Genomic DNA, 72,089 nt, shown 5'->3' on the forward strand with positions numbered 1-72,089 from the left:
CTAAACATTTCTTCACAAAAAAAAGAAATCTTTAACATCAATATTTATGGAACATGTCCACAAAAAATCTAGCTGTCAACACTAAATACTGCATTGTTGTATATTTTTTAATAGTTTATGAACTTACATTCATATTTTGTTGAAGTATTATTCAATAAATATATTTATAGAGGACTTTTTAAATTGTTGCTATTTTTAGAATATTTAAAAAAAATCTCACGTACCCCTTGGCATACCTTCAAGTACCCCCAGTGGTACGCGTACCCCCTTTTGAGAACCGCTGAGGTAATCGATAAAACCAAAGGCCACAAGAGCACAATAGCGCCACCTATTGGAGCGAGGGACGTCCAAATGGTAAACATCACCAACAATTTAACGTTTATTAAACACTAAAAACGAAGCCAGAGTTAAAGTGCTTAAAATCCCATATTGATGGTAACTTGAGTTGTACTTATGATATAGTGACAGCACGTTTGAAAAATGGCGGCATGAGGAGCTCGCTATTCATTCACGTCAGCACCCCCCGCCCCCTCCCTCCATCCTGCCGTCACACAACGGCTGCCGTCGTTTCCAACCGCTTCTCCTTATTTCGTCTCGTCGCCACCATAAACTCGTTTTGGAACCAGGTGAGCCATGTTTACAATCTATCTGGCGTTCGTTCTAATGTTCTGCTAGGTTCTAAGAGTTCGCCTCATACTTACATTCTAACCCCAGTGGTTAGCTGGCATCTTCTTTACCGTTTATGTTCCATGGAGGTTTACAACTATAGCGAAAATGTCGCCTGCTTTGTTTTGTTTGTTTATTTGACGTTCGCCCATGCCAATGGCTGATGGCGTCCGTAGAGGTGGGGGACCGGGTGGACGACAAGCCAGCCGCCACCCGGTCGACCAGGCCACACTAGCCCGGCTCTGCCCATCCCTGCACGGGGATGCCAGGCACAAAGGCCCGTCATCTTTTAAGTTCTTATTCACACATTCATTTTCATAAATTAGTTGATTATAACTGTACCGTTGTCATTGCAAACTATGACTTGTCACTGCCGGGGTAGAATATTTATTTTTGTGTACTTGACAATTGACTTTGACACCTCGGGGACATACTTCCTGGAAAACGGTATTATAATATTTATGCACATTATTTCCAAATTACACTGCTGTGAAAACCATGCAACACTGAATGCATCAGTCAGACATGCTAAGTCACAACAACAATGGAGCAGACTGAGGGCAAAGTAGCGACTGTGGAGTGCAGTGTCCAAAGCTATATCGCAAGCTAATGTTAGCATGTGTGTTTATTTTGGTCATTTCCAGCTGTGAATCAGTGCTACATTCGGCAGCAATTGTTTATTTAGTCTTTTGATGAAAATGTCTCATCTAAATTGATTTAGTTTTTCTAGGTTTAGACAAGGGGCTTGTTGGTCTAGTTCAGGGGTGGGCAACCCAAAATGTTGAAAGAGCCAAATTGGACCAAAAATACAAAAACAAATCTGTCTGGAGCCGCAAAAAAATTAAAAGCCATATTACATACAGATAGTGTGTCATGAGATATAAATTGAATTATGAGGACTTAAAGGCCTACTGAAAACCACTAGTACCCACCACGCAGTCTGATAGTTTATATATCAATGATAAAATATTAACATTGCAACACATGCCAATACGGCCTTTTTAGTTTACTAAATTGCAATTTTAAATTTCCCTGGAGTTTTTTCTTGAAAACGTCGTGTAATGATGACGTGTTCGCTTGACGTCACGGGTTTTTAGGAAATATGAGCGCTGCGCACACACACAGCTAAAAGTCGTCTGCTTTAACTGTATAATTACACAATATTTTGGAGATCTGTGTTGCTAAATCCTTTGCAATTGGTTCAATTAATATTGGAGAAGTCAAAGTAGAAAGATGCAGTTGGGAAGCTTTAGCCTTTAGCCACACAAACACACGGTGATTCCTTGTTTAAAATTCACGGAGGTGAAACTTTACTATGGATCACAGCGAACATGGATCCCGACCGAATGTCAACCGGCAGGTTTTGGTGAGAAAATTGTTGTAAAAAGTCGCTTCCTACCGGAGATCAGCTTAGCTTGTGCCGCCCATAAAGCTGCCGTCGACTCTCCTGAGACACTGCGCGTCAACACACGCGGGCATGCACCCTTCCGACTATCAGGTACTGTTAAACTCACTAAAACACTAGCAACACAATAGAAATATAAGGGATTTCCCAGAATTATCCTAGTAAATGTGTCTAAAAACATCTGAATCCGTCCCATTGCAATCGCATTATTTTTTTTTTTTCTAGTCCGTCGCTATCAATATCCTCAAACACAAATCTTTCATCCTCGCTCAAATTAATGGGGAAATTGTCATTTTCTCGGTCCAAATAGCTGTTTTTGTTGGAGGCTCCCATTAAAAACAATGTGAAGATGTGAGGAGCCATCAACATGTGACGTCATCGTCTGCGACTTCTGGTAGAGGCAGGGCTTTTCTGTTAGCACTAAAAGTTGCGAACTTTTATCGTGGATGTTCTCTATTAAATCCTTTTAGCAAAAATATGGCAATATCGCAAAATGATCAAGTATGACACATAGAATGGACCTGCTATCCCCGTTTAAATAAGAAAATCTAATTTCAGTAGGCCTTTAAAGGAAACTAAATGAGCTGAAATATAGCTACAAATGAGGCATAGTAATGCAATATGTACATACAGCTAGCCTAAATATCATGTTAGCATCGATTAGCTTACAGTCATGCAGTGACCAAATATGTCTGATTAGCACACTCCACACAAGTAAATAACATCAACAAAACTCTCTTTAGTGCATACATGCACAAAGTTATAAGTTTGGTGGACAAAATGAGACAGAAAAAGAAGTGGCATAAAACCCATGCATGTAAACAAACTAGGGTGAGTTCAAGGACCGCCAAAAATAGTAGGACAAAATGGCGCTCGCCAAATACTCGAATCAGTGAAGCATGCTTAATAGAAACAGTGTGTTTTTATAGCAATTAGGGGGTTTGTGTCATGTTTGTCCTCCTACAGAAACCAAATTAAAACAAAAATATGTTTTTTCCCCTCATCATTTCCATTTTTCATATAGTTTTGAAAAAGCGCCAGAGAGCCACTAGGGCAGCGCTAAAGAGCAGCATGCAGCTCCGGAGCCGCGGGTTGCCGACCCCTGGTCTAGTCGTATGATTCTTGCTTAGGGTAAGAGAGGTCCCGGGTTCAATTCCCGGACAAGCCTTTGTGTTCATGAGGTGGCGACTTGTCCAGGGTGTACGCCGCCTTCCGTCCGATTGTAGCTGAGATAGGCGCCAGCGCCCCCCGCGACTCCTAAGGGAATAAGCGATAGGATATGGATAGTTTTAGACAATAGAATTATTACACATTTTAATGATAATAATAATGATAAAAATAATGGATTAGAATAAAAGTTGATTGGCAACACTAAATTGGCCCTGGTGTGTGAATGTGAATGTGAATGTGAATTTTGTCTGTCCATCTGTGTTGGCCCTGTGATGAGATAGCGACTTATCCAGGGTGTAGCCTGCCTTCCGCCCGAATGCAGCTGAGATAGGCTCCAGCGACCCCAAAAGGGACAAGCGGTAGAAAATGGATGGATTACTGCTGTTACATAGTAATAGCAGTGTTACTATGTAACACTGATGTGTAACAGCAGTATTACTATGTAACACTGATGTGGATGCTCCAAGCACACTACACACACTTGGCCCTCCTGCCACATGTAGCTGTGTTACATAGGTACTGTTGTACACACTGTTTGTGTGTGTTTACTTTTTCATTGTTCAATCAACATTTAATGTACCTTGTATGGATATTTAATAGCGACTTGATGCTAGTAATACTGGTCCATATTGACATCCAAAGCGAAGACATTCAAATGAACAAACATTAAAAAGAGTGAGGGAGAATGACATGTTTATGTATATTTATAATCAGCATGTGTGAATGTAGCCACGCTAAGAGGTTTAGAATTGCTAATGATAGCGTAAGGCAGGGTTAAAAAAAAAAAAAAGGAATAAAAGAGGTTGTTGATTCTGGAAGCAGACAGAGTGATGTGTCGGGCCTCTGGGTTCTAACCATGTTAACACCTTCTACTTTTTAATGTTCTTTGAAACTGGTGTAATATGCCATAAAGGTCGCTGCAGCATAAATAAAGAATTGCCTGTCTTCTCAGTCTGGTAATTTAAACCTTGTAGGCATGGTGGAGATATTTATAAAACAATCTTGACTTCCTCCATATTTCCTCCAAACGAGCCGTTAGGAATTAGCCAATTTGCGTGCACCCCTACTTAAACAAGTTGAAAAACGTATTCAGGTGTTACTATTTAGTGGTCAATTGTACGGAATATGTACTGAACTGTGCAATTTACTAATAAAAGTTTCAATCAATGGTTATACTTGTATAGCGCTTTTCTACCTTCAAGGTACTCAAAGCGCTTTGACACTATTTCCACATTCACTCATACACACACACATTCACTCACTCATGGCGGGAGCTGCCATGCAAGGCCCTAACCACGAACCATCAGGAGCAAGGGTGAAGTGTCTTGCTCAAGAACACAACAGATGTGACGAGGTTGGTAGAAGGTGGGGATTGAACCAGGAACCCTCAGGTTGCTGGCACGGCCACTCTCCCAACTTGGCCACGCCGTCCCCTCAATAAATCAAAACGTTTTCCAACGTACGACGTCAACATATAGCTCCGTATACACTCGAGGTTTACCCAAAGAGCTTTGCGCGAATCCGTCATTATAGTGAAAAAGTACCCCCCCCCCCCCCCCTCCCCACCTGTCCCCTTGTTGTGGGTCAGACTGGGTTGTACATGCACATGCATCCTACGTTGTTGCCATTTATAAAACAAAGTAGGGTATAGTTCTAACTTATATCTCTCAGTAGGCTGTGTACAAAAATTCCCAAAATTACAACTTAGCTGACTGGGAGAAGACACGGTGGAAGTGGAGGCAAGTAAATAAAAACACCCACCAAACGGCGTATCCTGAAGAGACATTTAGAAAGTGGTTTAAAAATGGTCTGTAAAACATAATCTATGCATATTTTTAACCAAAGAACAACCCTTACATGTTATGTAGAACACAAGGAACTGTTTTAAATATAGAATAAAAAATATTACTACGACCCCTTTTGAATAACAGCCAGGTAACTGGTTACAAAGCAACAGGGTCATTACCTTAGGTGCTAATTGATAGGCCGAGCACCAAGTTAATGTGAGATAATGGTCAGATAACAGATTAAGAAACTACAAACCAACAAACCATCTTACAAGCTCTCAACCACCAGTCTGCAAGTCTAAACAACAGTTAGCTAACAGGCTAAGGATCAACCTTATAACAACTTTAAACAACTTGCTAACAGCTTCCAGGTTAACCAACAGCAGGATAACTGGTCAACTACCAGTGTTGTAACTTGGAATCATTAGTTGACAGGCTTAGGAGCACACAGCCAACAAGTTTAACAACCAGTTAACAACTGTTAACCAAAGGTGGGAATCTTTAGGCACCTCACGATTTGATTACAATTCAAATTTCAATTTAAAAATAGATTATTGATGCATCTTTAATTTATGTACATTGATGCAGATTTACATTTATTTTTGTTTCACTAAAAAGTGTTTCTTACTTGCAACTTTTAAAAACAGTGCATTTGTAATAACAAATTCCCATAACATTTATTATATTAATGAAAATGTGTGCTAAACTGCAACAGGTGCCCTATAATAAAGTAGTTGATCAAATCTCTTGGTGAGGTTGTTTGCTGCAGTCAGCCACATTTTACAACTGTCTGCATTACTTTATTTACAATAAATAAATCGATTATCGATTATTGACGTTAGGGCTGCGCGATATATCGATATACTCAATATATCGCGGTTTTGTCTCTGTGCGGTATAGAACATGACTACATCGTGATATTTGAGTGTACGTTTTCACGCAGTTGTTTTTAGCTGCGGGCATTCAACTGCATGCGTCTCTTCCTCTTTCTTGTCTCTCCTTCTCACAAAGACTCAAAAGAAGCGCACCTTCTTACATACGTCATGCGTGCAACGTCACACGCCGTACAAGAGCAGAGATAGCAGCATGGGTAACGTTAGCTGTGATGCAAGCGAAGCCGTGCGAGTGGTAATACGAGAGAAAGAAGGTGCTAATCTGGTAACAAATGAAGGAAGAATTAATTCCCAAGAAAAACAGCAGGGGGTCCATCGTCTGGCGGTGGTTCGGCTTCAAGCGGGAAGATGTCGAATAGACAACTTTAATTTGGCAAGTGTGGGGCACAAGCGTTGCTACCAGAAGTAGCATTACTGCTAATATGTAGCATCATTTGAAAAGTCACCCGCTATTAATTGTTTAATAAATACAGTTTTGGTCAATTGACTTAGTTGTGATTTCCTTCTCTGCATGACAGTTTAAAATGAGTATATATAAATGCAGTATGAAGAAGAATGTTTTAATGTAGACACATAGAATCATCATACTGGTGTGATTAAATGTATCAAGTGTTAATTCAAGGCAAGGCAAAATATTGAGATATATATATATATTGTGTATCGTGATATGGCCTAAAAATATCGAGATATTAAAAAAAGGCCATATCGCCCAGCCCTAATTGACGTTTACTAATCGATTTTTATAATCGTCCATGTCCGAATTGCAATGCATCAAAAAATCGATTTCCCCCACCTTCAGTTAACACACTTACCAGCTAGCTAACCATCAGCAAAGTAACATGCTAACCAGTGTCGCTGGCTATAAAAAAGCAGCTAATGGACTGAACCAAACAAGTATCGACAAGTTATAAATAAATTATTTTACCTGTCAGTTCTCTGACGCCAAAATATTAGCGGTGTTAAACATGCTACAAATGCTATTTTGTTCTGTCGATGCATTAGTCCTGGTTAGACAGGATCAGTAACAAACACCATTCAGCGTTCTCTAGCCTTTGCTCACTTAACCCAATTTGTTCTCTCTTCAATGTAATTTTAGCTTGTGTGTGTGTGTGTTTTAACACATTTGTCACCATCACCAACCCATCATCTCTCACGCTGTCTGTTTCTATCACCAGTGGAAACACTCGCTGGAGCTGTACACATTTTGCTTTGTAGTCTTGATTGGCACTTGTTAAAATAATATAGTCCCATTTGGTTGAAACATGGCAAAACATTATTATTTGTGGTTTATGTGTTTGTGTTAGCAGGATAAAGCAAAAAACAGTGTTTACTGACTTGTCTCTTGAACAAGCGGTCAACTTCTGAATCCATTTAAATACTGCTATATAAAAAAGGGGGGTTTACTCTTCTATTACTTTGGTAATTACAAACTTGGTAACCACTTTGTATTTAGCATTATTGCCTCTTGAAAGGACTTATCAGTAAACAGAATGGTAATGTGTGTAGGGCTGCAACTAACGACTATTTTGATAGTCTACTGGTCATCGACTATCTTAACGATGAGTAAATGAATCAAATGATATATATATATATATATATATATATATATATATATATATATATATATATATATATATATATACACACATATACATACACATATACATACACATATACAGTACATACAGTCGTGGTCAAAACACTTGTGAAGGACATAATGTCACGGCTGTCTTGAGTATCCAATAATTTCTAAAACTCTTATTTTTTTGTGATAGTCATTGGATCACATACTTCTTTGTCACAATAAACGTTCATGAAGTTTGGTTCTTTTATTAATTTATTATGGGTCCACTGTAAAAGTATACCGTATTTTTCGGAGTATAAGTCGCTCCGGAGTATAAGTCGCACCTACCAAAAATGCATAATAAAGAAGGGAAAAAAAAACATATAAGTCGCATTGGAGTGTAGGTCGCATTTTTGGGGGAAATTTATTTGATAAAACCTAACACCAAGTATAGACATTTGAAAGGCAATTTAAAATAAATGAAGAATAGTGAACAACAGGCTGAATAAGTGTACGTTATATGACGCATAAATAACCAACTGAGAACTTGCCTGGTATGTTAAGTTAACATATTATGGTAAGAGTCATTCAAATAACTATAACATATAAAACATGCTATACGTTTACCAAACCATCTGTCACTCCTAATCGATAAATCCGATGAAATCTTATATATCTAGTCTCTTACGTGAATGAGCTAAATAATATTATTTGATATTTTACGGTAATAAATGATAAATGATAAATGGGTTGTACTTGTATAGCGCTTTTCTACCTTCAAGGTACTCAAAGCGCTTTGACACTACTTCCACATTTACCCATTCACACACACATTCACACACTGATGGAGGGAGTTGCCATGCAAGGTGCCAACCAGCACCCATCAGGAGCAAGGGTGAAGTGTCTTGCTCAGGACACAACGGACGTGACGAGGTCGGTTCTAGGTGGGATTTGAACCAGTGACCCTCGGGTTGCGCACGGCCACTCTTCCACTGCGCCACGCCGTCCCGTAATGTGTTAATAATTTCACACATAAGTCGCTCCTGAGTATAAGTCGCACCCTGGCCAAAACTATGAAAATAAAATGCGGCTTATAGTCCGAAAAATACGGTACATACATCGAAAACATAAATTATCAATTTTGGTGATCAAATGGCAAGGCCTGTTAACTTCATGTGAGTGATTATGATTGACTTTTTGAATGATTGATTGAAACTTTTATTAGTAGATTGCACAGTACAGTACATATTCCGTACAATTGACCACTAAATGGTAAACCCGAATAAGTTTTCCAACTTGTTTAAGTATGGGTCCACGTTAATCAATTCCATCCATCCATCCATTCACTACCGCTTATTCCCTTTGGGATCGCGGGGGGAGCTGGTGCCTATCTGAGCTACAGTACAGTACATATTCCGTTCAATTGACCACTAAATGGTAAAACCCGAATAAGTTTTCCAACTTGTTTAAGTTGGGGTCCACGTTAATCAATTCCATCCATCCATCCATTCACTACCGCTTATTCCCTTTGTGGTCGCGGGGTGAGCTGGTGCTTATCTGAACTCCAATTGGGCAGAAGGCGGTGTACACCCTGGACAAGTCGCTACCTCATCGCAGGGCCAACACAGATAGACAGACAACATTCACACTCACATTCACACACTCGGGACAATTTAGTGTTGCCAATCAACCTATCCCCAGGTGCATGTTTTTGGAAGTGCGAGGAAGCTGGAGTAACCGGAGGGAACCTGCGCAGTCACGGGGGGGACATGCAAACTCCACACAGAAAGATCCCGAGCCCGGTATTGAACCCAGGACTACTCAGGACCTTCGTATTGTGAGGCAGACGCACTAACCCCTCTCCTCCACCGTGCTGCCCTGTTAATCAATTCATGGTACAAATATATACTATCAGAATAATACAGTCATCACACAAGTTTATCATCAGAGAATGTAAATTGAATTATTTACATTATTTACAATCTGGGGGGTGAGATGAGGAGGGGCTTGGGGCGGGGGGTTGGGTTGGGTTGCTATCAGCCTACTTCAGTCATCAACAATTATATCATCTGAGAAATGGACATTGTAACAGTGTAGGTCTCACTTTTTAGGATATGCACAGTGAGCGGTGAACATAGTGAGCTCAGAAAGCATAAGAACAAGTATATGCATGTGATTATTTACATTTTATTATTTGCAATCCGCGGAGGTTGTAGCTGCCTATAGGTGTTCTTTTAGTGCAGTTTTGAAGGAGTATAGAGATGGACATTGTTTTACACCTGTTGTGAGTGCTATCCATATTGATGTGGCATAGAAGGAGAATGAGTTAAGACATTTGTTAGTTCAGAATCTGGGTTTGACGTGGTTTGTGGAGCTCCCCCTGGTGTTGTGGTTATGGCGGTCATTTACGTTCTGGAAGTAGTTTGACATGTACTTCAGTATCAGTGAGGTGTAGCGAATTTTTATAGACAACGCTCAGTCGAAGTTGTTTTATTCTGTCCTCCACCCTGAGCCAGCCCATTTTGGACAAGTGGGTAGGAGTGAGGTGTGATCTGAGGTGGAGGTCTAGAAGTAACCTGACTAGGTTATTCTGGGATGTTTGGAGTCTTGATTTGAGGGTTCTGGAGATGCTGGGGGTACCAGGAGGTGTATGCGTAGTTGAAAAAGTGGTTGAATGAGAGTTCCCACTAAAATCGTCATGGTGCTTTTGTTGACCAGAGAGGAGATTCTGTAGAGACATCTTGTTTGTTGGTTGACCTTTTTGATTACCTTGGTTGACATTTTATCACAGGAAAGATTGGCCTCTAAAATGGAACCGAGGTAGGTGACCTCATCTTTCCTGGTGATAACAATGTCACCCACTTTAATAGTGAAGTCACTGACTTTCTTAGGGTTGATTTGGGACCCTAATAGGATGGAGTCCGTTTTACCTAAGTGTATGGATAGCTTATTGTCAGCGAGCCAGGTGCAAATTCTACAAAGTTCAGCACTAAGGATTTTTTTCACCTGTGATTTGTCCTTGCCGGATACCAGCAGGGCCGAGTCATCCGCAAACAGGAACACTTAACAGTCTGACGACACCTGTTGACTTCTCTGAGCCCATTTAAAAAGGGCTCATGTGATGCAGTCATTAGACTCGGTTACAAACGAAACAATGGGAAAGTCAAAGGAACTCAGCACAGATCTGAAAAAACGAATCATTGACTTGAACAACTCAGGAAGGCAACTTGGAGCCATATTAAAGCAGCTTAAGGTCCCAAGAGCAACTGTGTTGGGCATTGTGGCCAAACAGCTTCCTCCAGAAGGTCTTATCTCTGTCCATGTGATGTCAGATGAAACAAAAATTGATCTGAAAAGGTGAGGCCTTTAATCCCAGGAACACCAACCTATCGTCAAGCATGGTGGTGGTGGTAGTATTATGCTCTGGGCCTGTTTTGCTGCCAATGGAACTAATGCTTTACCAAGAGTAAATAGGAAAATTAAATAGAAGGATTACCTCCAAATTCTTCAGGACAACCTAAAATCATCAGCCCGGAGGTTGGGTCTTGGGCATAGTTTGGTGTTCCAACAGGACAATGACCCCTGACACACGTCAAAAGTTGTAAAGGAATGGCTAAATCAGGCTAGAACTAAGGTTTTGGAATGTCTTAAACTTATGGACAATGCTAAAGAAACAAGTCCATGTCAGAAAACCAACAAATTTAGCTGAACTGCACCAATTTTGTCAAGAAAAGTGGTCAAAAACTCAACCAAAAGCTTGCCAGAAGCTTGTGGATAGCTACCAAAAGCACCTTATTGCAGTGAAACATTGCTGAATGTATACTTTTGACCCAGCAGATAAGTAGCGGCTTAGAGTCCCCAAAATATGGTAATTTATTAGCACATTTAACCATACCAGTGCATCCCAAATATTTTCTATTACGCCCCCTGGGGAGGAGAAAATATTTTTGAAGTGTCTATCGTAGGAAAAAAAACCCCAGAGATTTATTTAAGAAGTTAGCTAAGGCAATGTAAAATGCCATCTTAATTCGGACTCCCAAACGAAATACAAATGAAATCAATCAATGAATGTTTATTTATATAGCCCTAAATCACAAGTGTCTCAAAGGGCTGCACAACCACAACGACATCCTCGGAAGAACCCACATAAGGCCAAGGAAAACTCACACCCAGTGGGCAAAGAGAACTCACACCCAGTGGGACGTCAGTGACAATGATGACTATGAGAACCTTGGAGAGGACCACATATGTGGGCAACCCACGCCCCCATCAACCCCCACCCCCCATCCCCCCTCCCCCCCCAATGGACTTTATAAGCGGTAGGAAATGGATGGATGGATGGATGGACTTTATTGTCATTATATATGCATATAACGAGATTAAGGACTCCATCTTAAGGTGCAGTAGTGGTAACTAATATGGGGTCAAAATAAATAACGCAAGAGGTAATAAAGGAAAAACTAACATTTGAAATAAACAGACTACTATCCAGTAAAAATAATAAGCAATCCTGTACAATATACAAAACACTATAGAAATACACATAAATACAAACCTCTCCTTGACAAGTTTCCCAGGAAGTGGGTCAGGTAAACACGTTGTTTGTTTTGTCACATTTACACGTCGCAGGAGTTACTCTAGTGTTATTTCAACAAAAGAGAGACTATTTTGGAGGGCAATATCTGTCGTGTATACATTCGTATCTGTGTTAATAGAACCTAGTTGTAGCTGGGACACGTTGTCTTTAATCTTCTTTCTAATTAGTTACATTTACTTATTAAAGTAATTCATAAAGTCATCTGCCAAATGGGTGGAGCTATTAGGTCCCTCGTTGGCTTAATGATGCTACTTATAGCATCTATGCATATGCCAATTATCAATAAACGTTAGTCCCTGTTCTCTACAAAAACTAGCCAGCCACTAATCTGCTATACCTCTCATCATTGCCCCTTGCAGGCAGGGGGGCCAGAGACAAGTACTCAATTCCTGGACTTCTTTCTAGCGAGATTACAAGTTCTAGCTATGTTCCGCTTTGTAATCTCTGACTGTTTCATCCTGGTGTCATTGAAGCCAATGTGTACAACTATGTTTGCATACCTAGTGGTGGAATTAGCCTGTCGTACGTGTTTACTAGGCCTGTCGCGAGTTAGCTCCCTAAGATTAGCTTCAATGTCAGGTGCTCTGGCCCCGGGAATACACTTGATTATGGTAAACTGTGTGTTTCGAGTGATAGAGTCCCCTATGACTAAGGGAATGGTGCCCGGTAGATTGGGGTATAGGACTAGCTAAAGGGCTAAATCTATTATGCGTCTCAACCGGTTCACCGTTGCTTGTAGGCCACTTAAAGCTGCGACAAACTGGGCTAGTCAGCTCGCTACAGCTTGTCCACAGCTTCTAAAGTTACGAAATTACTGCCTCTTAGTTGGTGGACACAGTCACCTAGTAGGGCCAACCTATCCATGAGAACGGTGTACGAAGAGCAGAGAGCCATACGCGCGTTGTTTCTTTTACCGAGTCGAGTTCTTACTGTCTTCAGTGAAGTGGTCGCAACATGTGGGTGCAAATTCTTTCAGACAGTCGCCGCCTTTGCCGCGCTAAGCTTTGTTAGTTTAGCAGCTATCTTGCTGAGAGAGGAGCAGTGAGACCGAGAGCGGGTGGTTTGCAAGTTAGATAAGACTACCAAGTATTTTTGGGAAGGAATAAAGAAAGCTGTAAAACAATTAAAAGCACTCAGATAGAAAGATAATACTTCGCTTTTCGCAACAGCGAGCAGTCACTGAAAACAGGAAACCAGAAACGATGGTCCAGAATAATACAAAACCTAATCTGGAACAGTGTCAGTCGTGGCTGGATTATCTTTTCCTTTAGATTTAAAACTAATTTCATGAATCGACAGAACCTTTTGAATTAACTCTTGAGACATTCAGAAGTTTGGTTTCCATGATTCTGCGTTCAAAAATTCCTTCAAAAAAACTCTTCCACCGGTGTTTCTTTGCATCGGATTTGAATCTGCTCCTATACATTCTTGGTAGAAGCATCATGTTCGTAGCGTAATTCAAGATAATTTCTTGATGCTGTCTGCTACTTAACATCAGCACAGCCTCTTGAGACGCAATATATGTAATTTTTCAATATTACAGTAGACATCGGTTAAAACAAGTGATAAGGATCTGCAATGCCTAGTGTGACATCATAGGTCAACCGTAAAAGCAATTCCTTCGTCCGCGCTGAAATGAAATAAGCGCCCCCCCAGTGTACGGGAGGCACACAGTGTATGACCAATAGTCGAATTAGAGAGATTGCATGGACACTTGAACTTTACACGCAGGTGTGAAAATACAAAAAAAAAAAAACTATTCGGGAAATCAGACTAATTTAGTGTGTGTTACAGGTGACACTTGTTCATGTCATCAGTGTGAAGAAAGGAGTGCAAACAATGTTCTTTCGATTCTCTTCATTTCCCTTCACTGCCGCCATGTTTTTGTCAGGCTTGGCTTTGTGCTCTCTTTATCCCTTCCTTGCTCGCTCTACCGTTTTTTTCTCCCTCCTTCCTCTTTCTGTTTTTCTCTCTTCGGCTTTCCTCCCCTCCCCCCTTTTCTCCTCCCCAATCTACCCATTTTTTCTCTTCCCTTTGCTCTCCATTCCCTATCAACCCTTATTCCCCAATCTTTTCTCCCTTTTTCTCTTCCTATCTATCCTCCCTTCCCCCACTGCAGTCTCTCTCTCTCTCTCTCTCTTTCCCTTCTCTCCCCCTCTCTCTCGCTCTCTCTCCCTCAATCCCTTGTTCATTCCCTGCAATCATCTGTTCTCTTTTTTTCTCTTTGCTTCGTCTATTATGCCCCCATTTTGTCCTCTGCAGCCTCTCTGTCTTTCTCTTCCTTCTCTCCATGTTCTCTCTATCCTGTTGTTTACTGCACCTCCATGTGACATTTACAATAATACAAACTTTATTGGCAAGACAATGTTGATTAGTTTGAAATTGATGCATATTTGATTCCCCATTTAGCACTTCAATGACCCGCTGCATGTAAAAGCCTCGGTCTGTCATTGTGGTGTTGCTCAGTTTTTGCATCCACTCAACAAGTGGCAAGAAACACTAATGCATCTTCTCAGGCATGTAACCCATGTAAAAAAGGAAATTTGTCCAATACATGTTGCTGTTTTATGCTTGTAAAATGACTTAATTTTTTTTTTAAATTGCTACCTGTTGTGTTTTGTCTTTTATCAATTTTTTACATGCTACATATCTTAGCTGTGTACTTTTTGCCGTATTGTTTTTAGTATTTAGTAATGATTTTATTTTGTTAAAGCACAGACCAAGAGTAACAAACATAAACCATGAATGATTTATTACAATGTCAATAAAGCTTTCTATTCTATTATCTTTCCAATCCTGGATTATGGCACACTATATGTAATAAAACATATTTAACCATTTTATTAATGCAATAAGAAAAGCCCAGTGTTTTTATGAATTAGTTTTTATTTTAATCTTCTAAAATTGTTCTTTGAGTGTCATAAGAAATATATGTTTAATGTATCATAAGATTTTCTGTTGAAATGAAGCCAGTTATGACATTTGTTTGCGGTCCACTTTAGTTTGAAACGTATCAAAATACATTTTGGTACTGGTAATGGTACCAAAATATTGGTATAAGGACAATCCTAAAACATTCATGCATTATTATTTACTCATATTTTTACTTGTATTGATTTCATTGTGTATACAAACAAGTTTTAGTGTCAAAATTCGGCTGTTTGGAGTTTTTTCTCCACCAGAGTTTTTTTACACATTTGTGTCTTCTTTGAGTACATCTTGACACTTATTAAAAAGTTAGGTTTTTATATCCTATATTTTAAAATATTGACCAATTTCACAACTGCTAAATAACGTTTGATACACACACCTAACCTATATTGACTTTTAATCTACCGTGGTCACACCAGACCTTAGTAGCAACAAGTTTACTATGTTAATGTGAGAATTAATACTTGGCAAAATTACCATAATTCTTCAATAAAATTCAGAGAATCTAAGTATTTCCTGTGTTCGGCGATGTTACGCTGAGGCAAGTGAATGATATATTCAGCGATTAATAGGGGTAAATCACATGACTTTAAAACAGCATTGATTTCATTCATTCAGATCATCCACGACATCGTTGTACATGCTTTTTACATTGAATGATGTAAGAATTAAACGTCCATATATTGTGGTGTTGACACAATTTCATTGACATGTAAATCCATCCATTTTTTACCGCTTGTCCCTTCTGAGATGCGCTCCAGCACCCCCCGCATGTAAATCAGTAATTAAAAATAACTCACTGCGTTGTATTGCCCGTGAATAGTCAAAGCAGTTCACCACAGGTGTCATGTGTCAACACATTAAAACTATATCAACACCACCAAATAGCAGTGGTAAATTGTAGTAATTTGTTAGATCTGGAGCTTGAGAGTTACGAGTTCTTTTTATGTAGCATTATCTTCTAATTACATTCCAATAAGGCTAAACAAGCTGAAATGACCACAATCGCCCCCAAGTGCACAAAAGGCACACAACGTATGGCCAACAGTCACATTAGAGATGAAACATGGAAACCGGAACTTCTTATGTAGGTGTGAAAATAGAAGAAATCCAATGATAAGATAAAACAGACTAATTTAGTGCATTAAAATGTACTAACTGACACAAGAACTAACTTTTTACTTAACAAAATGTAGAATGCTAAGATGGCCAACACCAGCGAGCTAACATGACATGACGAACAGAGGCTCAGGCATAATAGTGTTGTTCTACTTTAATACTAAGTTACAATTGAGGCAGTACATTAATCAAAACTCATCAAATGCACACTTCAACCACTCCAAAATGTTCTTGTTGACCAGCTGTGAACAAGTCTCCAAAACAGATTGAGATTCAGTCTAAAGCTCCTGCCCACTTTTGTAATTTTTTCAAACAAAATGTTACTGAGATGTCTTTTTTCAATTATTTATGGGAATAAGCGGCAGAAAATGGATGGATGGATGTTGAGATCTTCTTGAGCCACTTAGTGAGTGCATTAATTTGCATATTGTTGGTAGAAAATGGATGGATGGATGTTTATTTTCTTTTTTTAACAAAGAAAATATCCAAATGTATCTTGAGTTGCAGGATTAGTAACAATAGAGTGCGTTAAGAACGATATATATTATGTTTTTCTTATACAGTCGTGGTCAAAACTTTACATACACTTGTAAAAAACATAATGTAATGGCTGTCTTGAGTTTCAAATAATTTCTGCAACTCTTATTTTTTTGTGATAGAGTGATTGGAGCACACACTTGTTGGTCACAAAAAAATTCATGAAGTTTGGTTCTTTTATGAATTTTTTTATGGGTCTACTGAAAATGTGACCAAATCTGCTGGGTCAAAAGTATGCATACCGCAATGTTAATATTTGATTACATGTCCCTTGGCAAGTTTCACTGCAATAAGGTGCTTTTGGTAGCCATCCACAAGCTTCTGGTTGAAGTCTTGACCACTCCTCTTGACAAAATCAGAATCAGCTTTATTGTCATTACGCAGGGTAACGAGATTGAGGCCATTCCATACAATGCGATGTGTGCATGCAAGAAAACAACGTACAAATATATTGTATAAAAAGATAAAAAATATAGAAGTGCAAACAAAGGTGTGGAAGAGAACAGTGTACACTCTATACTGTACACCCTATACACTGTACAAATGTGACTCTATACGCACTGTACAAATGTACACTCTATACAGTGGGCGAAATTAATATATACATGAATATCTACATGAAAAAAAACAGGGTGGTTGGTGGAATGGGTTATTGCAGTGGTCCCCAACCTTTTTGTATCCGCGGACCGGTCAACGCTTAATAATTTGTCCCGCGGCCCGGGGGGGTGTGCTTTTTTTTTCTTTTTTTTTTCTTCTTTGACATGAAAAAGGGACGTTTTTGTCATGAAAAAGGGAGTTTTTTGTGATTGGTGCACTATTTGTAAGTGTATATTGTGTTTTCTATGTTGATTTAATAAAAATAACAAAAAAAAATATATACAAAATTCTTCTGCGGCCCGGTACCAATCGGGCCACGGCCCGGTGGTTGGGGACCACTGGGTTATTGCACCGAAGAGAAGGCAGTTATGAGGGCTTATGGGGCAGTCCATTCAGGGTGGTTATGGCCCTGGGGAGGAAGCTGTTCTTTAGCCTGTTTGTCTTAGTTTTAATGCACCTGTAGCGCTTCCCAGAGGGCAGCAGGTGGAACAGGTCAGAGCCAGGGTGGGTGCTGTCCTTGATGATGGCACTGACTCTGTTGAGGCAGCAGGAGGTGTAGATGTCCATCAGAGAGGGGAGAGAGCTGCCAATGATCTTCTGAGCCGTCTTGGCCGGTGCAGTTCAGCTAAATTTGTTGGTTTTCGGACATGTACTTGTTTCTTGCATTGTCCAAAGTCAGGACTTTAGGAAGGCCATTCTAAAACCTTAATTCTAGCCTGATTTAGCCATCCCTTTACCACTTTTGACGTGTGTTTGGAGTCATTGTTGGAACACCCAACTGCGGCCAAGACCCAACCTCCAGGCTGATGATTTTAGGTTGTCCTGAAGAAATTGGAGGTAATCCTCCTTTTCCATTGTCCCGTTTACTCTCTGTAAAGCACCATTTGCAGCAAAACAGGCCCAGAGCATAATACTACCACCACCATGCTTGACGGTAGACTGTAGGTATGGTGTTCCTGGGATTAAAGGCCTCACATTTTTTCCCTCCAAACATTGCTGGGTATTGTGTCCAAATAGTTCTATTTTTGTTTCATCTGACCACAGAACTTTCCTCCAGAAGGTCTTTATCTTTGTCCATGTGATGTCAGATGAAACAAAAATTGGGCTGTTTGGCTACCATGTAAGAAGGAAGCCCTTGCTCCAGAAGCGACACCTTAAAGCTTGTCTAAAGTTTGCTGCTGATCACATGGACAAAGATAAGACTTTCTGGAGAAAAGTTCTGTGGTCAGTTGAAACAAAAATTGAGCTGTTTGTCGTATGTACAGTATTTTTCTGTGTGGCTTAGAGATGGTTTCCTTTGAAACCTCACTGGCAGGATAAACTTGCTTAGACCACAGTTTGCGCTGTCTCAATTTTATGTGTAATGCCAGTATAATGTCTTCATCTTTAGCCCTTATCATGTACTTCTTCTCTATTCAGCCCACCCACAACTATCTCTCAATGTTTTCCTCCAGTATTCACCCCCTGCTTCTCTCTCTCTGTCTCTCTCTCTCTCTCTCTCATCCTTCATTCGCTCATCCACCTGTCACTCAGTCACCAAGCATCTCTTGCTCTCTCATTCGTGCTATAGTCTGCACTCTCTTTCTCTCCTCTGATGCATGATGGATGCTCGGATGCCTCAGGAAGCAATAGAAAGAGAATACACAGATAGAAGGATTCAATTTATTTTTAAGGCATTAGGACAATAAATAATGCCCCAGACACATTTATTTGAGCTGCAATAGGATCAGACTGATAGCCCCGCCTCCCTCCATTCCCAGCGTATATATTGGAGAGCGAGCCTCGTCTTACTCGGCACTCAGCTCTGAAGGATGAGGTCCTTAAAGCACCTGAAGCCTCACAGCAGGAGGAGTGTGGTGAGTTTGCTGGCCATGGTGCTAATTATTAGTTTGCTGCGGCTATTTTTTACATGGTTGCTAACACAGTGTTGATGTTTGTTTAGTCATTTCTTCCTCTAGCTGTTTTTTTGTCATTTTCATTCTCACTGTCTCCACATATATTTCTTCCTCCTGTAGCCTGACATTCATCTTCTTCTATTCCCCTCCCCCTTCTTTCTTCTCAACTCTCTTCCGCTTTACCCATCCACCCATCCATTTTCTACCGCTTATTCCCTTTTGGGGTCGCGGGGGGCGCTGGCGCCTATCTCAGCTACAATCGGGCGGAAGGCGGGGTACACCCTGGACAAGTTGCCACCTCATCACGGCCAACACAGATAGACAGACAACATTCACACTCACATTCACACACTAGGGCCAATTCAGTGTTGCCAATCAACCTATCCCCAGGTGCATGTCTTTGGAAGTGGGAGGAAGCCGGAGTACCCGGAGGGAACCCACGCATTCACGGGGAGGACATGCAAACTCCACACAGAAAGATCCCGATCTTGGAATTGAACCCAGGACTGCAGGACCTTCGTATTGTGAGGCAGACGCACTAACCCCTCTTCCACCGTGAAGCCTTACCATTCCTTTTTTTTCTGTCTACTTCCTCCATCATTTCTTTTTCTCTCCATTCCTTCTTCCAGTCTGTTATTGTGTTTTAATAACACTCTGTCACTGGGTCACATGTTACATAAAGATTACAGAATAAGTCATCTACATAAACCTTAGTAGCCGGTACTATCGCCTAACAGGAAGCTGTTAATGAAGGTGCCGAAAGACCATGAATATATTTCAGAGAAAAAAATTGGTAAACAAAAATTTTTTTCATTAATATCAGTGTAAAAACAACTGATTACATTTTAATCAATACAGTATCAATTCCTGGGAGATGTTAATGTTGAGTACCAGTATCAATTTCCAATTTTCAGTAATTTAGTGGGTCCAACTGTGTGAATAAATGTTAATTAAAGGCTGATCTTTTCTGGCCATTTGTTGTCTTAAATTATTTCACTTGTGTGTCTCATTTGCAAGTACTTTACTGTATAATACAAGAGATTTTGCTGGCAGTTCCAATTAAATATTAGATGGCAGTAGTCTACAGTGTGTTGCCTTGGCCAGGAAGTAGTCATGTGGATGTGACAGTTTTTTCTTTGGTTGAGCCATAAAGTGTTTGAACTGTAAGTATTGTACATGTTACACACTAGCTGTTTGATTGTAACGTGCATCTTAGTTAAAGTTATAACGACCAAATTTGGAGGTGTTGAAATCGCCACGTAGAATTGGTAATGCTAATCATTAGCATGTCTATGGTAAAGTGAAGTGAAGTTAATTATATTTATATAGCGCTTTACATAGTGAAACCCAATAGCTAAGTTACATTTAAACCAGTGTGGGTGACACTGGGAGCAGGTGGGTAAAGTGTCTTGCCCAAGGACACAACGGCAGTGACTAGGATGGCGGAAGCGGGGATCGAACCTGCAACCCTCAAGTTGCGGGCACAGCCACTCTACCAACCGAGCTATACTGCCCACAATATCCAAAATCCAATATACATTAGCATCAAGCTAGCACATTTTGAAAAGTGGAGCCTAACTGCTTTTGAGTGCCTTCTTCTTGCTTTGTTGGTGTGGAAAATTGTTACATTATGAGAGTCTGGCTGAGTGCTTGACTGGTTGTTTCTTAGCTCCTGTACAGTTTTTTTTTTTGATGATTCTGCTTGATTGATCAACATTTTTACAAAATGTTAGATTTGTACTAATCTTGCTCTACATTTACTGAAGTACATGCCTCTTTGTCTTTTGTGTCTGCAGGAGGAGGCGAGCCGGCGCCTGGGTAGATGTGAGCCCAAGGTAATGGCCAGGCTGGTGGACACAGGCACACAAACAGATCCAGTCGTCGTGCTGTCCTTGGCCCAGGCCGCCGTGCTAGGTCTCATTTCCCAGAATGAAGTCTTCGGCGCTACTATCGCACCCAACGGCTTTTACACCGGCGAATCAAAAGAGTCTCCCGCACCGCCAGTAGACGGAGTGGACTACGAGTACGCGGACCAGCTCATAGGCGCCAACGGAGATTACCTCGGAGAAAACTTAACTGAAGAGGGACAGATGCAACCCAGCTGCAGCCAGAGGAGGTGGCAGCAGGGGCCTCCTCCACATCCCGATGTGAAGATGGTGTTGCCTGAGCGTCACGGGCCTCAAGCAGTTGATGGGACCATGTGTCACATCAAAGGGGAAGTGGTGAACTCTGGTATGAGCTCCTGTGTTCATATGCTCAACAATATGGCTCCCAGAGGGGGTTTAATTCAAGTGGACCCGGCCACCCTACGAGGGACCAACAAGAACTGTGCAGAATGTGAGCGTGAGGCCTCCAACCAGCAGCAAGCTAACACGCACGTCCACCCGCCTCCTACTCAGGTGCCCCACAGAGGAGGGGAGCACAGGGGACTGCAGGGCCAGCGCCCCCTCGGGGGTCATGGTCGAAGTGTCCGAGAGGATGAGGCGGAAGTTGATCACCAGGGGAACAATATGATGAAGCCGAGCCAACAAGATGAAGCCATCAGCAGCTACTTCCAAACCAGCGAAGTTGGCAGCTACGATTCGGGGGAAATCCCCATGGGAACTGAGTACGAAGACAGTAACCAGAACATGATGTGGACGGATGGGAGCGGGGTTGGGCAGCAGCAGCAGCCTCAGCAGCCGCAGCCCCCGAGAAGACACGGCGGCCGCAGGGTGGACAGACTCGACATCAACATCCAGATTGACGAGTCCTACTGCGTGGACGTGGGGGATGGTCTTAAGCGCTGGAAGTGCCGGATGTGCGACAAGTCGTACACGTCAAAGTACAACCTGGTCACGCATATTCTGGGCCACAACGGAATCAAACCGCACGCGTGCCCCCACTGCGGCAAGTTATTCAAGCAGCCCAGCCACCTCCAGACCCACCTGCTCACCCACCAGGGCACCCGGCCACACAAGTGCACCGTGTGTAAGAAGGGCTTCACGCAGACCAGCCACCTGAAACGCCACATGCTGCAGCACACCGACGTCAAGCCCTACAGCTGCCGCTTCTGCCGCCGCGGCTTCGCCTACCCCAGCGAGCTACGGGCGCACGAGGTCAAGCACGAGCGTGGCCGCTGCCACGTGTGCTCGCAGTGCGGCCTGGAGTTCCCCACGTACGCCCACCTCAAGCGTCATCAGGTCAGCCACCAGGGCCCTCACACCTTCCAGTGCACTGAGTGCAACAAGTCCTTTGCATACCGCAGTCAGCTCCAAAACCACCTGCTGAAGCATCAGAGCCCCAGACCTTACACCTGCTCACAGTGCGGATTGGAGTTTGTGCAACTGCACCATCTACGTCAGCACTCGCTCACACACAAGGTAACTATCTCAGAGCTTTACTGCCACCTGCAGGACTGGAGTGGAACATTGACTTTTCAAATGTTTTACTTGGGATTTGGAGTCGTCCTTAGTTTTTTGGGGTTATTTGTCCTTCGTTTTTCGGGGTTATTTGGGACCGGACACGAACGAGACAACACGTTGCTGCAAAGTAGGATTTTTTTATAATAGATAAAATATTTGCATAGAGAATTAAAAAAACTGTTAACACATACAGTTTTTAACAATATTAAAGCCCTCAAACATCCATATAGCTACTTTAACAATAGTTTTACGATTAGATTATAGTACAGTACTTATCAGTAGCCCGGAGGATCCTTCAAGTGGCATTGCTATGACCATCACCCGGCCATGTCGTTGAAATACTTAGTCACATCCTGGATAATTTCCCTAAGTTAAAACTGGCCTTTCATGAGTGAAACCACCGACGTGTTGTTCTGCAAAAACTTGGTCAACATTACACTCACAGATACGATAGTTAGCTATGATGTTAGCATTCCATGTCAGTATTGTGTGACTGCGCTGACATTCTACATTGATCAAGCCAAAGCTGTGTTATCGAGGTTAAAGTTAAAGTGCATCAAAAGAGTTCATCACCACTTTGGCCGGGGCAGCAGTTAATAGCTGATAGCAGTCTGTTAGCCTGAGTTACCGCGCTGAATGTCCAATGCTAAGTCCAGCTGTCTTGTTAGATATCGCTCAATTCAAAGGCTCACCAATGTGGAGATGTGGTATAGATGAGGCAGAGGTTTAAAATGAATTATATCAAAAAGTTGTCTTGCTAAAAAGTTGTGAAGTTGAGATTGTTGTGGCAAAAATAGATAGCGCTGTATTGTGTTTAGTAGAGATCGCCCTTAACCCAAAACAGAAGTCATGCATAAATATTATTTGTTGACCCCTACACGATGATAATATCAGACAATGTAATCAGGAATGTGACGATATGAAAATTTCATATCAAGATTATCATGATAAAAATTACCATTATCGTCATCAGTATTGCAGTGTTGTTGAATGTGCTCAAAAAATACTTGCACACACACTGAAATCTTTTGACGAAGCTATATATTTTAAAATAACTAAATACATAGACAAATTGTTGAAAATACTATTTTGCGTGTTTTTTAGTATTTTATCTGTTTTAATGGATACCCTTTTATTGTTTTAAATATTTGTTTGTACAGTAGTACTTTAAAATGTTTATAAATGAAAAGTGCCTAACAAATAAAATCTATTAGTATTTCTGGCAGGCGTTGTGGAATTGTACTCTGTTCAGAGGACCTTGAACGCACTGTAAAAACACCTGTCTCGTATTCCTGAGTATAGAACGATCACTCTGTACTAAGAGAACACAACTTGTATATTTAATGTGCACAATTAAATATTTGAGTTGCTCAGAAAGTAATGTGTTTCTACAAGTTTAGATCGGTCTATGTTGTCTCTTGTTTTCATGTTGGCATATAAGCTGTCGAGGTGGTGCCAGTTAGTCTGTGAGTTTATTAAAGTGCAGTTATCAAACAGTTTTACGATATTTGAATTTAAAACGATAATACTAACCATCGGTAGGTTTACTGCGGTTATCCTTAATACTGTTTATTGTTACATTTTTAACTGTAATTCATAAATATAATTAATTTAACACTTAATTTAGGCCATATAAACAGCCCTTTTTAGTACCTTTTTCCGAAACCCTGCTACCCTTGTAAAGCTGCTGGAAATGTGATTTTTTTTCTCCGGAATGAATGAAGTATCTATCTGCAATATGCTTAGAAAAAAGACTTCTGCAATGTAGTGAAGCCATGACATTCGAAGCGTGATGTAGCAAGGGATGACTTTACATGGAATTCAATCTTTAGTTCCCACTTTGCAGGTGTATTTTTACACATCATGCAGGACGATGTTTTCAGGCTCATTTTGCCTTCAAAATCTTGGTCGCTTTCCATTTGCTGAAGTCTCACAGGATTTGGCAGCGTCAAACAAAATGATGGTTTGGGTTTTTTGGGAAGGCTAAAACTTCAATTGACGGTACACTTTCAAAAGGTTCTTTAACTTTAAAGGACAACTGTACTTTTTGGGGGGGGGGGGAATTTTATCTATCATTCATAATTATGTAAGACAAGAACACATTCTAACTCCTAAATAAACGCTAGCAAAACTTGGCTAACAATCAGAGCCGCTCAATTACGCTTATACATTACTTAAAACATTTTCCATCAACGTTTTTTTATACATGCTGTAAATATATACAGCATCCTGTAACAGCCACATTCATGATAACATGTAATATTTAAGCATACGGGCTGTATTTTATTTTACAGACGCATCACAACGTTCGCTTTTCTCTTAACAACAACACTTCTAATCATGGCAGACCTAATGAGAGGCATCAGAGACTACTTTAGGACTAATGATGATCCAGAACCTTATATTTTCGAGCCTCAATGTAAGGAGGATGAGCTTCAAGTTTTAGAAGCAGTGTTGTAAACAGATGCAGCAGTGAAACACAAAGTATAATGTAGCAGTAATGCTAAGTACTAAACAAGAAATACAAATCATGAACATAATAAACACTTACTGTAAAATATCTGCTCTCACTGGGATGCTGGCTCATGGAATGTTCATATCTTCCCGTTTAGATGAAGAATTAATCACAATCCACCCTAGATAAAAACAAAAAAAAGGTGGCCGCAAACTAGTGTTTTTTTACTGTCTTTCTTGCCATAAGTTGGATATCAAAGTTAACTAACTTCTCGGTTTATGGCAACCACGTTCTACTATCCAGGTGAGAGGTGTGATTTATAATCCAGAATTAACTTTCACCAGCTCGGAGGCGATGCAACAAATCACTGGTCCAGTATGTCAATATAGCATCATAAGCTAATTGGCTCTGTGTGATCACGATGCCACTAAAAATAGTTCATTTGTATTAGCTCTTATAATAAGAATATTGAAAATAATTGGTTAATATTCAGGTCACGACATGTAAATGGAGTATTGTTGGCAGTTTATGGATGTTTTTTAAGACTACTTCATGGACAGAATAGTGTACCCCTATTTGCTGCTTTGTTAGCCGCCTTGTATGTGCCATATTTCACGAGTTAAAATGCATAAAAATGTCTTACATAAGGATTGTGAATGATATGCAAAACTCCCCCAAAAGGTACAGTACCCCTTTTAAAAATGATAGCTGAAGATCTGACTTTATTTGCAAGCTCCTACCAATTGCAGGTGTTTTTAGCTTCTTCAGACAGCACCTCTGCTGGTTATATCCAGGTAGTGTTCCTTGTAATTTAAACCCTGCATGTTAAAAGTTGAGTTTTTGGGGTTGTTTGCATCTTGCAGGGCACAAAAGGCCACAAGTGTGAAGTATGTTCGCGCGAGTTCACACTGTCTGCCAACCTCAAGAGACACATGCTCATCCACAACAGCGTGCGGCCCTTCCAGTGTCACGTCTGCTTCAAGAGCTTCATCCAGAAACAGACACTAAAGACCCACATGATCGTCCACCTGCCCGTCAAGCCCTTCAAATGCAAGGCGAGTGCGAAAGGTCAGACGTCACTTCAGTAGACATACAGTAGATAATCATGTCCGCTGTTGTTTCCAGGTGTGTGGCAAATCTTTCAACAGAATGTACAACCTGCTGGGCCACATGCATCTGCACGCTGGCAGTAAGCCTTTCAAGTGCCCCTACTGCACTAGCAAGTTCAACCTGAAGGGCAACCTCAGCAGGCACATGAAGGTCAAACACGGGATGGATGTCTCCCCTGAAGGACGAGGTCTGTCTGCTAAAAACATCCAAAACTTCTGCATACACAAATTTCATATTGCAGTTGTAATAGTGAGGTTTTGTCTGCACACATGGCTCTTTTTTTAACTAGGGGTGTAACTATTAAATTCTGAATTTGTGGTTGCCGGTACGATTCAGGGAAAACATTATTATTTTTTAACGATACGATCCGAAGCGATTCAGTATTTTTTTAGCAAAAAAAAACAACCAGTGTGACAGTGAAATAAATAGTGGATACCGGCAATTGCAAGTAAAGTTTCCTATATTCCTCTTATTTCTTCTCAGGGAATTGTGTATAAATAAATTATGGATACAAACACGAACCTAAACAACAATAATTGGCCTTTGCATTTAATCATATTTGAGTAAAGTGCAACCAACACTTTAGGTTGAAATAACAAAAGGAAACCTTTTCTGCTCACATTTTTAACATTTGCGAACTTTTCAATCAAAGTACAGTAACCAACATTTTATTTGTAGATTTACATTCTGCTTTTGCTTTTTTTCAATTACAGAAATAATACAATGTTAATATAGAAAATATAATGCACCTTTTGAGGTTGAATTAGCAGTAGATTTACTTGAAAAATTAAGTGCAACCAAATCTTTTCAGACTGAATTAGTAGAGCTTTGACCTGCCACTACTCTCATTTGAATAAGCATGGAACTAGGGCTGGGCAATATGGCCTTTTTTTAATATCTCTATGTTTAGGCCATATCGCGATACACGATATATATCTCTATATTTTGCCTTAGCCTTGAATTAACACTTGATGCATATAATCACAGCAGTATGATGATTCTATGTGTCTACATTAAAATATTTTTGTTCATACCGCATTAATCTATGCTCATTTTAAACTTTCTTGCAGAGAAGGAAATCACAACTAAGTCAATTGATTAAACAGTTATTAGCGGGTGACTTTTCAAATGATGCTACATATTAGCAGTAATGCTACTTTTGGTAGTAACGCTTGTGCCCCACACTTGGCAAATTAAAGTTGTCTATTCGACGTCTTCCCACTTGAAGCCGAACTACCGCCAGACGGTGGACCCCCGCTGTTTTTCTTGGGAATTAATTATTCCTTCGTTACCAGATTCACACCTTCTTTCTCTCGTATTACCACTCGCACTGCTTCGCTAGCATCACAGCTAACATTACCCATGCTGCTACCTCTCTGCTCGGGGAGGGCGTGTGACGTTGCACACGTGACGTATGTAAGAAGGTGCACTTTTTTTAAGTCTCTGTTAAAAGGAGAGACAAGAAAGAGGGAGATACACATGCAGTTTAATGCCCGCAGTTAAAAACAACTGCGTGAGAACGTATACTCGAATATCCTGATTTAGTCATTTTCTATATCGAGACAAACCCGCGATATATCTCGTATATCGATATATCGCCCAGCCCTACATGAAACATTACAAAGACATTAACAGAAGTGACAGCAGACAAGTTTCAGCGACACATGGACCAAATGGCCGAGGGTGCAATGAACAAAGTTGAAAGTGTTGTGTTTTTTGCAATCGTACTGTAGCTGAAAGTTTGTGTGTCGTAATTTATGACACTGTCTTGTGGCGTTTGTATTCGTTATGACTTTTCTCGACCACCCTAACTATCTACCAATTTTGTTTTGATGACGCCAAAGACGGGCAGATAGACTTGAATAACATTTATCTTCCTGTCCAATTAAAAGTGCTAAACTTCATATAAAGTCTTCCGTCCCTAAATCTTCTGTTTTCTTTTTTCTGGTATCTATAAAATGTATTTATTGCCTTTTGAATCAATGTTGGATCAATACATATGTTCCAGAAGTCCATATCGCCGAGCACAGATCGATAAACTCGAAACTTAGGGATACAAATTGATATATTGATCAATCGGTATACCCCAAAATAGGATCACTCGGCAATAGTGGAAATTGTAATATGTTCCAAAATCAAATTGTCTCCTTGATTTTATGTTTGAAGTCACACTTAACTGCCATGCACGTGTACGTGTACAAAAAACTATAAACCGTTTTATTGTATTGTTGTACTGAGCAGCCGGGACAGAGGCGTATGTACAGCAGTTCCTGTTCCATGGTTGTCATCACATTTTGCTCCTCTCTGCCATTAATAAGTACCTCCAAGATTTTCTGACTGTAACTTTGTCCAATGCGTTTTGGCCAATCAGCGTTATTTTCGCAAATCAAATTTGTCTCAGACCGGCACCCAAACGCACATGTCAACTTTTAAGTTCAGGTGTATCCAAACTTTTTTCCTGCGAGGGCCTCATACATAAGCATTTAAGGATGCGGGGCCCACTGCGATACATATTGTACATTAAAGGTGCCATATGTAGTAATGTGAACAGAATTGGTACAGCAATCACAGTCAAGATTCCTACGGGTCCTACGTTGTAGGTTTCTCTTGTTTATTCTTCCTGCAAGATGGTTTACTAGGTAATTATGCCACATTTTACTGATGTTGATGAGCCAATTGTATTTGTAAGGTTACGCAGCAATATTTTAGTCGGGAGTCGGGACAGATTTTTGTCATAACCGTGCTAAAATGTCTCGTTTGACCGCACAGACCCTCAAAATATATTCAATCCTGGGCTCGGGATCTTTCTGTGCGGAGATTTCATGTTCTCCCCGTGACTGCGTGGGTTCCCTTTGGGTACTACGGCTTCCTCCCACCGCCAAAAACATACGCCTGGGGATAGGTTGATTGGCAACACAAAATCGGCCCTAGTGTGTGAATGTTGTCTGTCTGTGTTGGCCCTGCAACCCCAAAAGGGACAAGCGTTAGAAAATAGATGGATGGATATCGCATAGGCTTACTTTGATGGCAAACCAAGGCCAACAGTAAAAGTACGGCCACATTTCATTCAGCATAACTCCATGTTGCATCCAACCTGACGCACTGCATTCTCTTCCATGTACGCACATATAAAAAATATGCAACATAAGGTGGCAAGAAAAAATACTAAAATATCGAAAAAAGCAAAATATGTTTTGGGCCACAAATCACTCCATATTTTCTACTGCTCGTTAGTGTTACCATATCTGAGTTATTATGCAGAAATATGGAGAAATAAATACAAATGTGCACTTCATTCACAAACTGTTACAAAAAAAGATTAGTTAGACTGATACATAATGTTGGATATAGAGAACATAAAAACACTTAATTGATTAAAAAATATTGAAATTCAACGATTTGGTAAAATCAACCGCGAAAAGGATGTACAAAGCAAACTATAAGCTGCTACCCATGAATGTACAACAATTCTTCTAAACTAAAGAGGAGAAAAATAACCTTAGAGGAAAAACTAACTTAAAACATTTGTATGCACGTATAACATTTCAGACCTTTAGCATATCAGTATGTGGAATGAAACAATGGAAAGGGAAGAAGTTAAACAATGTACTGATATGATCCAGTTTAAGAGGTTGTTCAAATGTATAGTGCTTACAAAGTACAAGGAAGAAGAATTATGAGAAATACTTTCAACCCTATTGAAAACGGGATATTTTTCATCTCAGTATGTTTATCCTGGCGGACTTAATTATATATTGCAATAACTGCTGTATTAATCATTCACTAATGTAATTGTGTTACAAAAAGAGTACATGAGCTATTTTATTTGAGTATTTGTAAACGCTCTGAAGTGGGAAAGGGGTCGGATTAAATAAGCTTTGCTTCTTCCTACTCCTTTTCAGACATGATGTAAAGAGAAATTATATGAAACTGTGATTTTCGGGCTCTAAATATAATTTTGAAATGATCATACCCGATCATATCAGTTATAAAGGTATTTAAAATGAACAGTTTATCATTGCCTTTTGACATATCCGGGCCATTTAATGATTACTTGATATTCAATTATTACATATGGCACCTTTTAAAGATATCAATACAATATATGTAAATCAGTGCTAAACATAATTATTGTGTTGTTATACATTATAAGTTACCCCTCCTTCCGCCCAAATGCAGCTGAGATAGGTTCCAGCATCCCCTGCGACTCCAAAAGGGACAAGCAGTTGAAAATGGATGGATGCAAGTTATCAATAACAAAGCATATACCTCATTTTCTCTTAAATTAAACAGGTACAGCTCCAAGTGGTGTTAACATTATCATTAATTAATTAAGTGGGGCGGCATTGATCGGTTGGTAGAGCGGCCGTGCCAGCAACTTGAGGGTTGCAGGTTCGATTCCCGCTTCCGCCATCCTAGTCACTGCCGTTGTGTCCTTGGGCAAGACACTTTACCCACCTGTTCCCAGTACCACCCACACTGGTTTAAATGTAACTTAGATATTGGGTTTCACTATGTAAAGCGCTTTGAGTCACTAGAGAAAAGCGCTATATAAATATAATTCACTTCACTTCATTATTTTTTAGACAATTTTGCAGCCGAAGGCTTCATACTCTTAAAACTTGGCAACTGTTAGCATGCTGACGTTAACATTCTAGCAGGCTTTTTTAGCCAATTTTACAGCTCAACACCTCAGTCAATTAACTTGGTACTTGACTAGGGATGCATCGGTAAACGGTATAATAATAAACCGCGATAAAACTCCAGACGGTTCGTAATACCGTTGAAATGTTTAATTACCGAAAAAACTTCATTTATTCATGTATATTAGGCCACACTGCTTACTTCCTGGAAATAGACACGCCGCAGCACCGGTGCATGCACACTAGAGCCATTAGGCTCGAGGAAACATGGCAGCGACTACACAGACTTTGCTTTGAAAATATTCCCTCTGAGTAAATGGAGCCAATCACTTCGTTTCACTTCATTTCAATCACTTCTACTTCCGTAGTTTTTCGGTGTGCGTTTCATAGCGCAATGCTGTTGGAGGAGAACATTATTTGATGTTGCACTTTCATTTTCAACGTGCAACTAGAGTCCCTTCATCAGCTGCTGAGACTGAGAATGTAGGGAACATTGCCACAACTTGTTTATAAAGTCTTTAGCTTATTGACTGGGATGCTTGCTCGTCCTTTATTTTAACTGCTAACTTTGTCAGTGTTCCAATAAATATTTGTCTTTGAATATATAGATGACGTTTAGCTAGAGCAGCGGTCCCCAAAATCCGGCCTGCCAGAAGTCTCAAGTTTTTATTTTTTAATTTGTACGTTCTAATCTATTTTCTACTCTTGGGTTTTCCTGGTCGCTCAGACAAATCACATTGTCTAAAAATGCAATTTCACATCGATAACGTGACATCGCGCTCGCGCCGCAGTGTCGGGCAAGTGCGCACTCTTTAAGTCATTTAGTGCGTGAGGAATATATATATATATATATATATATATATATATATATATATATATATATATATATATATATATATATATATATATACACATACACATACACATACACATACACATACACATACACATACACACACACACACACACACACTCTCCACAGCCCGGCCCCCGGCCAAATTTTTTTAACTCACTGCGGCCCTTGAGTCAAAAAGTTTGGGGACCTCTGATCTAGAGCCTTTTTATTAGATATTTCAAATTAAATGATAGTGTTGCATTCACACCCCAACATTACCAAACATAACCAATAATGCTGATCAAGAGTCATGATTTCAATATTTATAAAAAATAATCTTATTATTTTGCACAGTTTTCACATTAATTGTATTTATTTATTTTGTTTCTGCCATATTACTTTGTGTTGCTTTCCTAGGCACATTCAATTTTCTACTCGAGCTAAATACATACTTTGAATGTGTCTGTGTTTTTTAAATTAAAATATTTCAGTATAAGTAGTTCTGAAAATTTTGAACACATCTAAAATGATTGCGATTATAATGTTAACAGTGATAAGACATTTTCATACCGTGACATCTCCATACATGAGACATGCTAACTGTTAGTATGCTAACTTTTTAAGCTAATTTCACATACAGTACGTACGCTTCAGACACATATGACTTGGTACTTGAAGTGAAGTGAATTATATTTATATAGCGCTTTTCTCAGGTGACTCAAAGCGCTTTACATTGTGACACCCAATATCTAAGTTACATTTAAAACCAGTGTGGGTGGCACTGGGAGCAGGTGGGTAAAGTGTTTTGCCGAAAGACACAACGGCAGTGACTAGGATGGTGCAAGCGGGGATTGAACCTGCAACCCTCAAGTTGCTGGCACGGCCGCTCTACCAACCGAGCTATACCGCCACACAAATACATACATGCCCTTGAGGCATTCTAACTATTAGCATGCTAATGTTATTATTTATGTTCGGCTGGCACATTTCAGCATTAACATGCAGTTTCTCCCAAAATTGCATTATTTTAGTTTTTGTGTAAAGAATGTGTCGCGGGCCGATAAACGAGTTGCAGACCGCTAAAGGTCCCTTGGGCCATGCTTTGGACCCGCCTCAGCTAAACTATATCAACTCCAATGAGAATATGCAGGTGTCCCTAATAATCTGGACCGCCCTTTGAAACTTACCTTTTTCCCCCTCTATGCCTTCCATATCCAGAGGTGCTTCCGGAAATGGACAACCAGGGGCAATATGAAGGTCAGAGCTTCGGCTTCACGTCGCCCGACAACATGGACAATAGCGGTTCTCAGAACCTTACCAAGCTGACCACGGCCAACATGGACGACATGGAGGACTATTACAATTTTGGCAAGGACACCAACGCCTACGCCACACCCTGAACTTGCTGGGAAAGAACTAACGCGCAGACGCTGATGAAGACGAGTGACTTGACTCTCAAGAAGTTTTTGTTGTATGCGTGGATCAATAACTACAAAAAAAGGCCATTGATAGGACTTCCTGTTAATCACAAGCATATATTTTTGGACTGTAAGGGCCAGTTAGGCTGTGTAATAACTGCAGTATGCATATTTGATACATAACTACAGTACACATGTTTGATACATAACTACATGTTTGATACATTGTCACTATATTCTTTAGATTGCAATGCACTTAAGAACATAACAATCCTTACATGCACTCTCTCTACCAATGAGATACAACACATGACTTTAGCTTGACATCAATAGTCTAACCTGTGTAGTTAGTTGCTATACCTGTTTTTGAAATGTATTTTGACAATTTTTGAGCCAATATAAAGAGAGCTTTCGTAGAGGAAGATTTTTGTTTTCCTTTTTAAGGAAGCCTGTCTTCTGTAAACTGGAGGGAAGCAGACTGTAAAAGACCAGACGGTCTTATGAACTCTTCAGGGTTGGACATTTGACTCGTTTGAAGTGCAAACTGAGGAGCATATTTCTTCTTTAGTGTTTGTTTGGAGTTAAGGCAGGTTGTTGTTTTTTTTCCTTCACTTTCAATTCAATCGGAGAAAAATATTCCAAGTATACATTCTGTATATGTTATAAAAAAAATACTGTGAATTGAAAGTGGACTAAATATGATGGTCCTGCCTGCTCCTCATGATTCTGTTTTGGGGAGGTGGGCTCCCCCTGTCCTGCCATGCAGGTCAGTCCGCTTTTTTTGATGATTGAAGAAAAAGACTAGTTCAACATTAAACTAAAACATCATGGAAATTTGACCATGGAATATTTAATAATAAAAAAATCTACTTTAAATGAATACCACGCTTGGGGTTGTCTGGAATGTCATTTAGTTTTTATGTTGCTTTTGTTATAGTAATGTTTTACATTGGATTGTGAATCATTTAACTTCTACATTTGGGACATTTTGCTGACAAGAAAAAGTTGTCACAGGCTGTGTGGCGGTGAGTAGGTAATATTTACGAAAAATTATGATAGTTTTTTATATTGTAATTTTAGGAACATTGTCATAAAACTGCAAGAATAGTTATTTTATGGAAATATTTGTTAAACAAAACAAAACTATTACTATGTATAATATTTGATTTTATTGGTTAAACTAATGTAATAAGAAAACCGTAACAAATTAAGAAAATGTTACTGCTAAAATCCACCCATCCATTCTCCACCGCTTGTCCTTTTCAGGGTCACATGGGGACTGGGGTCCATCCCAGCTACACTCGAGCGGAAGGCAGAGTAGTGAAGTGAATTATATTTATATAGCGCTTTTCTGTAGTGACTCAAAGCGCTTTACATAGTGAAACCCAATATCTAAGTTACATTTAAACCAGTGTGGGTGGCACTGGGAGCAGGTGGGTAAAGTGTCTTGCCCAAGGACACAACGGCATTGACTAGGATGGCGGAAGCGGGAATCGAACCTGCAACCCTCAAGTTGCTGGCATGGCCACTCTACCAACCGAGTACACCCTGGATAAGTTGATACAGACAACATTCACACACTAGGGCCAATTAATTTAGTGTTGCCAAACAAGCTATTTTATAAGTGAAATTATATATATATATATATGGGAAACATTCAACATTCACACACTAGGGCCAAATGATCTAGTGTTGCCAAACAACCTATTTTTTTAGGTGAAATCATATATATATATATATATATATATGTGTGTGTGTGTGTATATGTGTGGGAAAAATCACAGGACTACATCTGGGATGAAGTAGTCTTGTGATTTTTCCCACACATACATAAATTGCGCTCTACCACGGTATAGAGCACTATTCTCTGGATAATCTAATTGATATATATATATATATACATGTATATAAAATTTCACTTAGTTTTTGGCAAAAGACAGCACCTGCTGGTTTACTTCTGATTGGCTTTTGAGTGACAGTTTAACATTGACTCTCCGCTTTACAATATTGCAGTGATTGTATTGAACATTTTCATAGATATGTGGAGAGAAACATTCCGGTATGCTCATTATTTGCATGATGCTGCGTATTATGTTGCACAGCTGACTGGTAATTAGACCCTGACACAATACTGCCCCTAAAACTACACTGCTACCTCATTACAAGCTTCTTACATAACATTACAGTGGAAAAGGTCAGTTCATGGTAAACCAATAGAAGTCAATTCTAGACCTTATTGATACACTGGACCCAACATTAGAGACAGCTCCATAATCCAATCTATTTAACAAAAACACCAATTAATATTAAGCAGTGTATACATTTGCAAAGGCAGATTTTTTTTTTATACTTTCAACTCTTGTGTACCTCAAATTCTCTTATGAAGTGACACTAAAACAATTTGGGGTCAATGGCGACACCTGCTGGTGATTGTGCGTAAGTGCGTCAGCGGTTAGTTTTTGGCGACAAAGTCTGCATTCTGTGTAATGGCCAGCAGGGAGAGGCTTGGAGAGAAACACGGCCTTGCACCTGCCATGATTTGTTACTAATATAAACCTTTATCTTAAATGTTTAAAGCAGCTACCTCACACGTTACTTTTTTACCTTGATCATCACTCCGCAGGTCTTAATGACAACACACCAACGAGCTGATTACTTAGGACCCTACTTATTTTGCGCATGACTAGCAGAGCAAACTTTAACGTTTGAAATCTTTTAACGGACACAAATTAAAACATTAGGTTTTAAATGGACAATCATGAATTGATTAACGTGGACCCTGACTTAAACAAGTTGAACAACTTATTCGGGTGTTACCATTTAGTGGTCAATTGTACGGAATATGTACTGTACTGTGCAATCTACTAATAAAAGTAGCAATCAAGCAATCACGTAATGTATGTCAGCTTTTGATTGGGTGATTTACCCATGGCAGGCAGCCAATCAGAAATGGCTTCCTGGGGCGTTATCCTGTTTCGTAGACCAATTACTAGTTAATTCATGACAGTAGTTGGCTCCTTGCAGTAACATATCTCAAAAGCACGAAACGTAAAATGAAATGAACACTTGGCGTTTGTTAAGCTGACACATTACTGGAGTTACTGAAATAAGGAAAATTGAAGATTAATTGCGAAGAAAATTAAGCAAGGGACGTTCTGGCGTCGAATTTAAGAAAACGTTTCTGATTGGCCAACACGATCAGCACTTGACGAATGAAAGAGGAGTTTATTTGAATGCTGGCTTAAGATGCGTTCAGGTACTAAGTGAATGTCACGATCTACAATTATAACGGCAATAGAAAACATTTTCAATTAAATTTCATGACCATATGTAAATAAAATTATATATTATAAATTTGAATGGGTGTGAATGTGAGTGTGAATGTTGTCTATCTGTGTTGGCCCTGCGATTAGATGTCCAGGGTGTAAACTGCCTTCTACCCGATTGTAGCTGAGATAGGCACCAGCGCCCCCTGCGACCCCAAAGGGAATAAGTGGTAGAAAATGGATGGATGGATGGATATTTGAATGGGTTTAGTGTTGTTAAAAATGCTACAGTATTTACACGTGTTTAATAGGGAGAGAATCATCCATCCATCTTCTACCGCTTATTCCCTTTCGGGGTCGCGGGGGGCGCTGGAGCCTATCTCAGCTACAAGCGGGCGGAAGGCGGGGACACCCTGGACAAGTCGCCACCTCATCACAGGGCCAACACAGATAGACAGACAACATTCACACTCACATTCAGACACTAGGGCCAATTTAGTGTTGCCAATCAACCTATCCCCAGGTACATGTCTTTGGAGGTGGGAGGAAGCCGGAGTACCCGGAGGGAACCCACGCATTCATGGGGAGAACATGCAAACTTTACACAGAAAGATCCCGAGCCTGGGATTGAATCCAAGACTGCAGGACCTTTGTATTGTGCAGTTATTTGAGGCTTTTTGTAGTTTGTCTAGATATAGACATTTGTTTTTACTGAAAACATGTGTTGGCCCTGCGATGAGGTGGCGACTTGTCCAGGGTGTACTCCGCCTTCAGCCCGATTGTAGCTGAGATAGGCACCAGCGCCCCCTACGACCCCACAGGGAATAAGCGGTAGAAAATAGATGGATGGATACTTGAAAAAAATGATTATACATACTTATTTTACATTATCGCTTTAAGTTATAACCAGAAAAAGGGGTGTTATTGAAGTGAAGCAAACACAAAAAGTAAGGCACTAACAGAATACATTGAAATGGTCAAAATTTACCTTCATAGAAAACATAAGATAGAACTTACTTTGTCTTATATCATGTAAAAACAAATACAAACAAACAACTTAATCTTTAAAACAAATATTGGGTTTTACGTGTCATTTTGGGCCATTGAAATGTTTGACAATATTTTAGGGCAATTGGGATAGTTAAAGTCAACGTCATACTGTACCAACACTGTGTAATAAAATAATGATCTCTCCTGCAAATTAGAGATCATAAAAGATATAATATAATACATATAAATATTTGGTCATTTTAAACACCAGTACCAGTGTTATAACTCTTCAACACAACACACATTGACTAAACAAAGAGGAAATAACAGTTCTGTTTTTTACCAAAGAAGAAAGGTCTAAGTCATTGCGGCCACGGAGCCTTTCTTATCACTGAAGAAGCTCTTCAGCATCATCACTTGGCCGATGCCGATGATAAACAGGAGAACGGTTTCGCCGATGGACCAGAAAGTCACGCGTTCCATCAGGTGGTCCGCCCTTGTGCGGTCATGTGCTTCTCTGAGGCGATACCACGTCTGGGACTCAGCCACCACTTTCAGGATCTCGTGGATGGAGACACACGTGGATTCCAGCTGACCAGATATACAGAAAGTTATGCACAGCTTTAGGAATCTTTTAAATCACTTAAACATTTGACTACTGACAACTAACGTCAGCTTTTCACACATTTGTATTCCCACTTCAAACAAGTCAGTCTTTTAAAAAGTACACACACACCCACAAGCGCACACACGGTTTGTATTTGTGCATAACTTCCTGTCCAATACTAGCAGGATTTTGCTAAATTGAGGCGATTTGTTGGGGCGTCCGGCAACAATTCAAAAATAATAATTTTCGTTGTTTGTTACCCAATTTGCCTTTAATATCCGGAAGGGGTTGCTGCCAAAAGTCAGAAGTGCGCTGCTATGGAAACGGAAATAAATGCGTCGAAGAACTAGTTCCGGCAATGATTAAACTGACCAAAATACAGTAAATCTTGTACATATAACATATTGTTATGAACGTGTCTGTTATTACATAATATATATTTACTTGCAGTGTGTATACAAAACGTTGGAGGGTTGATGGGTCTTAAAGGGCTTTGAAGGCTACAACATCTTCCAAGCTCTTTTTTTTAATCATATTTAGAATCCCCCCCAAAAAAGACGTGTGTTCTTGTCTCCCATAATGATTGCGAACATCCATCCATCCATTTTCTACCGCTTGCGAACAACAGGCAAAATTTTAAAAAAGTACAGTTGCCCTTTAACATGGTTAAATCCCCCGACTGGCCAAGACCCTTTTGACAGAATCTGCAACCTCTCAGCCATGTCGTAGTTTTTAGCGCTTCCATAATGGAGTCTACTGACAGATATAAGTTAGAACAGGGGTGTCAAACTCATTTTAGATCGGGGGCCACATGGATAAAAATCTACTCCCAAGTGGGCCGGACTGGTAAAATCCCGACGCGATAACTTAAAAATAAAGACAACTTCAGATTGTATTCTTTATTTAAAAATAGAACAATCACAATCTTAAAATGTACAGATCATAATGTTGTTTTTTTTTGTTTTTTTACACATACATGTTACAGTTAATAATTTATTTGTTGTTATTTATATTTTCTGAATAAATTATGTGATAATGTTCATCAGTCAACTCAGTGTTAATTTTGAATCTATCAAGATAAAAACATATATAAAAATCAAATTACAGGATTGTATTTATGTAGTTTGATGTTTTTCTTCAATTGATGTACCAACATCTGGTTTATTTTGTACATATGTAGCATCATCTACAAAGATACACAAGATTGCTATAGCGACATCCAGTGGTCACATAGAACAGCTGTTGCTTTCATGAAAAAAATTTCTGGTTAATTTTTATACCTAGTTAACTCATCCCACGGGCCGGGTAAAACCCCTCAGGCCGTACGTTTGACACCCCTCAGTTAGAACTATACGCTTCTTTGTACTAAATATGGCAAAATAGTAAGTAGGTTATCTCAAATTATTGAATATGACTAAAATCAAGAGTAAGATTATTAATTCAGTGTTAATATTTGAGAGGGTCCTAGTCCCCTCTGTTGTGGAAAAGTCGGGCCCTGAAGTCAAACATGTTTAGGGAGTCCTGATCTAGACCACAAATAATTGTTTTAAATGCCATCCCATCCATCTATTTTCTACCGCTTGTCCCTATGTGGTTCGCTGGAGCCTATCTTAATTGCATTCCGGCGGAAGGCGGTGTACACTCTGGACAAGTCGCCAGCTCATCACAGGGCCAACACAGATAGACAACATTCACACACTAGGGCCAATTTAGTGTTGCCAATCAACCTATCCCCAGGTGCATGTCTTTGGAAGTGGGAGGAAGAAGGAGTAGCCGGAGGAAACCCACGCAGTCACGGGAAGAACATGCAAGCTCCACACAGGAAGATCCCGAGCCCAGGATTGAAACCAGGACCTTCGTATTGTGAGGCACATGCACTAACCCCCTGTTCCACAGTGCTGCCCCTTCATGTAGATTAAAAATACCATTGTACAAACCCTGTTTCCATATGAGTTGGGAAATTGTGTTATATGTAAATATAAACGGAATACAATGATTTGCAAATCATTTTCAACCCATATTCAGTTGAATATGCTACAAAGACAACATATTTGATGTTCAAACTGATAAACGTTTTTTTTTTTTGCAAATAATAATTAACTTTAGAATTTGATGACAGCAACACGTGACAAAGAAGTTGGGAAAGGTGGCAATAAATACTGATAAAGTTGAGGAATGCACATCAAACACTTATATGGAACATCCCACAGATGTGCAGCCTAATTGGGAAAAGGTGGGTGCCATGATTAGGTATAAAAAAAGCTTCCATGCAATGCTAAGTAATTAACAAATAAGGATGGGGCGAGGGTCACCACTTTGTAAGCAAATTGTCGAACAGTTTTAGAACAACATTTCTCAACGAGCTATTTCAAGGAAGTTAGGGATTTTACCATCTATGGTCCGTAAAAATCATCAAAAGGTTCAGAGCATCTGGAGAAATCACTGCACGTAAGCGATGATATTACAGACATTTGATATCTCAGGCGGTACTGCATCAAAAACCGAAATCAGTGTGTAAAGGATATCGCCACATGGGCTCAGGAACACTTCATACAACCACTGTCAGTATGTTACATCTGTAAGTGCAAGTTAAAACGCTACTATGCAAAGCCAAACCCATTGATCAACAATATCCTGAAACGCCGCCGGCTTGGCTGGGCCCGAGCTCACCTAAGATGGACTGATGCAAAGTGGAAAGGTGTTCTGTGGTCTGACGAGTCCACATTTCAAATTATATTTGGAAACAGAGGATGTGGTGTCCTACAGAACAAAGACGAAAATAACCATAAGGATTGTTATAGGTGCAGATTTCAAAAGCCAGCATCTGTGATGGTATGGGGGTGTATTAGTGCCCAAGGCATGGGTAACTTACACATCTGTGAAGGCACCATTAATGCTGAACGGTCCATACAGGTTTTGGAGCAACATATGTTGTCATCCAAGCAACGTTATCATGGACGCCCCTGCTTATTTCAGGAAGACAATGCTAAGCCACGTGTTACAACAGCGAGGCTTCGCGGTAAAAGAGTGCGGGTACTTTCCTGGCCCGCCTACAGTCCAGACCTGTCTCCCATCGAAAATGTGTGGCGCATTATGAAGCGTAAAATAAGACAGTAGAGACCCCGGACTGTTGAAAGACTGAAGCTCTACATAAAACAAGAATGGGAAAGAATTCCACTTTCAAAGCTTCAACAATGAGTTTCCTCAGTTCCCAAACATTAATTGAGTGTTGTTAAAAGAAAAGGTGGTGTAACACAGTGGTGAACATTGCATTTCCCAACTACTTTGGCACATGTTGCAGCCATGAAATTCTAAGTTAATTATTATTTGCAAAAAAAAAAAATTAAGTTTATGAGTTTGAACATCAAATATGTTGTCTTTGTAGTGCATTCAATTGAATATGGGTTGAAAAGGATTTGCAAATCAATGCATTCCGTTTATATTTACATCTAACACAATTTCCCAACTCATATGGAAACGGGCTTTGTAATTAAAGAACAAACATACTATTGCAAATTTAACGGGATAATCCAAATGTAGGTAAGGGTAAAGATGTTAAAATGATGACCACAAGTTTTGCCTTTTCCTCAGCAGATTATTAAACATTTTCCCTCTGTTACCTGTGTCAGCGCGGTAGCTCTGGTCATGCTGGGAATCAGAGGCTCCTCATCGCCATGGCGAAAATCCAGGTAGATGGATTTATGTGAGAAAGTGGAGAACTCATTGCTGAAACAGACCTTGTAGACTCCCTTCATGGCAGTGGTGTGGGAGAAGCTGTCATACTGCTTCTTGTCCTCCCTGTACAGGATGTTATCGTGGGGATCTGTCACAAAACAGTCCACGTCGTAGTTTCCTCCTGAAATCACCTTGGTTGGAAGAAAGATTGAAGCACAAATAAGTTACAATGTATGACAATGGCAGCCAGACAAGCTAGAAGGCTGACAACAGCTGTTAAGATGACAGTCACACAAAAGTGTAGTCATGTGTTGAAATGTATGAACGTGGAATGAAGTGGAAATGTATAAAAAAAAAAAGGTATTGATATATCAAATAAAGTGCATGTAAAATACATGTTTATCCTTATAAGTATAATAGAGGTGTGTCTTGTTTGAGAGGTGCATTCAGAACCTACCTGATAATCTAACTCAAACTTAATGTCTTTTTCCAGGTCTTCGTAGAAACATTGTTTCTCGTTGTCGGGAAGCTCAAACGTGAGCTCGGTAGCAAAAAGCACCAAAACATTACAGAGCAGCAGCAGTGAAAGCGACAACAGCAGCATTGTTCAAAAAAGTAACCACAAAGTGTGGCGACTCCTTCATTGAATGTTTGCTCTGACGTGGCACGGAGACTAAAGACTTCCGGGTTATTATTGTTTTTTTGTTTTTTTTTAATATGTGATTATTCACTGATATTTATGTCGGATATTTAACTGTATGGTGAATATTGTGTCATTAAAGAAAAACGTACGAATATGATCAATAAAAAAATGCTTAAAATTCTGACGTAATGACGTGACAAAGAAAACCGGAAGTAGGGAATGCAGCGAAATAAAAGCCAAAGGCAAATAATTAAAAAAACGCCATGAAAACTTCCCACATGCTAAAAAAACTTTTAATCAAAGACACATTTACTTTCAAACGTTACCCCTCGCACATGTTTATAGACATTGTTTTTATTTTCTCTCTTTCATTATTTATGGTAGTTTGTTTATTATCTTGGATTATTGTCCGGAAAGTTTAATGGAAATTCTTAATATTCAACATTTTGAAAAATTATAGGTTACATTCATCTTCATGTTCATCCTGCGTTTTAAATGATGGCATTTATTTTGTATGTGACGTTTTGCATCATATTGCTGTTGAAATAAAGTTATGGGGGTAAAAAAAACTAATGAAGTTTTTTTTACCTGTAACTACGTCACACAGCGTGATTAGATTAACGTTTTTATTATTGTAGAAACACTCATTTCCTGTCTTTCCTTTTAGTAGTTATATTAATATATTGGAATATTGTCTGAAAACTAATATATAGTTGCCTTTCTGAAGGATGGTGTGTAGTTTTGTATGTACAGTTTTGTATTGTTGAAATAACGTTAAAAATCAACCTTATAAAACCCTATTGTTATTTTTTCCATTTATTTAACTTTTTACTGTTTGTTTATTTATGTATTCTATGATTTCCTGGTTTGACTTAAGGGGAAGTGTATTTGATATTATGTCAAATTTAATGTATACGTTCAATTAAAAAAATTAAAACACCAAAATACCACAGGAAAAAAACTACGCAAGTCAGCCAGTTACAGTATGCGCAGTACAACCCAAACCTTAACGTTTTCTTTTAACATACAGTCAACATCGGTGTTTTCAAAAACACAACATAAAGTTATAAATACAAAAATCCAAAATACAACATAAAGTTATAAATACAAAAACGAAAAAGAAATTAAAACCATTGTTGGTGTTTTGCATTTTTTAAACAAGTGAAGAGCAATCAAACTTTATTTAGAAATTCCCAAAACTACATACAGTTCGTTTCTTTTCTCAGCTATGTTAAAAGTGGACAAAGTTAAGACTTAAAAAAATCAGAATCCACGCAAAAGCACTTAAGTCATAATTTAAAAATACATTATTAGCGCAGTCTTACGCCAGTAAACGCAAGTCGCAACGTCAGTTGCTGCAAAGGTCGAAATCATAATGGTCAACTTCCGGTTTGTAATTTTACTGCGAAATGAATGTCAAAAATCCCGCCCCCTTTCCGTTACGTATTATTGTTTATAGAAGTGTCTTGTCACTGGCAACTTGTGTCCTCCAGCCAGTGGATGACCGTTCTGCTCCCTTAACTTTATTTGTGTTGTATGTTTGTTTTATCGGTGAACGATTATTCCCCCCCAAAAAAAAATTAAAACAGAAATGGAGCAGTACGCCCAAACCGTAAAGGACTTCGTGGAGGCACACGCCGTCGGTTTCACCGTTGCCTTTGTTGCAGGTAAAATTGTTTTTTTGTTTTTTTGTAACTTACCGTTCTTATGTTTTATTCACGTTGAACACATTTTGAGGGGGACAAACCCCTCCAAAATAGAACTGAATTATTCATGGAAATACAACTTTTCTTGGAAAAAAATCCCTGTGAATTCTAACCATTAGACAGTTTGATACATCATAGCACATCATAGCAATCCTTGCATACAATATGAATGGCCCTAGTGGCTGTGGCCAAGATATTAGACGGATGTCCTTTCTTTATGATGTGCTTTCACAGATTTGTCCTTGTTCCTAAAGCATTGCAATGCACACGCTTAAATATATATATTTATATGTAAATAAAACTGCTTAAAAACTGTCCACTTCATGTGGAAAAGATCAGCCAGTGATTTTTGTGACATTTTGTTGCATCATCGCTTTATTTCCCTTGAAGAATAGTCGCCTTTGTATGTATAATTTTAATTTTTCAAATAAATACAGCGAGATGGATCTCTGAAATTCAAACAGAATCCATCCATCGACCTTCTGTTTGTGTTTTTAATTTGGCTGTCAACAGTTTTACTCATGTGATTAATCACAAAACATTGTTGCATTAATTATGTATTTATGCAGATTAATCATGTAATTTATTTTGTTCCTTTACCTTAACTGCAGATGGTTGATCCATCAATGATCAGATCAATGCATACATCAGTGCAAAGATGGTCTGCTCACTCACAAATTTCACAAAAAACCCCCACCTCAGACCGTACTTTAAGTAGAACTATTTGTGTGCAAATAAATGACGTAAATTGAAGTAAAACAGTTTTAAAAATGTTCCTGTATGACATTCTCACAATAATTGCATTTATATTACGGTCTTTTTTTCTTTTCTTTTTTCCTTTGACTAATACAAGAACGCAATTTAATGTGATTAATTGTGATTTAATTCAATTGTGTGATTAATCCGATTAAAAAATATATATCTGACAACACTAGTTTTAAGCAATGTTCGCTCCCCACCATTTGAAACAAAGTAAATGATAATCTGTATTATATGAAACAGTACTATCATAAAACCTTTTATGTACTCTAGTGTACATTAATAATCATAATCATAAACTTTAAAAAAAAAAGCTAACCACTGTTATTAAGACATAAATGGTGGAATGCGTCAAAAACATTGTAACAATTAAGTTGACAAAAAAGCCAAAGAAAAAGCAAAACATGCACAATGATGTTGTAGGTCCATGTGGAGATTTACAGGTATGTCTGTAAATATGCACATATGTGAATGGTTGATTTAAATATTTTTAAATGTTTTGTCTGTCCTATAAAATCAGAAAAATACAGTTTGAAAATGTTTGTATTGTGTCAAAATATTGTAAAATTTGGGGTAACAAAAAGCCAAAAAGACAAAGTAAAACATGTGCAATGCTTGCTAATTAATATTTTTAAAAATGTGTGAAACATAAGGGTGTCAAAAAAGCCAAAGAATAAGAAAAACATGCATAATTATGTAGGTGTATCTATGTGTTAGTATACAGTTCAGTATGTAAATATGCACATATACGAATGTGTGATACTTTATTTTTTGATGTTTTGTTTGTCCTAAAAAATAAAGTTGAAAAATTCCATACTGTGTCAAAAGATTGTAAGAATAAGGGTGACAAAAAAGCCAAAGAAGAAGCAAAACATGCACAAGGCTTGCTATATTTTTTGATGTTTTGTTTGTCCTAAAAAATAAAGTTGAAAAATGCCATACTGTGTCAAAAGATTGTAAGAATAAGGGTGACAAAAAGGCCAAAGAAGAAGCAAAACATGCACAATGCTTGCTAATCAATATTAAGACATAACGTGGCATGATGCCTAAAAATGTGTAGGAATAACGGTGTCAAAAAAGCCAAAGAAAAAGCAAAACATGCATGATGATGTAAGTGTAGCTATGTGTAGATGTACAGGTGAGTATGTAAATATGCACTTGTGTAATTTAAAAATATTGTTTTTAGGTTTTGTTTGTCGTAAAAAAAAAACCTAAAAGGTAAAATAAAAAAAGACAAAAATCTCGACACGTCATAGATGTATAAAAATAAAGGTGGCAAAAAAGCCAAAGAAAAAGCAAAACATGCACAATCCCCGCTAAATAATATTAAGACATACATTGGCGTAAGGTGTCATATTAAGACATACATTGGTGTAAGGTGTCAAGAATGTGTAAAAAATAAATGTGGCAAAAAGCCAAAGAAAAAGAAAAACATGCGCAATGCTTGCTAAATGACGCAGTTTAAAAATTTACATTTTGAAAACTGGTTGATTTTTGAATCTAACTACCTTAGGGCAGTGGTTCTCAAATTGGGGTACGCGTACCCCTGGGGGTACTTGAAGGTACGTGAGATTTTTTTTAAATATTCTGAAAATAGCAACAATTCAAAAATCCTTTATAAATATATTTGTTGAATAATACTTCAACAAAATATGTAAGTTCATAAACTGTGAAAAGAAATGCAACAATGCAATATTCAGTGTTGACAGCTAGATTTTTTTGTGGACATGTTCCATAAATATTGATATTAAAGATTTCTTTTTTTTGTGAAGAAATGTTTAGAATTAAGTTCATGAATCCAGATGGATTTCTATTACAATCCCCAAAGAGGGCACTTTAAATTGATGATTACTTCTATGTGTAGAAATCTTTATTTATAATTGAATCACTTGTTTATTTTTCAACAAGTTTTTAGTTATTTTTATATCTATTTTTCCAAATAGTTCAAGAAAGACCACTACAAATGAGCAATATTTTGCACTGTTATACAATTTAATAAATCAGAAACTGATGACATAGTACTGTATTTTACTTCTTTATCTCTTTTTTGAACCAAAACTGCCTTGCTCTACTTAGGGGGTACTTGAAATAAAAACATGTTCACAGGGAGTACATCACTGAAAAAGGGTTGAGAACCACTGCCTTAGGGAACTAATGAGACTGTAATTTGTAATACTCTCTACTTCTAGAGACTAGACAAAAGCATAAGAAAAGATGTAAAACGAAGGGCACTGACAATCCGTCGTTGTAGATTGTATTATTGTATTTAGTGTCCCAACACTGCGAACATGTTTTCCTCTTGCAGGAGGTAGCCTGCTGGCCTTGCGCAGGTGGATGGCTGGGGGAGTGTGTCGGAGCAAGGCCCGACTGGATGGAAAAACTGTTCTCATCACAGGAGCCAACACCGGCATTGGGAAGGAGACGGCCCTGGATTTGGCAAAACGAGGTCAGATCTCTTTTATCTTGATTTTACATCACCGTACTTCCGTTTTTTAAAAAATTTTTTTCCAAAGGGGCCAGAGTGATCTTGGCCTGCAGAGACATGACCAAAGCCTACCTGGCAGCTGATTACATCCGTCACACAAGCGGAAATAGCAACGTTGTGGTAAAAAAGTTGGACCTCGCCTCCCTAAGGTCGGTCCGAGACTTGGTCAAAGACATCCAGCTGACCGAGGAACGTTTGGACATCCTCATCAACAATGCAGGTGTTTTTTTGCACCCTTTCTACACGCTTGCAAGATCCTATTCGTCTAAACCACAAGAACCATAGTATGTACATAACTATTCATACATAACTCGCTGGAATATAAAGACAATATAATATACATCCATAAATCTGGATGCATATGCAAAAGTGCGACATATTTATCTGCTCAGTAATCTATTTATTTATATCTGCACTTTATTGCTTTTTTATCCTCCGCCACCATTAATTAATGCAACTAAATTTCGTTCTTATCTGTACTGTAAAGTTCAAATTTGAATGACAACAAAAAAGGAAGTCTAAGTATATTCCAATAGAATACGATGTAAATAGACTTGATTATAGATTAGTAGGAATGGAAAATACATTGAATACAATAAAAACTAACACTAGAAAATATTAATCCAATACAACAAACAAAATGTAACTGTGTATGTAAATTCAAAAGTAAGATTATTAGAAGTGCAGTGGTACCTTGGGATACAGTGGGGCAAAAAAGTGTTTAGTCAGCCTCCGATTGTGCAAGTTCTTCCACTTAAAATGATGACAGAGGTCTGTAATTTTCATCATAGGTACACTTCAACTGTGAGAGACAGAATGTGAAAAAAAATCCAGGAATTCACATTGTATGAATTTTAAACAATTTATTTGTAAATTATGGTGGAAAATAAGTATTTGGTCAACCATTTTGGCTCAAAATCTCATGATACATGGCCCAATTCTTTCTCTCCTTAACGCGGATCAATCGTCCTGTACCCTTAGAAAAAAAAAGCCCAAAAGCATGATTTTTCCACCTCCATGCTTCACAGTAGGTGTGGTGTTCTTGGTATGCAACTCAGTATTCTTCTTCCTCCAAACACGACAAGTTGAGTTTATACCAAAATGGATACATGGATGATACAGCAGAGGATTGGGAGAATGTCATGTGGTCAGATGAAACCCAAATAGAAATTTTTGGTATAAACTCAACCCGATACTAAATAGTCATCATTTTTGAAATATTTATTTTTAAATATTTCTGTAAGAATAATTGTTTATGAATATGTTTTTAGGCCATTTCCATTGAGCCAGAAGGTTCTTTTTTTAACCTGTAACCAGTTTTGAAAAAGTGTAATAATTAAAAAAAAAGGCATTGTATCGGTTTCAGTCGAATCATCATTGCAGGAATTTGGAATCATATTGAATCGTTAGGTATCCCCAGTATATGTTTGTTCAGGTTTGGTTATCACAACCTACAGGACTGGAGTGGTACAGTATAGTAACGTCGTTAGGATTTCACAACAAAAGTGCAGATGTTGATCTTTTCCAGGTATTATGATGTGTCCCAAGTGGAAGACCGACGATGGCTATGAGATGCAATTTGGCATCAACCACCTGGGACATTTCCTCCTCACCAACCTTCTTGCCGAAATGCTGAAAAAGTCTGCTCCCAGTCGAGTCGTCATTGTCTCCAGCAGTGCGCACGAAAAAGGTAAAAGGGCGTCGTCGTGGTTCTGGCTTTTGTCCACGGTGTTTTATTCGCCTGAGGTGCTACCCCACAGACAGAGATCTGCTGTCCTTTTGAAACGAATCAACACACAGCAAACTATTTTCAGAATATCTAATGGAATTCATCAGTGCACTGCAGCTCTCCAGGGCTGACAGCACTTGTGCAACTCCGGGACATAACACCACCACTAACTTGTCACCATACCTATCTTGGTATTGACTAGAAGTGTGAATCTTTGGCCACCTTACGATTCGGTTACAATAACAATTCAGGATTATTGATGCATCTTTTAATTTATGCATATCGATGCAGTTTTACATTTCTTTTTTTTTTTTCTTTTTTTTTTTCAAAAAATAAGCATTTAACACTTACAACTTAAAAAAAATAATTTGGAATAAGACTCAGTTAAATGAACTGCCACGTTTATTAAATTTATGAAAATGTGTGCAAAACTGGACCATAAGTGCTCAAAAGTAAAGGAGCTGGTCGAATCTCTCGGTGAGGTGGATCTCTGCAGTCAGCCAAATGTTAAAACTGTCCGCATTACTTTATTTACAACAAATACATCGATTATCGATTATTGACCTTTACTTATCGATTTTTGACGTTTACTAATCGATTCTATAATTGTTTATGTCCGAATTGCGATGCTTCTAAAAATCAATTATTTCCCCCAGCTGTAGTATTGACAGCTATTTAGACAATGTGGACTCGTCAGACCACCGAACACTTTTGCACTTTGCATCAGTCCATCTTAGATGAGCTCAGGTCCAGCGTAGCCGGCGGCATTTCTGGGTGTTGTTGATAAATAGCTTTTGCTTTGCATAGATAGATAGATAGACAGATCTTTATTGTCATTGCACAAGTACAACAAAACTTTGTTTTCAGCACAAACCCGTTCAAGATTAGACAAAAACAAACCGTGTACAGGGTTACAGAACAGGAACGCTGATGGGTCGCCACAAGGTGCCCCGTAAAAGATGGGATAAAGGTAAACGCTGGGGAAGGACGAGTAAAAAAAATACAATCTAGACTGGGAAAAAAAACTCCATAGCAAAGCACATATACATATTACAACATACATCTCGAGATATCTCGCAACAGAGGGAAGGGAGTTCGGGGTCATGATGGTAGGGCGCAGCTCTCAGGCGCTGACCATCCATTCATCACCCCTATGGGATTTGCGTCGAGGGCGTTGGGTTGGGGGCAGAGGGGTGTGTACATGTGGCGTATATTTTTGTGGATGTGTGTGTGTAAGCCCGTAGTGTGTCTCTGTTCCGCGGCCTTGCAGTCGCTAGTACAAAGTCAACAACAAGTGTGTGTCCATGAGAGAAGGGAGTTTGTTGTCTTCGCTGCACTGTCCTTCGGGAGAGTCTCGACGCCAGGGAAAATCCAAGTTAGAATGTTTTGTATGCGGGTGAAAATAAAAATTTGCTTTTCACTCTAAATTGTCTATGACTGGTCCTCAAAACTGCGGGGTGGACAGTTTGATGTGATCCACAGTTCTTACAACACCCTCCAATCATTGGTGGCAGCTTTGGGGTACTTTAAAGACTGCCAGCAACCTGCAATTTGTGGACAAACCAGAGCAACGCTTACTCCAATCAGCAGATGCCCTGTTGTCATAATTCCGAATAGGTAGATATCTTCACGTCCTCGACAGAAAAGGATCGCCAGGCACGCGGCACTCCTTCTCCCAAGAGTCGGTCGTGTGTCCAGCAACAACCGCTTCGTCACGACAGCAGGTTCCCCCAAACCCAAGATCTTGTCAATTTTGTTGAAGCCAGTTAAATAGTTCCAATGTATAGATTTGAAGAGCAGTGCAAAAAGAGGCAACAAGAAAGTTAAGACAAGACAAAGAAGTAAGCAGGAGAGATAAGGGAGAGGAAAGTGGAGCGTCCACCCTCGATAAGTGCCAGAGAGAAAAGAATAGAGTTTTAATTTGCACTTCTGGATGTAGCGACAAACTGTAGTTACTGACAGTGGTTTTATGAAGTGTTCCTAAACCCATGTGGTGATATCCTTTATACACTGATGTCGATTTTTGATGCAATACCGCCTGAGGGATCAAAGGTCACGTGCATTAAATGTTGGTTTTTGGCCTTGCCACTTACATTAAATGGTTTCTCTAGATTCTCTGAACCTTTTGATGATATTACGGACTGTAGATGGTGAAATACTGAAATTCCTTGCATTAGCTCGTTGAGAAATGTTGTTCTTAAACTGTTCAACAATTTGCTCACGCATTTGTTCACAAAGTGACGACCTCCGCCCCATCCTGGTTTGTGAAGCTGCTTTTATTCCCAATCATGGCACCCACCTGTCCCTCCCACACAACAATCTGATTGGTTACTGTTGTGTTTGTGGGTTTGTTTATGTGTTTTAGATCGGATGCTAAGTTTAAGTAAAACTGAGTTGAGTATCAGCAGTCTATAAACGAAGTGTCTCTTTAAGAGAGGCGTGTACCCTTAGCCCAGCTGATCGGCGTTAGGACTGTTAAATGGCGTTGCAGTTCATTCAGTCTGTACTCACGTTCAACCCGGTGTGCAGCCACTTGGTAAGTTCCCGTTTGCCTTGTTTTATGTTGTACGCTGTCACCATGCTCATCTGTATTATGTTGTGTCCGCTGCTTTTAAACTCCACTATAGCGCTCTTGTAGATCCGGGCGCTCAGATAAATGTTTGTTTATCACGGCACCTGTCTTAGCGTAGGTATCGCTACTTCCTGGTTTGCCGTGGTGCATTTTGGGAGTTGTAGTGATTTACTAAAATGCACTTTCAGAGGCTTGTAAATGGTAAATATAATGTTTGATAGATGAAACGTGCTCATGAATTATATAACTCTATTTGAATTGGATTGTATATGATCAACATGAGTTTATAAATGGTTGATATTTATTATTATTATTATTATTATTATTATTTATTATTATTAAGGGCATTGATTTTGGTACGAAAATGATGCACTGAATTTTTCCTTTCAGATTTATTACCTAACTAACTGATTGACCAAAACTAACTAACCAACTTAGAACCAGCCACCAAATAATAACAACTACTGCTGCTGTTCTCCTGCTTGGAAAATAAATAAACGAAAATATACAAACTGGAAATCTTGAGCAATGTAGCGGTAACAGCCAATCAGCAGTGCGTATTCAGAGGGCATCTAGTCAGCGCTTCAGCGTCGAGCAGATAGGCGTTTAGCAGGGGAGCAATGGACTCTACCCAAGTTATACTAAACACTTCCAAGTCAACTACTTTCTAAACATCAGTATGAGCCCGTTGACCTTATAGAAACAAACTGCAGCTCAGCTCACTCGCAGTCCTGGCTTTAGGTGAAGGCTAGTTAGCTTTTAGCGTAACGTAAGCTCATTTTGCGGTGTGTTCGTGCATGTGTGTGTGTGTGTGTGTGTGTGTGTGTGTGTGTGTGTGTGTGTGTGTTATGGACAGTGTTGATTGAGGTGTTTTGAAGCAGCAAAAAAGGACATTATGTTAAATGAAGAGTTTTTGTCTCTGATAGTGTATATACTAATGTAAGTGCATCATGACGCCTACATGAACTCTGTGGTGTTTAGGGATAATTAGTCTCTCCTATTGCTATTGTATTATTTTTTTCAGCTATAGTTACATTAATCATTAGTAATGTAGCAGCCGAGTTTTGAATGGCAGGGTCCCTGCTATCACATGTTGATATAAATATAACATCTACATAATAAAAAATCAACTACAGGCTTCCCCAATGCTGTAATAAATTAAGCATGATGAGTTGACTTGGAACTGTTTAATGTTGCACTTTTTATATGTAGAAGAAGAGTTGTGTCATTTTATTTCATCTAAGCAACAACTTGAGGCAGTTTAATGTGGATTATCGTGGGCAGAATTATTATAGTGTTCCCAATGTTAAAAGGATCAAGCCATTGTTTACAAATTAGGTAAATAAATAACCAAAAAAATTATATTTTTTGGTTTTCTTACTGTCCTGAAAATGAACCGAACCGTGACCTCTAAACCGAGGTACATACCAAACCAAAATTTTTGTGTACCGTTACACCCCTAGTTGAAAAGGATTTGCAAATCATTGTATTCTGTTTTTATTTACCATTTACGCAACATGCCAACTTCACTGGTTTTGGGTTTTGTATATCCAACTTTCATTTGTACAATATTTCCCAAAGAGAAAATATATTCAGTTTGAAATACTTTTTTGATACTGTGAGTTTTGCTGCTCTATTTCCCTCAGGTCACATCCATTTCGAAGACATCAACCTGGACCAAGACTACCAATGTGACGTGAGCTACCGCCAAAGCAAGCTGGCCAATGTGCTCTTCTGCAGAGAGCTGGCCTCCAGACTGCAAGGTGCTCTGAAACGCCACAAACGCTCCATGCTTCCTAGTCTGTGACATGTTGGCCCAAACTTGATGGATCCCCTCCCATCAGGCACAGGGGTGATGACGTACAGCCTCCACCCTGGCGTCGTCCGCACGGAGTTAGGCCGCTACATGTTCCCTCCTATGCCCCTGTGGAAGAAGATTCTGGCCATGCCCTTTCTGATGATGATCAAAAGTCCCTGGGAAGGAGCTCAGACCAGTATCTACTGCGCTGTGGACGAGAGTCTGGCCAATGCCACCGGACTTTACTACAGGCAAGTAGTCTTCCGTAGTCTAACTAACTGTTACTCAATGCGAGCAAAATTCCTATTGGTTTTGAAGAAAATATAACGCTGTATTGTAATAATCATCTTAATCAGACTTGCCCTCTTGTTGTATTCACTACCAACAGCGACTGTGCTGTAAAGACTCCTGCTCCAGCAGCATTGGATGATGCCGTAGCCAAACGACTGTGGGTGCTCAGTGCCTCCATGGTTAGCCTGGTCTGAAATCAGCAGCCTGCATTCATACTGCAGCAACTACCAGGCACTAACTTGGAAGATATGGTGCTAAATGATGTGGCCTTTATTTATTTATTTTTCCCCCTAATTTTTTTTTTTTCATCCTTAACTGACCAATTTGCACCAAAAATGCACCATAGAAAAATTAAGTTGGTGTAAAAATAGCTGTAAAACTGCATAAAAAGATGGAGGAAAAATAAACCTTAAAAATCACATATATATTATAATAAGTAGTGAATATTAGGCTGTCTTAGAGTAAAGATGTTCATAGTCAAATCTGATTAGTCAGAACATTGTGGACAATCAGAGTTTTTAATTTAAGAGAAATAAACAGATGGTGATGTGTTGCAGCATATATTGACTGGTCACAAGTGGTCAGTAACGTTACATGGATGTCCTTTAAGACTTACATACTTAAATATTCCAACGTTAATTAAAAGGTACTTATTTAAGGAATACAATTTCACATTAAAGTGAACAAAACAAGAATCTAATTTGCGACTTTTTGCACCTAAAAAAAAAAAAGGCTACACGGCCTGCTCTGGGGCACAGCGCCAAAAGGACATCAAACTTGACTAAATAGAGTAAGTGGAAGTTGTAACAAAGTTTCCGTATGTGGACCTGTGGAAGGATCATTACTTTTTTCAAGGGGAGAGCTACACATCCGGGGTTAGGCAGTGCATTTCGACGCCCGCGCCGTGTCCAGTTTCCGGTGTGTTTAAACGGTAAATGGGTTGTACTTGTATAGCGCTTTTCTACCTTATTTTAAGGAACTCAAAGGGCTTTGACACTATTTCCACATTCACTTATTCACACACACACACATTCACACACCGATGGCAGGACCCATCAGGAGCAAGGGTGAAGTGTCTTGCTCAAGGATTGATTGATTGATACTTTTATTAGTAGATTGCACAGTTCAGTACATATTCCGTACAATTGATCACTAAATGGTAACACCCGAATAAGTTTTTCAACTTGTTTAAGTCGGGTTCCACGTTAATCAATTCATGGTAAGGACACAACGGACGTGACTAGGATGGTAGAAGGTGGGGATTGAACTGGTAACCTTCAGATTGCTGGCACGGCCACTCTCCCAACTTCGCCACGCCGTCCCCATATAACGGGTATATGATTAGATACGGCCAGCCAGAGGCACGAAGCGGCACAGCGAGACCTGTATGTGACAGCGCAGTGTCCCAATCAGCCTCAAATCCTATCCACCATATGCAGACAAAAACATTTTACGTCATAAGATGCGGGAGTCCAATACAGGCCAACTGATTATAGAGACATGACGTCACACCCGGAAGGCTATGGTGACAGCTGAAACTTAAGTTGTCTCTTACTCCCCAAAAAACTATTTGTTTGCACCCAAGAAAATTGTTTTAATATTGAAAGGCGAACTTTTTGAGGGGTAATTTTGCCTATAATGTCACCTGCTATATGCGGAGATCCTTAGCAGCGAGACTCGTCCAAATGAAATTGACTTTGACTATTTGAAGACAGCCTGAGTGTATATGGTAATATTACAAAAATAAATCACATAAAAAGTCTTGATTTTACTGCACGCCAAATATTTTTACAATATCATATAAAAGGTCATTTATATTTTACAGGGAGAAAAAAACTTTAATAAAGTTGTAATTATTTTACGATATCCCATTAATATTATATTATTCCCTTAATAGAATGATTTTTTTGTCATAGTTCTCTGTGTGGCTCTAAAACTTATTCATAGTACTAATTAAGTTTTGAAGCAAACTGCACTTCTCGCCTGATATGGTTTGCCTAGTTTCCATATCTTAATGTATTTATTGCTGTGATATTGTATTTTTATTTGAAGGGAGTTGTCTCAGCTGCTGCACTCTTGTGTTACAAAATGCATGCCATACTCTGCCTGTTAATATAAAAAGGTCAACATGATGCATCAACAGAAATATTAGAAAATTAAGGCCAGACCACATGTATTTATTTGGAAGAAAGTTACCATAAGAATGGTTGTATTGTATAGCTGTGATTTGTGTGTTGCATCCGACAGCATTGATAAAGACAACTTCTTATAATACAATTTTATACTCAAGGATAGGTCAGTTGCAATTTAAATTAATAAAAATTAGGCTGTTTTACACCAGTTAGGAAGATAGAAAGATGAAGTGCTATTTACTTTTACAAGGCTAAAAGTGCCTTTGTTAAATGGCAAAACACTTTAAAGAAATGGTAAGAAAAAACACCCTCATCTGTTGAAATGGGGTGTCAAAGGTTTTTATGATCCAGCACAGATGCTGTTCTGGAGATTTAAGTGTTGAAAGTTAAAAATAAAAAAAAAGTATGTCTTATGTTAAACCCTTTTATGAGTGAAGCCTTTTTGATTTCCCAAGAATTTTAGTGGATATTTTATTTTTTTTAAACGCATTGCTCAAAAATGATAATCAAAATCAATGCTAGAAATTGTTGACCTATTAAAGGCTTATATTACTTAACATCCATAAGTACTTTTAAATTTGGAGGGGAAGAAAATACTGCATATGTTGTGCTTCTGCTGTAAAAAAAAAAAGTTTTTTCACAAGGCCTAAAATATTAAAAGCTTCATATCGACAATAAGATCTGAAGTTGATCAATAGGTTTAAACGTTTAACATATTTACATTTACATATACTCTGCCAAATTCTTTGATAATCCGCAGAAGCCGGCGGTCAGCTTTTCGACTGGGGCATCTTGCTCTAGATTTTTCTTTGATATACTTGGACACAGCACTCCGTGAACAGCCAGCCTCCTGAGCTATGAACTTTTGTGATTTACCCATTCTATAGAGGGTATCAATGATGGTCTTCTGGCCAGTTTAAGTCTGCAGTCTTGCCCATTTTGATCCTAGCTGAGACAATTGAACCAAAGTGAAGCAACTTAATGACAACCTGTGCAGGTGCTTTGAATTTAGTAGATGAGTCGTGTGTGTCACTCAGTTTAAAACATTCATGCCCTGTACGATTTGGGTTGATTTATTCATAGTATTCTATTTATTTAATTTTTTTTTCAAACCTTTCTTCGTGGGTTTTGTGAGCTGGAAGCGCAAATCATGAACAAATAACAAAATACTTGAAATTGTTTAATTTTGTGGGTCCTGGATCTATAATTTATGGAAGTTAAACGTTTCAAATGGAATTATGGAAATAAATACACTTTTCCATGATATTATTTTTTTTTTCGGAAAGGGTATGTGTATATATATATGTACATATATATATATATTTAGGGTGGCACGGGGTAGTGTGTGTGCCTCACAATAAGAAGGTCCTGACATTGATCCTCGGGCGCATGGTCTTTCTGTGTGGAGTTTGTATGTCCTCCCCATGACTGCATGGGTTCCCTCCAGGTACTCCGGCTTCCTCCCACTTCCATACGCATGCACCTGGGGCAGGAGTTTGTATGTCCTCCCCATGACTGCATGGGTTCCCTCCAGGTACTCCGGCTTCCTCCCACTTCCATACGCATGCACCTGGGGATAGGCTGATAGGCAACGCTAAATTGGCCGAAGTGTGTGAATGTGAGTGTGAATGTTGTCTGTGTTGGCCCTGTGATGAGGTGGTGACTTGTCCAGGGTGTACGCGCCTTCCACCTGAAAGCAGCTGGGATAGGCTCCAGCACTTTCCGTGAACCCGAAAGGGACAAGCGGTAGAACCTGGATGATGGATGGATACATGTGTATGTATATATATACATACATATACACACACACATTACACATATGTACACACACACACACACACATATATATATATATATATATATATATATATATATATATATATATATATGTATACATAATACACACATGTATATATAACTGGTTTTGAAATAAAATTGATTTGATTTTAAAGTGTGGCACTCAGTGGAAAAAGTTTGGACACCTCTGTGCTAGACCAAATACCTCATTAAGGATGTTGCCATATTATTACTAGGGCTGTCAAAGGTAATCACAAAACCATACCGTGTTAATCACGCAATTTAGATTGATTGCACATTGCACATGCATGCTCCTTTTTCCTTTACCTTAACAACTGTGGATGGTTACCAGAAAGGTGGCACAGGTTGCTGTAAGACACTTTGTATCAAACATGCTTCACTGATTCGAGTATTTGGCGGGCGCCATTTTGTCCTACTAATTTTGGCTGTCCTTGAACTCACCGTAGTTTGTTTACATGTATAACTTTCTCCGACTGTCGAAGACGTGTTTTATGCCACTTCTTTTTCTGTCTCATTTTGTCCACCAAACTTTTAACATTGTGCGTGAACGCACAAAGGTGAGTTTTGTGTGTGGGGTGCTAATCGGACGTATATGGTCACTGCATGACTGCAAGCTAATCGATGCTAGCATGCTATTTAGGCTAGCTGTGTGTACATAGTGTATCATTATGCCTAATTTGTAGCTATATTTGAGCTCATTTAGTTCCCTTAGAGTCATCATAATTCAATTTATATATCATGACACACTATCTGTATGTAACATGTCTTTTAATTTTTTTTCGGCTCCAGATGGATTTGTTTTTGTATTTTTGTTCCAAAATGGCTCTTACCACATTTTGGGTTGTCGACCCCTGCTTTTGTACAATTAAGGAATGTGTCCACTTTTCATCATGACAGGACACACGCAAAGCAAAGACCTTATTCAGTAAGTCGCTCAGGTTGTCGACCATTTTCGTTTTTAGGTCCCATTTTAGGGGGATTAGGTCCGGTTTTATTTGTCATAATTTCTGTTCTAATTTGGGACCTGTTCAGTTTGTCTATAGAATGTGTCACGGGCTAATAAAAACCGAGCTGCAGGCTGCAAATGCCCCCCGGTCCACACTCTAGACACTCTTGCTATAAGGTCACTGATCAATGCATACGCCAGTGCAATTTGAGTAAGGAGACGTTGGCTGATGTGCTCAGTGGGACCATTTTTTTTTTTTTTAATACACCTTGAGGGAATTTATATTTAACATAATATTGTGTGAACGAGAAATAAAGTAAAACATTTTAAAAATGACACCCTGACAATATAATCGCATGTGTTTCCAAAAATTAGGGTCTTGTAAGTCAATTTAAAGGCCTACTGAAATGAGATTTTCTTATTTAAACGGGGATAGCAGGTCCATTCTATGTGTCATACTTGATCATTTCGTGATATTGCCATATTTTTGCTGAAAGGATCATCGATAAAGTTCGCAACTTTTGGTCGCTAACAGAAAAGCCTTGCCTTTACCGGAAGTCGCAGACGATGACGTCACCCATTGAGGGCTCCTCACATCATCACATTGTTTTTAATGGGAGCCTCCAACAAAAAGAGCTACTCGGACCGAGAAAACGACAATTTCCCCATTAATTTGAATGAGGATGAAAGATTTGTGTTTGAGGATGTTGATAGCGACGGAATAGAAAATAAAAATAAAAATCAAGTTAAAAAAAAAAACTCTATTGCATTGGGACAGATTCATATGTTTTTAGACACATTTACGAGGATAATTCTGGGAAATCCCTTATCTTTCTATTGTGTTGCTAGTGTTTTAGTGAGTTTAATAGTACCTGATAGTTGGAGGGGTTTGTCCACGGGTGTCTTGAGGCCAGTGTCTGATGGAAGTCGACGGCAGCAGTATGGATGGCACAAGCTCAGCTGATCTCCGGTAAATGGCGACCTTTTACCACAATTTTCTCACCGAAAACTGCTGGTTGACATTTGGTCTGGATCCATGTTTGCTTGACCGCTCTGATCCATAGGAAAGCTTCACCTCCGGGAATTTTAAACAAGGAATCACCGTGTGTTGTGTGGCTAAAGCTTCCCAACTCCATCTTTCTACTTTGACTTCTCCCTTATTAACTGAACAAATTGCAAAAGATTCAGCAACACAGATCTCCAAAATACTGTGTTATTATGCGGTTAAAGCAGACGACTGTTGGCTGTGTGTGCGCAGCGCTAATATTTCCTAACAGTCCGTGACGTCACGCGTACACGTCATCGTTCCGTGACGTTTTCACCAAGAAACTCCCGGGAAATTTAAAATTCCAATTTAGTAAACTAAAAATGCCGTATTGGCATGTGTTGCAATGTTAATATTTCATCATTGATGTATAAACTATCAGACTGCGTGGTGAGTAGGAGTGGGTTTCAGTAGGCCTTTAAATTATGCAAGAAAGTAATTGCTGCGATGAATTGCAATAAATCAAAAATTCTAAAGGTGATTAATCTGTTCTTTGGTGAATCCTTGTTTGACTGCAGTGCACTAAATCAACATGTTAGGCTGTGATAATATTTTACACAGTGACAAAACTTTGTCACCTCAAGACCCACGAAAAAATAAGACCGTCCCCTTGCATCATGTATTGCCATTTCATTGATGTATGCATACAAACAAATGGTATATAAAACACAAAACATTTAATACAAAGAACATTTCCCCAAGAATGTATGCCAAATAATGACTTTTAAATTGCTTTTAGGTACAATTTTAGTTGTAAGCTGTCATTTATGCCATGTTTTACACCTATGTTAAATGCTAAAAATATAAAAGAACGGGTGGATTTCTTAAAAAAACAAAAACATCTCGCCTTGTTTACATTTACATATTTATAACATGCTCCCTCTTGCACGCCAGCTGAAAGAATGAGACGACGCACACTGAGCTGTAATAACAGATATATACCAAAAAAAACACAGCAATGCAAAGAGTGCAAAAAAAGAAACACGCCGGCATTTTTGCAGCACGCTTTCCATTAACGTAACTTACATAATTCGTGTATTCTTTGCCTGTTGCATCACCTGGTGTGCCGGTGCACAGTTCTAGCTTTAACAGGTCATGTTATATCATGTCAGCTTTCAGGGGCAGATAATTATATGTTAGTCGGTAAGCACAATATTTAAAAGCACGTGTATGAACCTTTTTTTTTTTTTAAGCACGGACCGCACTTGAAATACTTTGTTCACATATTTGAGGAGGAAAAAAGCAAAGCACCAGGTGCGCCCAAGGATGCCTGAAGGGGTTTTTCTTTAGACTTTAAAGTCTCCAACATATTTGACAGCAGAAATGCAAGCAATTCAAACGATAGGTTGCAGTTTTGAAGTAAATGTATACACACTTGACAATTTAAGCCCTGATGTTGCCTCTCTGGTGGTATTGTCATGCACATGCCCTTATCAGTTCTCCGTCCAACGGACACATAATCAATAGCTGGGCTGGAAAAGTGATAAGGAGATGTGAGCGACTATAAAATAGCATTGAAAAAAGAAAAACAATGGCGTAAAAAGTTCCTTAATCAGGAGATGCGAGGAGCGGAGCCGTCCGCCATCTTCTCAATGTCCTTTGAGCTGATCTGTGTCCAGGCTTGCATCCAAGTCCCGGAGAGAAGACCTTCCTCGCTGTACTTCACAGTTTGACTGCTGACAAACTTTTTGGAGACACACCCCACTGATGAGTTTTATTCCAGCGTGGCCCCGCCTGTCTCCTCTGGAGGGATGTCTTCAACCTGCTATTGGTCCAAGTCCCCGAACCTGCCCACCCAACCCAACCCGTAGTTCCAAAAAAAAAAAAACCTCCACGTGCCAGTCAGATGCTGATGAGCCAGCAGGATGAGAGAGGACAGGCTTGGCCGGTGTGTTCCCCCACAGGTGTGCGGGCTAAGAGGCAAATTCCAATATGCGCATACCTGTCAGTTTCTCCGGTATTCGGCCGCCGACAGAGTGAGACCTCTCCTCTCCTTGTCTCGACCATCGGCTCCCTCTTTGCTTTTCTTGCCGAGGGGGCCCACGCAGATGGAGAGGCGGCGCAGTTGCACGAATATGCAATTTAATAACCATGCTGTCTGCATTATTTCTCTCCCTCGAGATCCACGGGTGAAGGCTTTAGAAAGGTGGAGCTTGGCGTCACCGTGTCACAGGAAAAGATGTCACGGGAAATGCTTGCTTTGTGCCTCAGAGGCAGTATGAAGCGTGAACACATGTAAGGCACTTCAGAGACCTATTGGACTGTATGCATACTTCTACTTTCCTCTTGTAAATGTCAAGTCTTTACATACCGGGCCTACACACATACATACAGACTCCACCAACAGCCAAGCAACATTTTAAAGGCCTACTGAAATGAGATGTTCTTATTTAAATGCGGATAGCAGGTCCATTCTATGTGTCATACTTGATCATTTCGCGATATTGCCATATTTTTGCTGAAGGGATTTAGTAGAGAACATCCACGATAAAGTTCGCAACTGGAAAAAAGCCCTTCTACCGGAAGTCGCAGACGATGACGTCACAAGTGTGGGGGCTCCTCACATATTCACATTGATTTTAATGGGAGCCTCCAACAAAAAGTGCTATTCGGACCGAGAAAACGACAATTTCCCCATTAATTTGAGCGAGGATGAAAGATTCGTTTTTGAGGATATTGATAGCGATGGACTAGGAAACAACAAAAAGTAAAAAAAAAAAAAAAAAACGCAATTGCATTGAGACGGATTCATATATTTTTAGAGACATTTACTAGGATAATTCTGGGAAATCCCTTATGTTTCTATTTTGTTGCTAGTGTTTTAGTGAGTTTAACAGTACCTGATAGTCGGAAGTGTACGTCCACGGCCGAGTGTTGACGCGCAGTGTCTCAGGGAAGTCGACGGCAGCTATGGGCGGCACAAGCTCAGCTGATATCCGGTAAGAAGCGACTTTTTAACCACATTTTTCTCACCGAAACCTGCTGGTTGACGTTTGGTTGGGATCCATATCCGCTCTGATCCATAGTAAAGTTTCACCTCCCTGAATTTTAAACAAGGAATCACCGTGTGTTTGTGTGGCTAAAGGCTAAAGCTTCCCAACTCCATTGAAACCAAAAAGTTCTATTTTGGTTTCATCTGACCACATGACATTCTCCCAATCCTCTGCTGTATCATCCATGTACCCAATTTGGTATAAACTCAACTCGTCATGTTTGGAGGAAGAAGAATACTGAGTTGCATCCCAAGAACACCAAACCTACTGTGAAGCATGGGGGTGGAAACATGCTTTGTGGCTGTTTTTCTGCTAAGGGGACAGAACGATTGATTTGTGTTAAGGAAAGAATGAATGGGTCCATGTATCGTGAGATTTTGAGCCAAAACCTCCTTCCATCAGTGAGAGCTTTGAATGATTGACCAAATATTTATTTTTCACCATAATTTAAAAATAAATTCTTTAAAATTCCTACAATGTGAATTCCTGGATGTTTTTTCACATTCTGTCTCTCACAGTTGAAGTGTACCTATGATGAAAATTACAGACAACTGTCATCATTTTAAATGGGAGAACTTGCACAATCGGTGGCTGACTAAATACTTTATTGCCCCACTGTAATTACTTATTGAACCGTGTCAGTTTAGCATAATTTGAAATACCAGCAGCATGGACAAACAAGTTGCTTTATTGAAGCGATTATCATATGTATGTGATATATGACACCAAAAGACGTTCAAAGTTTCCGGATAAATAGACATGATCAAAATAGTATCAAAATCTCACAGAGATTTCTTAGCCGTTTTGAGAGATAATGAGGAAGCAAGTCACATGAGCCGTGACATAGCGTTAGGAACCACAGATCCCTTCCACATCAACAACAATGTTAATCATGCACACCTTTTGAGAGCCAAAGATTAATTTTTGGAAAAATGATGAGCCAGGTCCTTATGTTTTTGTGACCAAACACAAAATGTTTTAGAAGCAATCCGGAGGATTGCGAGGTGCTAATTACACAAACTAACCCTAACAAACCATAAAGAAACAAATACTTACTGTAATATTTCCACTCCCGCTCACATAAAACACTCACATATTTCCGTTTAGATGAAGAATTAATCACAATGCAAACGAAGGGTAAAATAAAAAGTTTCTTGCAGGAAGCGTCTTTTAGAGTTTACCTCCCCATCTCGGTGACATGAAATTTGTTCAGCTTGTCGGTCCATGGCACATTTGTCTACTGCCAGGTCAGAGATGCATTCATTTTAATCTAGAATTTATTTTAAGCAAGTTTGAGACAAATCAGATGCAGCTGTCGGCTTACTGTGTCAACCACAGCAGCGTAAAATAGCATTAGCTCACTGCTATCAATGTTCCATTAAAATAATCTGCCTGCGTTGACGCTTATAAAAACAATATCACTCATACTTTGTTAATTTTCAGGTCATAACATGTAAATGGAGTATTGTTGGCGCTTTCTGGATGTTTTTAGAGAGAGCATATTGAGCGCAACGGAGGACCCTCGATTTGTTGACTTAATTGGTAGTTATTTATTTACATTCCCAATGCATAAAAAAAAAAGCCAAGGACATGTGTTCTTGTCCTACATAAGGATTGTAATTGATAAACAACACATCTCTTTCCAATTGTTGCGTATTTCCAGTACGACTGATCTTATAATATGGTCAGAGGACAGAAGCGTTGCCACAGTGATGTCACTCTTTGAAAACAGCCGAAGGTATTCGGAGCAGAATATTCAAAATGGTTGACTAAATTTGTGGCATTTTGTGATGTTTAAACTGTGTTTTCACATACTTTGCGGATTGTAAATACAATTGGATAGGGTTTATTGGATACAATGAAAGACAAAAGCATATAATGTCAACTTGTTTTTCCACTCTACTGGTACTTTAAAGCAGGGACGAAATTCGGATTTTAGAAGTGAATATCTCAACTGGTTTACGTACAAGGTTTGGGATTTGAAGGGATTGGGTTTGGGATTCACCATAAATTGATTAACGTGGACCCCGACTTAAACAAGTTGAAAAACTTATTCAGGTGTTACCATTTAGATATGTACTGTACTGTGCAATCTACTAATAAAAGTCTAAATCAATAAATCAATCAATTGGATGCATGGTTCAAAGTAGTATGGTTAGGAAACATTGTTCAATAATTACTTTTTTGCACAAAATAATAAAAGTTACAGAATTAAATCAATAACCTTGCTTTTCTTTTTATTTTAAAGATTGCATTATGATTTAGGAAAATGTTTACCTTGTATGTCCTGGCTGAGAATCGAACCATGTCCACTGCAGCCAGAGAGTTATGCATAAAACATTTGACTACCAGGAAGTTTTGGTCAACAACAAAACAGCCTTAATTTTTTTTATCTGTCTATACTTGTTCGTGAATCATACTGCCGTAAGGGAAACGCCTCGCTCTTATCGCGCATCTGACCACCAATTGGTCAGCTGCTGTGTGCTGTCAATCACTGTCATGTTGTCAAGAAGACAGTCCGAGAAAGTCAATAAATGAGCTGGTGGCCATTTTCTACCCAGCGCTAGTGTTTGACTTGTCTCCATTTAATAGTTTAACATTATTTTTGGACGTTAAAAAATGCAGGTGAAAAAAACTGTTTGTTTTTTTAAGTGCAGGGTACATGCCCCCCGCCCCAATCATGTCCATGGCTGTAGATGTGGCGTAGACCCACTTTACAACACACCTCATACGCACCTAGTTTACCAGAGAATAAGATGTAGCAGAAATAATCTGTGATACATTTCGTAAGAGTGAGGATATATTTAGCGAGTAAAGGTACATATAACGTAAAGAGAGGAGTATCTTGCCTCATGTATTATTTGGATAATCAAATACAAGGAGTCAAGAAAGTATTTTCTGCACAAGTGAGAGCGGAGATCCGCTGACACAAGCCCAGTGAGTGTGCAATTACCACAGCGTACAGAAAGCCCCCAGAAATCTGCAACCCAACCGTTATAGCATACATGAGTGCTAAGAGAGCACCGCTTCGAGAGATTTTTTAAACACCAGCAGTTTACCTATTTTACCAAGAAGACAAAGTGTGGCCTGTGGCCATTTTGTGGATTGCAGCTCATGTTTAAAGTTAAAGTTAAAGTACCAATGATTGTCACACACACAATAGGTGTGGCAAAATTATTCTCTGCATTTGACCCATCACCCTTGATCACCCCCTGGGAGGTGAGGGGAGCAGTGGGCAGCAGCGGTGCCGCGCCCGGGAATCATTTATGGTGATTTAACCCCCAATTCCAACCCTTGATGCTGAGTGCCAAGCAGGGAGGCAATGGGTCCCGTTGTTTTTATAGTCTTTGGTATGACTCGGCCGGGGTTTGAACCAGGGGCATCACTAGACCTAATACTGTACTGGGGCACAAATAATTCATGTGAACGTGCAGAGGGCGCAAGCAAAAACATTTTTAGCACTTATTTATCATAAAAAATGCATAAATAGTGCTTTAAACTATGAAATCATATCAGATGATGTATGGATGTTTGATTAACCACCTGAAATTAACTAATTCATTTGACCTACTTGTGCACTTTTTTACTCCAGACTTCTAAACTGCTACTGGTAAAAGCAAAAAGGAAGAGCAATGAATCTTTTTGAAATATTTATTGCAGTAATCATCTGCAAATTTAACATCTACAAAAGTAAAACAAAAAATAAAGCACCCCTACATCTCTGGGTTCTTTTATATTATTTAGTTTCCATTTAGTGGCAATGTGGCTAATCCTTTTTCAGATACACAAAACTATAAAATATACACAAAACAATAAAGCCGCAGTAGTAGAATAAATTAAAAACTGTCGTGTGTCTGTTTAGGGAATCATTTTCTGAGAAGTAAACTGTAACGTCTCGTTTTTATTTTTGCAAAGTGGTCAATCACTCTGGACAGACATGGAAATATTACAGTAACTGTTATACAGTTGACCAGTGGTTCCCAACTGCTGGGTCGTGACAAAAAAGTGGATTGTGTGTCATTTTCAGTGAGTCGCAGTCAGAAGTGTGCATGGAAAAAAAAAAGTTTAGGGAGAAAAAAATCAAATTGTGGCAACAAAACCGGATATTTTTAGCCATTTTTCTAGTGACTATTAGTGAGTATTTTAGCAAAAGGCAAACCGACTAACAAGTTGGAGGAGGACTCAGGACAGACATGGAAATATATTTTTAAAAAATCTAAATGGGGCAACCAAACCCGATATTTTCACCCATCTTTCTGAAAACAAATACAGAAATGTTACTATTTTTTCTGGAAACAAAACCAGATGATTTAGCTGTAGCCATTTTTCTGGTGACAAAACAAGATTATTTTAGTCAAAGTCACACCGATTAACAAGACAAGTCTACTGTGCTATTTTTCTGTGAAATAAACTTGAATGATTTAAAAATTTGGCTCACGACTTGATGAAATGGAAAAATGTTTTTCTTCCTGAAGATAAACCATTTGAGAAGCACTCAACTCACACATGCTTACTCCAAATCATCATTGATGCAGAACCAGCAGACAATAACCAACATGATGTTTCATGTTGATTGGAAATTCCCCCAACAGCTCGTACAGCAAATAAATATGTTTGTCTTGATACAAGGAATAATGTTAGCTAACTTAGCATCAACTTAAGACAATGATGTTGCCTAGCTAGCTAGGACTTCACTTACATCTCTCATTCCTGCTGCTTCTTCTCTGCTGCGAGCGAATAACTTTCTGATATCCATCTAGGAGTTACAGTTTGAGTCAAATCAAAATCAAAATAATATAATTACAAATTGTTGTTGGCTAACGTTACCTACCTCAGCAGTGATTCGCATCCTCTCTCTCTCTCTCTCTCAACTGAAGTCTCACACGTGAATAAATTACCATATTAAGTAGCCATGTGCTCATTGTTACGTGGAGGGAATACAGTAGCAATCAATTACCATACTAAGTAGTATGTGCGCTGTTGTCTAAGTTATGTAGACTTAAAACTCTTTTTTTTTTTATTGGTGAAATTTTTACTGGGGCACTGCAGATCAACACTGGGGCACGTGCCCCAGTGAAATCTGTCTGGCGACGCCACTGACTGTAACAATAATTTGTATCAATAATGTAGGAATAATAAATATACCAACAATGGTAATAGACAAAATACTAACAATGTTAATAGACAACATAGCAATAATGGTAAGGTGAATATTGAGCACATGTTAACACTTTGAGACAGAGTACAACAGCAAGTCAAATTAAAGACCCTCAACTTAAAGCCTTAAAGGCCTACTGAAACCCACTATTTCCGACCACGCAGTCTGATAGTTTATATATCAATGAGGAAATATTAACATTGCAACACATGCCAATACGGCCTGTTTAGTTTATTAAATTACAATTTTAATTTTCCCGCGGAGTTTCTTGTTGAAAACGGCACGGAATGATGACGCGTGCGCGTGACGTCCTGGGTTGGAGGGGAAATATTACCGCAACACCATTTGCGGCTAAAAGTCGTCTCTTTTCATCGCGCAATTAAACAGTATTCTGGACATCTGTGTTACTGAATCTTTTGCAATTTGTTCAATTAATAGAAGAAGTCAAAGTAGAAAGATGGAGGTGGGAAGCTTCAGCCTTTAGCCACACAAACACACGGTTTTTCCTTGTTTAAAATTCCCGGAGGTGAAGCTTTACTTCACCTCGCGGTCAAGCGAACATGGTTCCCGACCACTTGTCAACCGGCAGGTTTCGGTGAGAAAATTGCGGTAAAATGTCGCCTCTTACCGGAGATCAGCGGAACTTCTGTCGTGCTGCTGCTGCCGTGACTAATTCCCTCAGAGACTGGCGTCAAGACACCCGTGGACACACCCCTCCGACTATCAGGTACTATATAATCTCACTAAAACACTAGCAACACAATAGAAAGATAAGGGATTTCCCAGAATTATCCTAGTAAATGTGTCTAAAAACATCTGAATCCGTCCCAATGCAATCGCCTTTTTTTTAACCTTAAAAAAAAAAATTCTAGTCCTTTGCTATCAATATCATCATCCACAAATCTTTCATCCTCGCTCAAATTAATGGAGAAATTGTCGTTTTTTCGGTACAAAAAGCTCTTACTGCTGGAGGCTCCCATTAAATACAATGTGAGGACGTGAGGAGCCCTCACCCTTGTGACGTCATCGTCTGCGACTTCCAGTAAAGGCAAGACTTTTTCATTAGCGACCAAAAGTTGCCAACTTTATCGTCAATGTTCTCTACTAAATCCTTTCAGCAAAAATATGGCAATATCGCCAAATGATCAAGTATGACACATAGAATGGACCTGCTATCCCCGTTTGAATAAGAAAATCTCATTTCAGTAGGCCTTTAAGAGGATGGGATATACTGTGTCAAATATATTGCAAAGTTAGCGACCTCTAGGCATCTGTGCAAGTGTTGCAAACAGCTGGGCTGATTAAAACACATTTAGTTATTATGTTTTGGTGTCTGCTGGAGTTTTTTTTTTAAATGACGTTTGTTTTTTCATTTATGTGAAAAAAATGCTTGTTCGAAATAAACTGAAACTGAACTGAACTGGACTGAAAAAGGTCTCGCAATATGCATTTTCTTGCCTTTGGAACATTCCAACAAATGGTTCCATGAGCACATCTTCAATGAGTTTCATAGTAAGCTTAAAGTTTTCCACATAACTCCCGGTGCAAGTCGGCTGCTAGCCTCAGGCTAAGTATAATCAAATCATGATCTTACGTGTGTGTTACAGTTATGTGAATAACATGCAGATATAGGGTAATATGTTGTCATATTGACCTATGTTTGAGTGGGAAATGTACAGTAGTTTTTCAAACCTGTTTCTGTTCGCATGACTTGGCTATCTCTTTGTTTATGTGCTGTCGGCATGATAAGTTTAACAGGTCCAGTCAAAACTGTTTTGTTGGGGGACGCACGCACAAAAACAAACATATCCAGCAGCACAGTTTCATTATTTAAGGACTCCGGAAGCGTTATTGTCACACCGGCACACATGAACTGAGCAAAGAATTTAGTATCCAAGGTCCCATATTTATCCCATATTTACCGCAAGGACAATAGTCTCAATCATTTTTTCATTGATGTAATCTAATGTTGGCAAAGCCCGAACGACCATCTCTGTGTGTCGCCAAAGTATCCACAGCCTGTAGAAATGTGCGTACGTCAGCCACTAAGTTGGCGTGAGGCAACGCACATTTCCACGTCATTGTCAGTCTTGATACGTTTTATCTTTGCTGTGAAAAAGGTTGATTGCCAATTTTTTGTGCATACGCCACCTTTTTACATGAGGGCCCAGGTGCGTGATAATGTGTATTTATGATCTATATAACGCCATCTACAACAAATAAATGAATTTGTGGGAAGGATTGTTCTTAATGGGGAACTGCACTTTTTGGGTTATTTTGCCTACGATTTACAATTCTCATAAAAGACAATAATGCACTTTTTCAATCCAAGATGCAGCTGATAGGACTCACCATTGTAGCCTTTAAAGCCCTCTAAAGCAACTTCAAAACCCTCCATCAACGTTTTATATACACACTGCAGGCATATATATATATATATATATATATATATATATATATAAACACACACACACACACACATATATATATACATACATACACACACACACATATATGTATACATACATACACACAGATATATATATATATATATATATATATATATATATATATATATATATATATATATATATATATATATATATATATATATATATATATATATGTACCAGGGTCAATTATGTCTTGTAAATAATGTATTTTCTAATGTTTTATTACTGTCATAATTACACAAAATATGTAAGTTACATGTAAATACCTGAATATTGTTTGATGTTTTGTTAATGTGGAACCATTGTCTCGTCACTCCTACTGCACTAATTACTGTGACACCTGTCTTTTTTTATGCGTTGGACACGCCCTCCAACTTCCCTTTTTGTCTACGATAACGGGAGAGGTAGGCGTCCATGCGACGACAGAAAATGTTTTGTCTTGTTAAGAACTTCAACTCATTTCTTGTATATTATTATATTTGTGTAGGGGCTCGACGATGGCACAAAGTTTTTGATGACAATTTTATTGTGTATTATCAGGTATGTTTTTATTTTACTTTGTATTGTAACTACGCCTTCCCTTTTTGTCTACGATAACGGGAGAGGGGCTCAATGATGGCACAAAGTTTTTGATGACAATTTTATTCTGTATTATCAGTAAAGTGCAGTGGAGAAACCCATGGTCGTCTTCCATAAAAGCCACACAACGCAGAGGAAAAGACCATATATATATATATATATATATATATATATATATATATATATATATATATACAGTATATACATATACAGTATATATATATCATTTAGTAACAGACAAGTTCTTAACAATATGTAAAATGTTCAATATTTACCGTATTTTGGTTATTTTCGCATTAACGGAACTAATTTCATCGCCACATTTATTGCAGAGCTCATAGCAACACACTTCCAACTTCCAGCAACAAATGTGTGTTCATACTTCCAGAAACAAATGTGCGTGTGCTGTAATCATGGCAGATTTTTTAAGCTGAATATATGGAGGATGAAGTACAATCAAACAATGTACTAATATGATCCACTTTAAGAAACTATTCAAACTTAAAGTGTTTACAAAGTACAAAGAATAATAACCATGATAAACATTCTGAATTTATTTCATCCATCCTGAAAATAATCTTATTCATCTCATCATATAAAATGTAACTTACTTCACCAATTATTAGTTATTTATTTATTTTTATTGTGATTACTTATGGAGTATATTGGGAATAAATTGAGAACAGGAAGTGAACAAAAGTTTTAGCAACTGTTATGTAAAAAAAAAAGGGGTAGGATTAAATAAGCTCTGCTTCTTCGTACTCCTTTTCGAACATGTTGAAAAGAGAAACTGGAAATTGTGATGTACCATGTTGTAGGCTTGCATGTTCGAAATAAACTCAAACTCAACTCAACGAAGAGAGGGTGAAACGTTAGAGCAAAAGACGGAAGCTGAGAGGGTGATGTTGGCGTGCCTCGCCAGTATAAATGTTAAACTTGGAGCCAAGCTCTGTGGACATAAATGGCGTGCTTACCCAAAGTCAATTTGAAAATACTTCCCCGGTCATCGAATAAGTCACATATTGATCATGAATGATACACGCAGCACGTCATGCTTGTTATTACAACTACTGTACATACACTGTCGAGCTAGCTGTGTACATACAAAACATGAAAGTTGGGCTAATACTTTGAAATACAGTAAAATGATTATTCATGTGTTTCAGTTAGTAAGACTGGTGTCCTATTGCATTGTGTTGTGTGTTACTAAACTCAAAAGCCATTCAGCTGCTGACGCAGAAGCTAGCTCACAGCTAATACCGGAGCACGCCATCGCAAGGTGGTGTGTTCCTCCCCTAGATTAACAGTACCAAAGTGTTCGCGCTTACAACAACAATGTCACTACAGCGTGGTTATCATAAAGGTTATGGAACACAAATGAAGTATTGTTAGCGGTTTTTAGATGCATTTTAGAGTAA

The 72,089-nt window shown here is 39.0% G+C and overlaps 3 protein-coding genes across 4 annotated transcripts; 2 read left to right on the top strand and 1 right to left on the bottom strand.

The window, feature by feature from the left end:
• The first annotated feature begins 398 nt into the window (after positions 1-398).
• Positions 399-33,906, top strand: znf710b (zinc finger protein 710b). 2 transcript variants are annotated; one of them, XM_061878389.1, is made up of 5 exons: positions 399-626; positions 20,958-22,523; positions 25,884-26,075; positions 26,146-26,317; positions 32,827-33,906. In XM_061878389.1, the coding sequence occupies exons 1-5, from the start codon at positions 489-491 to the stop codon at positions 33,006-33,008; spliced, it is 2,250 nt and encodes a 749-aa protein (XP_061734373.1). In that variant the 5' UTR covers positions 399-488; the 3' UTR covers positions 33,009-33,906. The 2 variants fall into 2 exon arrangements, with proteins under 2 accessions (XP_061734373.1, XP_061734379.1); XM_061878395.1 differs by lacking the exon at positions 399-626 and adding an exon at positions 19,063-19,122.
• A 3,350-nt stretch (positions 33,907-37,256) lies between these two features.
• tmed3 (transmembrane p24 trafficking protein 3) lies at positions 37,257-42,241 on the bottom strand. The gene is made up of 3 exons (XM_061878407.1): positions 42,022-42,241; positions 41,510-41,755; positions 37,257-37,873 (listed from the first exon to the last, which is right to left on the bottom strand). The coding sequence occupies exons 1-3, from the start codon at positions 42,166-42,168 to the stop codon at positions 37,640-37,642; spliced, it is 627 nt and encodes a 208-aa protein (XP_061734391.1). The 5' UTR covers positions 42,169-42,241; the 3' UTR covers positions 37,257-37,639.
• A 1,396-nt stretch (positions 42,242-43,637) lies between these two features.
• On the top strand, positions 43,638-56,099 carry si:ch211-107o10.3 (uncharacterized protein LOC407663 homolog). The gene is made up of 7 exons (XM_061878402.1): positions 43,638-43,874; positions 46,978-47,118; positions 47,186-47,377; positions 48,686-48,847; positions 53,105-53,221; positions 53,303-53,501; positions 53,639-56,099. The coding sequence occupies exons 1-7, from the start codon at positions 43,799-43,801 to the stop codon at positions 53,739-53,741; spliced, it is 990 nt and encodes a 329-aa protein (XP_061734386.1). The 5' UTR covers positions 43,638-43,798; the 3' UTR covers positions 53,742-56,099.
• The last annotated feature ends 15,990 nt before the right edge of the window (positions 56,100-72,089 follow it).

The sequence above is a fragment of the Nerophis ophidion genome, linkage group LG02 (assembly GCF_033978795.1).
Source record: "Nerophis ophidion isolate RoL-2023_Sa linkage group LG02, RoL_Noph_v1.0, whole genome shotgun sequence".
Classification (NCBI taxonomy): Eukaryota; Metazoa; Chordata; class Actinopteri; order Syngnathiformes; family Syngnathidae; genus Nerophis; species Nerophis ophidion.

Bases quoted from the DNA above. Each gene is read 5' to 3' on its own strand.
- znf710b (XM_061878389.1), top strand. From the start codon at position 489: ATGAGGAGCTCGCTATTCATTCACGTCAGCACCCCCCGCCCCCTCCCT. The intron at 26,076-26,145 runs GCGAGTGCGAAA...TGTTGTTTCCAG, and splicing joins TCAAGCCCTTCAAATGCAAG to GTGTGTGGCAAATCTTTCAA. The intron at 26,318-32,826 runs GTCTGTCTGCTA...TTCCATATCCAG, and splicing joins TGTCTCCCCTGAAGGACGAG to AGGTGCTTCCGGAAATGGAC.
- tmed3 (XM_061878407.1), bottom strand. From the start codon at position 42,168: ATGCTGCTGTTGTCGCTTTCACTGCTGCTGCTCTGTAATGTTTTGGTG. The intron at 41,756-42,021 runs GTAGGTTCTGAA...CTTCCAACCAAG, and splicing joins AGTTTGAGTTAGATTATCAG to GTGATTTCAGGAGGAAACTA. The intron at 37,874-41,509 runs GTAACAGAGGGA...ATATCTGGTCAG, and splicing joins GAGCTACCGCGCTGACACAG to CTGGAATCCACGTGTGTCTC.
- si:ch211-107o10.3 (XM_061878402.1), top strand. From the start codon at position 43,799: ATGGAGCAGTACGCCCAAACCGTAAAGGACTTCGTGGAGGCACACGCC. The intron at 47,119-47,185 runs GTCAGATCTCTT...TTTTTTCCAAAG, and splicing joins CCTGGATTTGGCAAAACGAG to GGGCCAGAGTGATCTTGGCC. The intron at 47,378-48,685 runs GTGTTTTTTTGC...GATCTTTTCCAG, and splicing joins CATCCTCATCAACAATGCAG to GTATTATGATGTGTCCCAAG.